Here is a 72,089-nt window from a genome sequence, read left to right on the forward strand (position 1 = left end):
GACCCGTAGAGGCGGGAGCGGACGCAGCGGGAGGGTCGGTGGAGCACGGGGAAGGGGAAGCTGGGGTGAGGTCGGCTAAGTCGAGGCCCGTGGGCAGAGGGTCGTCCTCCCCTGGGGTGACCAGGGTCAGACCCAGTGCCTCGATCTCCGCGAAGATGGAGGGGAGCTCACCTCCCACCACCCCGGGGTCGTCCCCACTCGCACCCGAGGCGACGCTCACCTCGGGTATTGCGGGGGGCACAGGTGGCAAGGGAACAGGAGGGGCCGCAGCGGAGTCCTCCACAGGAGGGGACTGCGGAGGGGCGATGGTGGTACCTCCCAGTGCTGCCATGTCTGCCCTAGCCATCATCGGCAGATGGGTCAACCCCTGTGGCACGGCGGAAGGCTCGGTGTCGGCGGCCCCCTTTCTGGTCTTGCGGGGGGTTTCCGCCTCAGGTGTCACGGGCGGAGCCCGAGCCTTCCGCTTGCCCCGCTTACCCTCTACCCGGGTCCAGCCCTCCATGGCATCGTTTTTGGGCTGGTCGACAGGGGTTGGGTTGGGGGGCAAGGATGCCAGTTCGGGGGCTCGGAGAGGCACTGGTGGGACAGCAGGAGGGAGGGTAGAGTCCCCCTGGGGAGAGCCCTCTCCCACACCCGGCAGTACCCCTGCCGCACCCTCCTCCACAGGCCCCGCCAGAGTCCAAGCAGCAGAGGCAGGGCTCTCCCGCTCGTCTGGGCACACTGGAGGACGGACCCCTGAGGCCCGAGCGGGAGCAGTGATGGGCTGAGGAGGAGGAGTGGCGACTCTGGGCACCGGGTGGCCAGGGACGCTGGCGATGACGGGGCCGGCACCCTGCCGGGGCCCGGGGGTCCCGGGCACTCCCCCCGTGCCGGGCCAAGGGGCAGTCCCTCCGGACGTGCCCCGTCGCCTGGCAGAGGTAACACCGGGCCTCCCCCGTGGAGTAATGCACCCGGTACTGGGCCCCCTGATAGGGGACCAGGAAAGACCCCTCGAGCGCCTCTCCGCCACGAGCCGCCGGCGGCAGTTGAAGCTGCACCTGCCGGCGGAACGAGAGGACGTGACGGAGGGTGGGGTCTTTGCAGCCCAAGGGGAGAGGGCTCACAATGGAAATGGGCTTCCCCAGGGTTGAGAGGGCGGGTAACAGGGCGACATTGGGCAGGAAGGGAGGGACGGAGGTCAGGACCACTCGGACACTCAGGTCCTCCAGCGGTTCCAGGGGGACGAACACGCCCCCCACCGCCAGGCCCTTCTCCACCGCCTCCTGGGCGGCGGCCTCCGAGGCAAGGAAGAAGACCGCCTTGCCGTACATTTTGGAGGCCGCCACGATGGCCGTGGGCCCCACCACCCTCGCCAACGCCCGCACGTAGGTCTCCACGTGGGGCGAGGCAGGCACCAGGAGGCAACGGATGCCGAGCTTCCGGGTCAGGGTGGGGAAGGGGCCCCAGCCGCTGTAGATGGTAGCGGAGGCGGCGGTCGGGGGAGATGACGTAGCGGCGGGCGGGGGGGCCGCCGCCACCTGGGCGTACGCTCTGGGGGCCGAGGGAGGGACACCCGCAGAGCTGGTGGAGGGAACAGCGGGGAGGGACGCCGCGGCCGGTGGCGGGGGCAGGCTCCGCCATGGAGGGCTTCGTCTTCCTAGCGGGGCCCTTTCCCTTCTTTTTGCCCTGGCCCTTTCCGCCGGCTGGGGGGGCTCCCCCAGAGGCAGAAGGGGCGAGGGACGTGGCAGCAGCAGAGGGCACCCCATCGGTCGCCGCTGCCAGCGCCTCAGCGGTAGCGGTGGCAGGAGGTCCGGCAGCGGCGGTTGAGCTCGAGACCGGGAGGCGTTTGGGGGGAGCAGGCGAGGGAGGGGGGACAGACGTCGTCCCGGGAATCCCACCCGCCGCGCCTCCCGCCATGCTGAATGGGGAGGGAGGGCAAACACCGGAGAAAGGGGGTGGGGGTAAGGGACAGGTCACCTACCCCTCCCTGCTAGGCTGTGGGCAGGGAGGATGGTGCCAACAATAGAGGGGGGGCAGATACGGGGACTATCGAGGACTTCGGGGGGGGGTTAGTCACTGACAGAGGATCGAGATCCGGCTCCTCTAGCTGCACTAGGGGAGGGGAGGGGAAACAAGAGCAATGGGGGGTGTAGTGCAAGAGGGGCAACTTAAAAAGGGGAGAGGCACAAGCGCACTGATGGAGCTATGGGTGCACGAAGGGAGGGGCTAATCAGGGCAAGGGGCCACGGAGGGAGGGGAGCAACCAGGCTGGGAGTGGGGCAGAGGGACCACGGGGCTGGCTTCAGGGCCAGGGCAGGACAAACAAAGCTGCAAAGGGAGATGGGCGGGGCAGGCAAACAAACTGAAGCTGGGTGCCAGGGGAGGTGGGGCCACAAGGGGCAAACGGAGCAGGCAACAAGGGGCAAAGCTAGGGGGCCTGTTGCAAAGGGGACGGGGTCAGTCTAGGGGAAGGGGGGGTGCGTGCACCCACAAGTACTTGTGCACAGTCAATGGCTAGCTGGCTGCCGCTGGAGGCCCAAACGGTGGCAAAAGGTCGTGGCAGGCCACGCGAGCAGCTGAGTCCCAGAGGCAGGAACTGAGGCAGATGGTAAGGGACTGCAGGGGTGGTGGAGGGGGCAGCGGTGGGGGTGGGGTTGGGGGGACACAGATGGACCAGGGGCAGGCTCCACGCCACACCCCTTGTCCCCACAAACACAGTCTAAACCCCACCACTAGAGCACAGTCAAAAGTTACTCAGTTTTAAGGCCCTCCACAGTGGTCTTCAGAGTCCTGTGCACTTCCCATCAGCCGGTGGTCTTCTCAGTCCTCCTCCAGGCTCCAGCAGCTCCCCAGGACAAACAACTCCAGCAGCAGCAGCAGCCTCTCCTCCTCCAGCAGCCCTGGTGGCCAGGCAGGAAGGACCCCCCCAGGTGGTAGCTGTAGTGGTGGTGGTGGGGTCCTGGCTTCTCCCTCCAGAGGTGGGGGAGTGGGGGCTGGCCAGCAAGGCCCCCCCCACCCCTCACTCACCCACTCACTCAGCAGTTGTAGCAGGAGCGGCAGTCCTGGGAAGAAGCACTCCAGCCAGCAGCAGCAGCCCAGGAAAGGAAGAAGGAGCTCCAGCCAGCAAGGCAGCCAGAGAAGGGGGGGCACTCCAGCCAGCAGGGCAGCCCAAGCAGGCAGAGCGCTCCCTGTACTATTGGGTTATCCGGGAGAGGGGGCGGGCGGAAGCCCGCCCCATGCTAACGGATCCCCCCCCCAGCCTAAGGGGAGGATCCACAGGGCCACGGAAACCCACTAAGTGCGGGGGACAACTAATAAAAGAACAGGGACAGGAGTGAGGTCAAACGGTCATAAGGAGGGAGCCTGATGGGGACACCGAGCAGAGAACCCCGGACAGTGCCCACTGCTCCTCGAAGGCGTCAAGGGAGCCAGCGGACGCCGCCCAGAGGAACTCCACCCGGAGACGTGAGCGGACGAGGGATCGGAAACAAGCCCCACAGTCGCAGGAGTCTCCGTCGGCCAACCTCCTCTCCCTGGTCGCGTGGATGGCCTTTTTAGCCAGGGCGAGGAGGAGGTTGACCAGGAGGTCCCGCGACTTTGTGGGGCCACGGATAGGGAGTGCATGGATAAGGAGGTGAGGGGAAAAGTGCAGCCAGAAACGTAACAGAATGTCGGTGAGGAGCCGGTATAGGGGCTGCAACCTGGCGCACTCTAGGTAAACATGCGCCAGGGTCTCCTCACGCCGCAGAAGGGGCAGGTGTCCGGGACAGGGTGAACCGCGCTGGTACACGCCGTGCTCACGGCCCGTGAAGGAGCCGCCAGCTGATATCCCGGCGGGCCTCGGGACCAGGGTGGAGTACAGGCTGGCCCACGGGGCTCCTCACCCTCCACAGGTGGCAGAGGTCCCGCCACTTGGTGTCGGGCGGGACACGAGGGTGAGGAAGTGAACGGTATGGAGCACGAGCGTGAGTTGTTTCCTTGGGGCGTTTGGTAACCGGACCGGCTGCAGATCGTGCAGCCGGCTGGCGGAGAAGGGGCGGGGGGGCCGGTCGGGTCCACGGGGCAGGGGCCCGATGAAGAGGTCCGGAGGGCTCGGGGTGGGGGGTGGGCGGGGCGTGCCCTCACGCAGAACCCGGTCGAGGTAAGCCCGAGCAGCAGGCGGCAAAGCGGCCTTCACCTCCTGTAGTACGCGCCGGGGAGTACAAGGTCTGGAGAGCCCCATCCGCCGAGCGAGCGTCAGGGGATCCAGCCAGTCTCCCCGGTCGTAGTCCAGGAGGTCTCCGACCCTGGTGGCTTCTGCCAGGACCAACCTCTGGCGCACCGCGGGGGACTCCGCCACCTGCACACGGAGCTGAGGGTTGTGTAGCAGGGGCTCCGCGAGGAGGTCTGCCCCCTCGGTGGCCGCCACGGACCTGGTCGCAGAGAACAGCTTCCAGGTCCGGAGGAGGTCCTGGTAGAAGACCGGCAGCCCGGAGAGGTCTCGTGGAAGGCCCCTCGGGTCGAGATAAAGGAGCTGCCGGTCGTATCGGAGCCCTCGGAAGCGGCGCAGGAAGCCGTGCGCCAGGGCTCTCCATTCCGGACTACCCGCACCATAAAGGAGCCTCTGCAGTGCCTGGAGGCAGAAGACGTGGACCTGAGTGCGCAGGCACTTCAGGCCCTGCCCTCCCTCCTCCAGGGGCAGGTGGAGCACCCCTGCAGAGACCCAGTACAGTCCTGGCCAAAAGAACTCCAGCACCACCCTCCGGAGATCGGTCAGGAACACCGGGGCCGGGACCAGGGTGTTGAGCCGGTACCAGAGCATGGACAGGACCAGTTGATTGAGCACCAGTGCCCTCCCTCGGAGGGAAAGGCACCGGAGGAGTCCTGTCCATTTCCGGAGCCGCTCCGCCACCCTGCCCTGCAAACCTTGCCAGTTCTCCGGCGGAGAGGGATGCGTGGCAGAAAGGTAAACGCCGAGATAGAGCAGCGGACCCGCGCTCCACCGGATGGCCTGAAGCGCGGGTGGGAGGGAGCTCGCCTGCCACCCGTCCCCGACCACCAGGCCAGAGCTCTTGACCCAGTTGACCCGGGCGGAGGAGGCCGCCGAGTACACGGCTTGGCAGGCCTCCACCCGCGCCAAGTCGCCCGGGTCCTGGACCACGAGGAGCACATCGTCGGCGTATGCCAACAGGACCAGCCGCAGCTCCGGCTCCCGAAGCACCAACCCCGTCAACCTCCTGCGGAGGAGACAGAGGAAGGGCTCGATCGCCAGGGCGTACAGCTGGCCCGAGAGGGGGCACCCCTGCCGCACTCCCCGCCCGAAGCTGACCGGCTCGGTCAGGGTCCAGTTGAGCCTGACCAGACACTCTGCGGAAGCGTACAGCACCTGGAGAAAACCCACAAACTGGGGTGTGACGTTATTGATATAAATGGGGACCATATAGAACATGGGTTGCAACCAAGGTCCTGTAGTGGCACCAAATCCTAAGTAAAGGGGGTCATATAAGGTGTCTAAGACCAGGTTCCGGGTTGCTGGTTATAATTATGCTGTCTGTATGTCTGTATCATTTTTAGTTGAAGTTATGAATGTTGGCTCTATGCTGTCAATATTTCAAGTTTGTGCTGTGCTTCTGGGGGAAGCCTCCCAGACAAGCTGGTGTTAGCTCTGCCTAGCCTGTTTGATGGCCCATTAAGGACCATTAAGGACACAATGGACCCATGGAGAGAAGGCAGACACGCCTTGTGACTCAGCAAAGTATGCAGGGACTGGCTCATGTGACTCAAGGCTCCATTTTGCTGTAAAATTCCACAGTGAAGACAAAGGGATTCTTACACCTGGAAAAGTCTATATAAGCCTGATGCTTCGTCTCCATCTTGTCTTCAATCCTGCTTCTGACCTCTGGAGGGACTTTGCTACAAACTGAAGCTTTACACAAGGGACTGAAGGACCCATCCCAGTGGGGGATGCTCTCCAGAGACTTAATCTAAACCTGCAGTTTACTTCAGCACTGCTGCAAGCCTGAACTAAGAACTTTGCCATTACTGTATGTAATTGATTGCATTTAACCAATTCTACCTCTCTTCTCTACCTTTTTCCCTTTGTAAATAAACCTTTAGATTTTAGATTCTAAAGGATTGGCAACAGCGTGATTTGTGGGTAAGATCTGATGTGTATATTGACCTGGGTCTGGGGCTTGGTCCTTTGGGATCGAGGGAACCTTTTTCTTTTATTGGGGTGTTGGTTTTCATAACCATTTATCCCCAGGACGAGTGCACTGGTGGTGATACTGGGAGACTGGAGTGTCTAAGGAAATTGCTTGTGTGACTTGTGGTAAGCCAGTGGGGTGAGACCAAAGTCCTTTTTGTCTGGCTGGTTTGGTTTGCCTTAGAGGTGGAAAAACCCCAGCCTAGGGCTGTGACTGCCCTGTTTGAGCAATTGGTCCTGATTTGGCACTCTCAGTTGGGTCCCGCCAGAACAGCTCCGTCACATGGGGTCCGAAGCCTAACGCCTGCAGAGTGCCCAGGAGATACCCGTGGTCCACCCTGTCGAACATCTTCTCCTGATCCAGGGACAGGAGGGCGAACGACAGACCATCCCTGCACCCAAGCTCCAAGAGATCCCGGACCAGATACAGGTTATCGAAGATGGTACGGCCCGGGACGGTGTAGGTCTGGTCTGGGTGGATCACGTCCTCCAGCACGGACCCTAGCCGAATCGAAATGGCCTTCGCAACAATTTTATAGTCCGTACTGAGGAGCGAGATGGGACGCCAATTCCGTAAATTGCGGAGGTCCCCCCTCTTCGGCAATAAAGCGAGCACGGCTCGCCTGCAACAGAGAGGGAGGACCCCGCTCCGCAAGGACTCGGCCCAGACGGTGACTAGGTCAGGGCCGAGGACGTCCCAGAACACGCGGTAGAACTCCACGGTCAGCCCGTCCATGCCCGGGGATTTATTGGTGGGCATGCGACGGAGGGCTTCCGAGAACTCGGCCAGAGTGAGAGGCAGCTCTAGCCGGTCCCGGTCGCCCGCGCTGACCGTCGGGAACCCGTCCCAGAGCACTCTGCAAGCGGCAGGATCGGTCGGATCCGGGGAGAAAAGGCGTGCGTAGAAGGTCCAGGCCCTCTCGCACATCTCCGCCGGATCCGTGAGGGGGGAGCCGTCCTCCGCCAGGAGGCAGGTGACGTGCTTCTTGGCCCCCCTCCATTTCTCCAGGGCGTAGAAGAAGCGGGAGCCGCGATCCATCTCCCGAAGGAGGCGGATGCGGGATCGAACAAAGGCGCCCCGGGCCCGATGGTCCTCGAGGACACGGAGCTCCTCCCGCTTCTCCCGGCACGCTCCGCAAAGGGATGGATCCTCGGGGCTGGCGGCCAGACGCCTCTCCAGCTCTAAGACCTCCCGCTCCAACTGCCCTATCGCCGCATCCCTCCGTCGGCTGGCGCCCCGGGTGTAGTCACGGCAGAAGAGCCGGGCGCGCACCTTCCCCACATCCCACCACCGCCGCGCCGAGGGAAAGGCGCGCCGCTGCCCTCGCCAGGCCAGCCAGAACTCCCGGAAGGACGCCACGAAGCCCCCATCCTCCAGCAAGCTGTTGTTGAAGTGCCAATAGGCCGGCCCCGGCCTCTCCGCGCAGAGAGAGGCCGTCACGGTGACGAGGTGGTGGTCCGAAAAAGGGGCCGGCCGGATGCTGGAGGACTGGGCCCGTGAGAGATGGAACCGGGACAGATAGATGCGGTCCAACCGGGAGTGGCACGACCGATGGGCTTCCACCCGGACATAGGTGTACGTGGAGGCGTCGTCCGGGTGGTGGTCGCGCCAGACGTCCACCAGGGAGTGATGGGCGACGATCTCCCTGAGGACGTCCGCGGCGGCCGGGCTCAGCTCTGTTCCCGAGCGGTCCCGCTCCTTGAGGACGGTGTTAAAGTCCCCGCCCAGAACCAGGCACTCGCGAGGATCCAGGGAGCCGAGGAAGGCGGACGCCTGCCGATAGAACTGCAGCCGCTCCGGGGCAAATGCCGGGCATAGATGTTGATGAGGTTGACCACAATCCCGCCATGCGGACCCGGAGGTGCAGCAGGCGGCCCGGCACAGCCTCGGCGACCCCAGCACCTCTGGCCGTAGGTCGGGGAGAACAGGCAGCCACTCCAGCCTGATGGGTGGTGAGATGGCTGAAGTAGACCCCGTCCCCACTCCAGCCGCCAGTTAGCTGGGCGGCCGGATCCGGGTGGGTCACCTGCAGGCCAACCACGGAGTACCCCCCCTCCCGAAGGAAGGAGAGCACCTGGCTCCTGAGGAAACCCACCCTACAGCTCCGGGTGTTTAGTGTGGCAAAGGTGATGACTGCCATGAGGAGGGCTGGGGGGGATCCACGTCAGCAGGGGCGCTCACGGCCCCCGTTGGGCCACGCAGCAAACCGTGGCCCACCCCGGCGAGCAGGAGTCACGGAAGCCGCGCGCCCGGTGGTACGCCGCGACATTCTGCTTCCCGGTCCCCTTGCCCTCCCTATGAGGGCCCGCGTGGCCAGGAGGATCCGGTGGAAGTCCCCAGAGCTGGAGAGCAAGCACGACCTTGTTGCGGAGCCCCGGACGTCCTCCAACAACTCCCGCACCTCTCGCAGCGTATGGGGGGGCGGGGTCACTGGCCTCCGGGGGTCCACCGGTGGCACCTCTGGCGCAGCCCCGTGGCCCACCGGGACGGGCAAGCAAGGGGCGGGCCCTGGCTCAGTGGGGGGCGGCGGAGGGAAGAGTACAGCCCCGAGTGGGTCGGGACTGTGAAATTCAAAGGCCGCTCCCTGGGAGTCATCCTCTGGGAAAGGGAAGGAGACAGCCCCAGGGGCGGCAATAACATCATGGGAGGTGGAGGGGGCAGGGCTGGGGTCAGGAGCAGGGGTGGGGGGAGGGAGAGAGACGGGACCCTGGGCCGCAGGAGCTGAACCATCAGTAAGTGGCTCCTCGCGGCCAGGTACGGGAGTTGGAGGGGTAGGGAGGGGGTCCCCAGTGACACCGGGCTCAGGCTCAACGGCAGGTAGAGCAGCCTCGGCGAAGAGAGATGCAGAACCCTCAGAGGGGCCCCCACCCAGGAAGGAACTCGATTGCCCCACACCACCGAGGGACACCCCCGGTAGCCCATCTCCCTGCCACGAGGCACCGGCCGTCGCTACAGCAGGCTCGGTAGCCAGCAGCAGGGTGCCGTCTGCAGCCGGGCAGGCTGAGGAGTCCAGGGGACCCGCAGAGGCGGGAGCGGACGCAGCGGGAGGGTCGGTGGAGCACGGGGAAGGGGAAGCTGGGGTGAGGTCGGCTAAGTCGAGGCCCGTGGGCAGAGGGTCGTCCTCCCCCGGGGTGACCGGGGTCAGACCCAGGGCCTCGATCTCCGCGAAGATGGAGGGGAGCTCACCTCCCACCACCCCGGGGTCCTCCCGACTCGCACCCGAGGCGACGCTCACCTCGGGTATTGCGGGGGGCAAGGGAACAGGAGGGGCTTCAGCGGAGGCCTCCGCAAGAAGGGACTGCGGAGGAGGGATGGTGGTACCTTCCGGTGCTGCCACGTCTGCCCTAGCCGTCATCGGCAGATGGGTCAACCCCTGGGGCACAGTGGAAGGCTCCGTGTCTGCGGCCCCCTTTCTGGTCTTACGGGGGGCTTCCGCCACAGGTGGCACGGGCGGAGCTCGAGCCTTCCACTTGCCCCGCTTACCCTCTACCCGGGTCCGGCCCTCCATGGCATCATCGTTGGGCCGGTCGACAGGGGTTGGGTCGGGGGGCAAGGATGCCAGTTCGGGGGCTCGGAGAGGCACTAGGGGGACAACAGGAGAGAGGGAAGAGTCCCCCTGGGGAGAGCCCTCTCCCACGCCCAGCAGTACCCCTGCCGCACCCTCCTCCACAGGCTCCGCCAGAGTGCAGGCAGCAGAGGCAGGGCCCTCCCGCTCGGCTGGGCGCCCTGGAAGACGTACCCCTGAGACCCGAGCGGGAGCGGTGATGGGCTGAGGAGGAGGAGGGGCGACTCTGGGCACCGGGTGGCCAGGGGTGCTGGCGATGACGGGGCCGGCACCCTGCCGGGGCTCGGGGGTCCCGGGCGCTCCCCCGTGCCGGGCCAAGGGGCAGTCCCTCCGGACGTGCCCCGTCGCCTGGCAGAGGTAGCACCGGGCCTCCCCCGTGGAGTAATGCACCGGGTACTGGGCCCACTGATAGGGGACCAGGAAAGACCCCTCGAGCACCTCTCCGCCACGCGCCGCCGGTGACAGTTGAAGCTGCACCTGCCGGCGGAACGAGAGGACGTGACGGAGGGCGGGGTCTTTGCAGCCCAAGGGGAGAGGGCTCACCACGGAGATGGGCTTCCCCAAAGTAGAGAGGGCGGGTAACAGGGCGACATTGGGCAGGAAGGGAGGGACGGAGGTCAGGACCACTTGGACACCCAGGTCCTCCAGCGGTTCCAGGGGGACGAACACGCCCCCCACCGCCAGGCCCTTCTCCACCGCCTCCTGGGCGGCGGCCTCTGAGGCAAGGAAGAAGACCGCCTTGCCGTACATTTTGGAGGCCGCCACGATGGCCGTGGGCCCCACCACCCTCGCCAACGCCCGCACGTAGGTCTCCACGTGGGGCGAGGCGGGCACCAGGAGGCAACGGACGCCGTGCTTCCGGGTCAAGGTGGGGAAGGGGCCCCGGCCGCTGTAGATGGTAGTGGAGGCGGCGGTTGGGGGAGATGACGTAGCGGCGGGCGGCGGGGTCGCCGCCACCTGGGCGTACGCTCTGGGGGCCGAGGGAGGGACACCCGCAGAGCTGGTGGAGGGAACAGCGGGGAGGGATGCCGCGGCCGGTGGCGGGGCCGCGGCAGCGGGGGCAGGCTCCGCCATTGAGGGCTTAGTTTTCTTAGCGGGGCCCTTTCCCTTCTTTTTGCCCTGGCCCTTTCCGCCGGCTGGGGGGGCTCCTCCAGGGGCGGAAAGGGCGAGGGACGTGGCAGCAGCAGAGGGCACCCCGTCGGTCGCCGCTGCCGGCTCCTTAGCGGGAGCGGCGGCAGGCGGTCCGGCAGCGGCGGTTGAGGTCGAGACCGGGAGGCGTTTGGGGGGAGCAGGCGAGGGAGGGGGGGACAGACGTCGTCCCGGGAATCCCACCCGCCGCGCCTCCCGCCATGCTGAGTGGCGGAGGGAGGGCAAACACCGGAGAAAGGGGGCGGGGGGGAAGAACAGGTCACCCACTCCTCCCTGCTAGGCTGTAGGAAGGGAGGAGGGTGCCAACAATGGGGAGGTGGGGGGCAGATACGGGGACTATCGAGGACGTGGGGGGGGGGGGGTTAGTCACCGACAGAGGATTGAAGTCCGGCTCCTCTAGCTGCACTAGGGGAGGGGGCGGGGGAAACAAGAGCAATGGGGGGTGCAGTGCAGGATGGGCAACTCAAACAGGGGAGAGGCACAAGCGCACTGATGGAGCTATGGGTGCACGAGGGGAGGGGCTAATCAGGGCAAGGGGCCGCGGAGGGAGGGGAGCAACCAGGCTGGGAGTGGGGCAGAGGGACCAAGGGGCTGGCTTCAGGGCCGGGGCAGGACAAACAAAGCTGCAAAGGGAGATGGGCGGGGCAGGCAAACAAACTGAAGCTGGGCTGGGCTGGGCGGGGCGGGACGGCTACAAGGGGCAAACGGAGCAGGCAACAAGGGGCAAAGCTAGGGGGCCTGTTGCAAAGGGGAAGGGGTCAGTCTAGGGGAAGGGGGGGTGTGTGCACCCACAAACACTTGTGCACAGTCAATGGCTAGCTGGCTGCCCCTGGAGGCCCAAACAGTGGCAATAGGGCGTGGCAGGCCACGCGAGCAGCTGAGTCCCAGAGGCAGGAACTGAGGCAGATGGTAAGGGACTGCAGGGGTGGTGGAGGGGGCAGCGGTGGTGGTGGTGGGGGTTGGGGGGGGACACAGATGGACCAGGGGGCAGGCTCCACGCCACACCCCCTTGTCCCCACAAACACAGTCTAAACCCCCACCACTAGAGCACAGTCAAAAAGTTACTCAGTTTTTAAGGCCCCCTCCACAGTGGTCTTCAGATTCCTGTGCACTTCCCAGCAGCCGGTGGTCTTCTCAGTCCTCCTCCAGGCTCCAGCAGCTCCCCAGGACAAACAACTCCAGCAGCAGCAGCAGCCTCTCCTCCTCCAGCAGCCCTGGTGGCCAGGCAGGAAGGACCCCCCCAGGTGGTAGCTGTAGTGGTGGTGGTGGGGTCCTGGCTTCTCCCTCCAGAGGTGGGGGAGTGGGGGCTGGCCAGCAAGGCCCCCCCCACCCCTCACTCACCCACTCACTCAGCAGTTGTAGCAGGAGCGGCAGTCCTGGGAAGAAGCACTCCAGCCAGCAGCAGCAGCCCAGGAAAGGAAGAAGGAGCTCCAGCCAGCAAGGCAGCCAGAGAAGGGGGGGCACTCCAGCCAGCAGGGCAGCCCAAGCAGGCAGAGCGCTCCCTGTACTATTGGGTTATCCGGGAGAGGGGGCGGGCGGAATCCCGCCCCATGCTAACGGATCCCCCCCCCAGACGAAGGGGAGGATCCACAGGGCCACGGAAACCCACTAAGTGCGGGGGACAACTAATAAAAAAACAGGGACAGGAGTGAGGTCAAAGGGTCATAAGGAGGGAGCCTGATGGGGACACCGAGCAGAGAACCCCGGACAGCGCCCACTGCTTCTCGAAGGCGTCAAGGGAGCCAGCGGACGCCGCCCAGAGGAACTCCGCCCGGAGACGTGAGCGGACGAGGGATCGGAAACAAGCCCCACAGTCGCAGGAGTCTCCGTCGGCCAACCTCCTCTCCCTGGTCACGTGGATGGCCTTTTTAGCCAGGGCGAGGAGGAGGTTGACCAGGAGGTCCCGCGACTTTGTGGGGCCACGGATAGGGAGTGCATGGATAAGGAGATGAGGGGAAAAGTGTAGCCAGAAACGTAACAGAATGTCGGTGAGGAGCCGGTATAGGGGCTGCAACCTGGCGCACTCTAGGTAAAAATGTGCCAGGGTCTCCCTCACGCCGCAGAAGGGACAGGTGTCCGGGACAGGGGTGAACCGCGCCAAGTACACGCCCGTGCTCACGGCCCCGTGAAGGAGCCGCCAGCTGATATCCCCGGCGGGCCTCGGGACCAGGGTGGAGTACAGGCTGGCCCACCGGGGCTCCTCACCCTCCACAGGTGGCAAGAGGTCCCGCCACTTGGTGTCGGGGCAGGACACGAGGGTGAGGAAGTGAACGGTATGGAGCACGAGCGTGTAGAGTTGTGTCCTTGGCGCGGTTTGGAAACGGACCGGCTGCAGATCGTGCAGCCGGCTGGCGGAGAAGGGGCGGGGGGGCCGGTCGGGTCCACGGGGCAGGGGCCCGATGAAGAGGTCCGGAGGGCTCGGGGTGGGGGGTGGGCAGGGGCTCCGCGAGGAGGTCTGCCCCCTCAGTGGCTGCCACGGACCTGGTCGCAGAGAACAGCTTCCAGGTCCGGAGGAGGTCCTGGTAGAAGACCGGCAGCCCGGAGAGGTCTCGCGGAAGGCCCCTCGGATCGAGATAAAGGAGCTGCCGGTCATATCGGAGCCCTCGGAAGCGGCGCAGGAAGGCGTGCGCCAGGGCTCTCCATGCCGGACTACCCGCACCATAGAGGAGCCTCTGCAGTGCCTGGAGGCGGAAGACGTGGACCTGAGTGCGCAGGCACTTCAGGCCCTGCCCTCCCTCCTCCAGGGGCAGGTGGAGTACCACTGCAGGGACCCAGTGCAGTCCTGGCCAAAAGAACTCCAGCACCACCCTCCGGAGGTCGGTCAGGAACACCGGGGCCGGGACCAGGGTGTTGAGCCGGTACCAGAGCATGGACAGGACCAGTTGATTGAGCACCAGTGCCCTCCCTCGGAGGGAAAGGCACCGGAGGAGTCCTGTCCATTTCCGGAGCCGCTCCGCCACCCTGCCCTGCAAACCTTGCCAGTTCTCCGGCGGAGAGGGATGCGTGGCAGAAAGGTAAACACCAAGATAGAGCAGCGGACCCGCGCTCCACCGGATGGCCTGAAGCGCGGGTGGGAGGGAGCTCGCCTGCCACCCGTCCCCGACCACCAGGCCAGAGCTCTTGACCCAGTTGACCCGGGCGGAGGAGGCCGCCGAGTACACGGCTTGGCAGGCCTCCACCCGCGCCAAGTCGCCCGGGTCCTGGACCACGAGGAGCACATCGTCGGCGTACGCCGACAGGACCAGCCGCAGCTCCGGCTCCCAAAGCACCAACACCGTCAACCTCCTGCGGAGGAGACAGAGGAAGGGCTCGATCGCCAGGGCATACAGCTGGCCCGAGAGGTACCCGTGGTCCACCCTGTCGAACACCTTCTCCTGATCCAGGGACAGGAGGGCGAATGACAGACCATCCCTGCACCCAAGCTCCAAGAGATCCCGGACCAGATACAGGTTATCGAAGATGGGACGGTGTAGGTCTGGTCTGGGTGGATCACGTCCTCCAGCACGGACCCTAGCCGAATCGAAATGGCCTTCGCAACAATTTTATAGTCCGTACTGAGGAGCGAGATGGGACGCCAATTCCGTAAATCGCGGAGGTCCCCCCTCTTCGGCAATAAAGCGAGCACGGCTCGCCTGCACGAGAGAGGGAGGACCCCGCTCCGCAAGGACTCGGCCCAGACGGTGACTAGGTCTGGGCCGAGGACGTCCCAGAACACGCGGTAGAACTCCACGGTCAGCCCGTCCAAGCAGACAGAGCGCTCCCTGGATCTATTGGGTTTCCAGGAAATGGGGCGGGCGAGCCCGCCCCATGCTAACAGAACCCCCCACCGAGCCTAAGGGGAGGTGCCACAGAGCCTCAGAAACCCACTAATTGCGGGGGACAACTAATAAAAGAACAGGGACAGGAGTGTGGTCAAAGGGTCATAAGAAGGGAGCCTGCCGGGGACACCGAGCAGAGAACCCCGGACAGCGCCCACTGCTCCTCGAAGGCGTCAAGGGAGCCAGCGGACGCCGCCCAGAGGAACTCCGCCCGGAGACGTGAGCGGACGAGGGACCGGAAACAAGCCCCACAGTCGCAGGAGTCTCCATTGGCCAACCGCCTCTCCCTGGTCGCGTAGATGGCCATTTTTGCCAGGGCGAGGAGGAGGTTGACCAGGAGGTCCCGCGACTTCGTGGGGCCACGGATAGGGAGTGCATGGAGAAGGAGGTGGGGGGAAAAGTGCAGCCAGAAACGCAAGAGGAGATTAGTGAGGAGCCGGTAGAGGGGCTGCAGCCTGGCGCACTCTATGTAAATGTGCGCCAGGGTCTCCCTCACGCCGCAGAAGGGGCAGGTGTCCGGGACAGGGGTAAACCGCGCCAAGTACACGCCCGTGCTCACGGCCCCGTGGAGGAGCCGCCAACTGATATCCCCGACGGGCCTCGGGACCAGGGTGGAGTACAGGCTGGCCCACCGGGGCTCCTCACCCTCCAGAGGTGGCAGGAGGTCCCGCCACTTGGTGTCGGGGCGGGACACGAGGGTGAGGAAGTGAAGGGTGTGGAGCACGAGCGCATAGAGCTGCTTCCTTGGCGCGGTTTGGAAACGGACCGGCTGCAGATCGTGCAGCCGGCTGGCGGAGAAGGGGCGGGGGGGCCGGTCGGGTCCACGGGGCAGGGGCCCGATGAAAAGGTCTGGGGGGCTCGGGGTAGGGGGTGGGCGGGGCGTGCCCTCACACAGGACCCGGTCGAAGTAGGCCCGAGCAGCTGGCGGCAAAGCGGCCTTCACCTCCTGTAGTACGAGCCGGGGAGTACAAGGTCTGGAGAGCCCCATACGCCGAGCGAGCGTCAGGGGATCCAGCCAGTCTCCCCGGTCGTAGTCCAGGAGGTCTCCGACCCTGGTAGCTTCCGCCAGGATCAACCTCTGGCGCACTGCGGGGGACTCCGCCACCTGCACACGGAGCTGGGGGTTGTGTAGCAGGGGCTCCGCGAGGAGATCTGCCCCCTCGGTGGCCGCCACGGACCTGGTCGCAGAGAACAGCTTCCAGGTCCGGAGGAGGTCCTGGTAGAAGACCGGCAGCCCGGAGAGGTCTCGCGGAAGGCCCCTCGGGTTGAGATAAAGGAGCTGCCGGTCGTATCGGAGCCCTCGGAAGCGGCGCAGGAAGGCATGTGCCAGAGCTCTCCATGCCGGACTACCCACACCATAAAGGAGCCTCTGCAGTGCCTGGAGGCAGAAGACGTGGACCTGAGTGCACAGGCACTTCAGGCCCTGCCCTCCCTCCTCCAGGGGCAGGTGGAGCACCCCTTCAGGGACCCAGTGCAGTCCTGGCCAAAAGAACTCCAGAACCACCGTTTGGAGTTCGGTCAGGAACCCCGGGGCCGGGACCAGGGTGTTGAGCCGGTACCAGAGCATAGACAGGACCAGTTGATTGAGCACCAGTGCCCTCCCTCGGAGGGAAAGGCACCGGAGGAGTCCTGTCCATTTCCGGAGCCGCTCCGCCACCCTGCCCTGCAAACCTTGCCAGTTCTCCGGCAGAGAGGGATGCGTGGCAGAAAGGTAAACGCCAAGATAGAGCAGCAGGCCCGCGCTCCACCGGATGGCCTGAAGCGCAGGTGGGAGGGAGCTCGCCTGCCACCCGTCCCCGACCACCAGGCCAGAGCTCTTGACCCAGTTGACCCGGGCGGAGGAGGCCGCCGAGTACACAGCCTGGCAGGCCTCCACCCGCGCCAAGTCGCCCGGGTCCTGGACCACGAGGAGCACATCGTCGGCGTACGCCGACAGGACCAGCCGCAGCTCCGGCTCCCGAAGCACCAACACCGTCAACCTCCTACGGAGGAGACAGACGAAGGGCTTGATTGCCAGGGCGTACAGCTGGCCCGAGAGGGGGCACCCCTGCCGCACTCCCCGCCCGAAGCTGACCGGCTCGGTCAGGGTCCAGTTGAGCCTGACCAGACACTCTGCGGAAGCGTACAGCACCTGGAGAAAACCCACAAACTGGGGTCCGAAGCCTAACGCCTGCAGAGTGCCCAGGAGATACCCGTGGTCCACCCTGTCGAACGCCTTCTCCTGATCCAGGGACAGGAGGGCGAACGACAGACCATCCCTGCACCCAAGCTCCAGGAGATCCCGGACCAGATACAGGTTGTCGAAGATGCTACGGCCCGGGACGGTGTAGGTCTGGTCTGGGTGGATCACGTCCTCCAGCACGGCCCCCAGCCGCAGCGAGATGGCCTTGGCTACGATCTTGTAGTCCGTGCTGAGGAGCGAGATGGGACGCCAATTCCGTAAGTCGCGGAGGTCCCCCTTCTTCGGCAGTAAGGCGAGCACGGCTCGCCTGCACGAGAGAGGGAGGACCCCGCTCCGCAAGGACTCGGCCCAGACGCTGACCAGGTCCGGGCCGAGGACGTCCCAGAACACGCGGTAGAACTCCACGGTCAGCCCGTCCATGCCCGGAAACTTGTTGGTGGGCATGCGGCGGAGGGCTTCCGAGAACTCGGCCAGAGTGAGAGGCAGCTCTAGCCGGTCTCGGTCGCCCGCGCTGACCGTCGGGAGCCCGTCCCAGAGCACTCTGCAAGCGGCAGGATCGGTCGGATCCGGGGAGAAAAGGCGCGCGTAGAAGGTCCGGGCCCTCTCGCACATCTCCGCCGGATCCGTGAGGGGGGAGCCGTCCTCCGCCAGGAGGCAGGTGACGTGCTTCTTGGCCCCCCTCCGTTTCTCCAGGGCGTAGAAGAAGCGGGAGCCGCGATCCATCTCCCGAAGGAGGCGGATGCGGGATCGAACAAAGGCGCCCCGGGCCCGATGGTCCTCGAGGACCCGGAGCTCCTCCCGCTTCTCCCGGCACGCTCCACAAAGGGATGGATCCTCAGGGCTGGCGGCCAGATGCCTCTCCAGCTCTAAGACCTCCCGCTCCAACTGCCCTATCGCCGCATCCCTCCGTCGGCTGGCGCCCCGGGTGTAGTCACGGCAGAAGAGCCGGGCGCGCACCTTCCCCACATCCCACCACTGCCGCGCCGAGGGAAAGGCGCACCGCTGCCCTCACCAGGCCAGCCAGAACTCCCGGAAGGACGCCACGAAGCCCCCATCCTCCAGCAAGCTGTTGTTGAAGTGCCAATAGGCCGGCCCCGGCCTCTCCGCGCAGAGAGAGGCCGTCACGGTGACGAGGTGGTGGTCCGAAAAAGGGGCCGGCCGGATGCTGGAGGACTGGGCCCGTGAGAGATGGAACCGTGACAGATAGATGAGGTCCAACCGGGAGCGGCACGACCGATGGGCTTCCACCCGGACATAGGTGAACGTGGAGGCATCGTCCGGGTGGTGGTCGCGCCAGACGTCCACCAGGGAGTGATGGGTGACAATCTCCCGGAGGACATCCGCGGCGGCTGGGCTCTGCTCGGTCCCCGAGCGGTCCCGCTCCTCTAGAATGGTGTTGAAGTCCCCGCCCAGGACCAGGCACTCACGAGGATCCAAGGAGCCGAGGAAGGCGGACGCCTGCTGATAGAACTGCAGCCGCTCCGGGGGCGATGTCGGGGCATAGACATTGACGAGGTTGACCACGAGCCCCTCCATGCGGACCCGGAGGTGCAGCAGGCGGCCCGGCACAGCCTCGGCGACCCCCAGCACCTCAGGCCGTAGGTCGGGGGAGAACAGGGTAGCCACTCCAGCCCGACGGGTTGTGAGATGGCTGAAGTAGACCTCGTCCCCACTCCAGCCGCCAGCTAGCTTCGGCGGCCGGATCCGTGTGGGTCTCCTGCAGGAAAACCACAGAGTACCCCCCCTCCCGAAGGAAGGAGAGCACCTGGCTCCTGCGGAAGCCCACCCTACAGCCCCGGGTGTTCAGTGTGGCAAAGGTGACGAGTGCCATGAGGAGGGCTGGGGGGGATCCTCGTCGGCAGGGGCGCTCACGGCCCCCGTTGGGCCGCGCAACAAACCGTGGCCCACCCCAAAGGTGAGCAAGGAGTCACGGAATTTGCGCACCCGATGGTAAGCCGCGTCACCCTGCTTCCCGGTCCTCTTTCCCTCCCCCATGAGGGCCCTCGTGGCCAGGAGGATCTTGTGAAAGTCCCCCCAGCGCTGGAGAGCAAGCGGGATCTTGTTGCGGGAGCCCCGGACGTCCTCCAGGAACTCCTGCAACTCCTCTCTCAGCGTATGGGGGGATGGGGCCTCTGGCGCAGCCCCGTGGCCTACTGGGACGGGCAAGCAAGGGGCGGACCCCGGCTCAGTGGGGGGCGGCGGAGGGAAGATTGCAGCCCCTAGTGGGTCGGGACTGTGGAATTCAAAGGCCGCTCCCTGGGAGTCATCCTCTGGGAAAGGGAAGGAGACAGCCCCAGGGGCGGCAATAACATCATGGGAGGTGGAGGGGGCAGGGCTGGGGTCAGGAGCAGGGGTGGGGGGAGGGAGAGAGACGGGGCCCTGGGCCGCAGGAGCTGAACCATCAGCAAGTGGCTCCTCGCGGCCAGGTACGGGAGTTGGAGGGGTAGGGAGGGGGTCCCCAGTGACACCGGGCTCAGGCTCAACGGCAGGTAGAGCAGCCTCGGCGCAGAGAGATGCAGAACCCTCAGAGGGGCCCCCACCCGGGAAGGAACTCGATTGCCCCACACCACCGAGGGACACCCCCGGTAGCCCATCTCCCTGCCACGAGGCACCGGCCGTTGCCACAGCAGGCTCGGCAGCCAGCAGCAGGGTGCCGTCTGCAGCCGGGCAGGCTGAGGAGTCCAGGGGACCCGCGGAGGCGGGAGCGGACGCAGCGGGAGGGTCGGTGGAGCACGGGGAAGGGGAAGCTGGGGTGAGGTCGGCTAAGTCGAGGCCCGTGGGCAGAGGGTCGTCCTCCCCCGGGGTGACCGGGGTCAGACCCAGGGCCTCGATCTCCGCGAAGATGGAGGGGAGCTCACCTCCCACCACCCCGGGGTCCTCCCCACTCGCACCCGAGATGACGCTCACCTCGGGTATTACAAGGGGCACAGGCGGCAAGGGAACAGGAGGGGCTTCATCGGAGGCCTCCGCAAGAAGGGACTGCGGAGGAGGGATGGTGGTACCTTCCGGTGCTGCCACGTCTGCCCTAGCCGTCATCGGCAGATGGGTCAACCCCTGGGGCACGGCGGAAGGCTCCGTGTCGGTGGCCCCCTTTCTGGTCTTACGGGGGGCTTCTGCCTCAGGTGGCACGGGCGGAGCTCGAGCCTTCCGCTTGCCCCGCTTACCCTCTACCCGGGTCCAGCCCTCCATGGCATCATCGTTGGGCCAGTCGACAGGGGTTGGGTCGGGGGGCAAGGATGCCAGTTCGGGGGCTCGGAGAGGCACTGGGCGGACAGCAGGAGAAAGGGAAGAGTCCCCCTGGGGAGAGCCCTCTCCCACGCCCAGCAGTACCCCTGCCGCACCCTCCTCCACAGGCCCCGCCAGAGTGCAGGCAGCAGAGGCAGGGCTCTCCCGCTCGGCTGGGCACCCTGGAAGACGTACCCCTGAGGCCCGAGCGGGAGCAGTGATGGGCTGAGGAGGAGGAGGGGCGACTCTGGGCACCGGGTGGCCAGGGGCGCTGGCGATGACGGGGCCGGCACCCTGCCGGGGCTCGGGGGTCCCGGGCGCTCCCCCGTGCCGGGCCAAGGGGCAGTCCCTCCGGACGTGCCCCGTCGCCTGGCAGAGGTAACACCGGGCCTCCCCCGTGGAGTAATGCACCCGGTACTGGGCCCCCTGATAGGGGACCAGGAAAGACCCCTCGAGCGCCTCTCCGCCACGCGCCGCCGGCGACAGTTGAAGCTGCACCTGCCGGCGGAACGAGAGGACGTGACGGAGGGCGGGGTCTTTGCAGCCCAAGGGGAGAGGGCTCACCACGGAGATGGGCTTCCCCAAAGTAGAGAGGGCGGGTAACAGGGCGACATTGGGCAGGAAGGGAGGGACGGAGGTCAGGACCACTCGGACACCCAGGTCCTCCAGCGGTTCCAGGGGGACGAACACGCCCCCCACCGCCAGGCCCTTCTCCACCGCCTCCTGGGCGGCGGCCTCCGAGGCAAGGAAGAAGACCGCCTTGCCGTACATTTTGGAGGCCGCCACGATGGCCGTGGGCCCCACCACCCTCGCCAACGCCCGCACGTAGGTCTCCACGTGGGGCCAGGCGGGCACCAGGAGGCAACGGACGCCGTGCTTCCGGGTCAAGGTGGGGAAGGGGCCCCGGCCGCTGTAGATGGTACCGGAGGCGGCGGTCGGGGGAGATGACATAGCAGCAGGCGGGGGGGCTGCTGCCACCTGGGCGTATGCTCTGGGGGCCGAGGGAGGGGCACCCGCAGAGCTGGTGGAGGGAACAGCGGGGAGGGACGCCGCGGCCGGTGGCGGGGCCGCGGCAGCAGTGGCAGGCTCCGCCATGGAGGGCTTAGTTTTCCTAGCGGGGCCTTTTCCCTTCTTTTTGCCCTGGCCCTTTCCGCCGGCTGGGGGGGCTCCCCCAGAGGCGGAAGGGGCGAAGGACGTGGCAGCAGCAGAGGGCACCCCATTGGTCGCCGCTGCCGGCGCCTCAGCGGGAGCGGTGGCAGGTGGTCCGGCAGCGGTGGTTGAGGTCGAGACTGGGGTGGTGTTGCGGGGAGCCGGTGGGGGAGGGGGGACAGGCGTTGTCCCAGGGGTGCCACCCGCCGTGTCTCCCGCCATGCTGAGTGGGGGAGGGAGGGAGAACACTGGAGAAAGGGGGCGGGGAAGACCAGGTCACCCACTCCTCCCTGCTAGGCTGTGGGCAGGGAGGAGGGTGCCAACAATGGGGAGGGGGGGCAGATACGGGGACTATCGAGGACTTCGGGGGGGGGGGGTTAGTCACCGACAGAGGATTGAAGTCCGGCTCCTCTAGCTGCACTAGGGGAGGGGGCGGGGGAAACAAGAGCAATGGGGGGTGCAGTGCAGGATGGGCAACTCAAACAGGGGAGAGGCACAAGCGCACTGATGGAGCTATGGGTGCACGAGGGGAGGGGCTAATCAGGGCAAGGGACCGCAGAGGGAGGTGAGCAACCAGGCTGGGAGTGGGGCAGAGGGACCAAGGGGCTGGCTTCACGGCTGGGGCAGGACAAAGAAAGCTGCAAAGGGAGACGGGTGGGGCTGGCAAACAAACTGAAGCCGGGCTGGGCGGGGCAGGGGGGGCCACAAGGGGCAACCGGAGCAGGCAACAAGGGGCAAAGCTAGGGGGCCTGTTGCAGAGGGGAAGGGGCCAGTCCAGGGGAAAGGGGGGGGTGCGTGCACCCACAAGCACTTGTGCACAGTCAATGGCTGGCTGGCTGCCGCTGGAGGCCCAAACCGTGGTAATAGGGCGTGGCAGGCCAGGCGAGCAGCTGAGTCCCAGAGGCAGGAACTGAGGCAGATGGTAGGGGACTGCAGGGGTGGTGGAGGGGGCAGCGGTGGTGGTGGTGGGGGTTGGGGGGGGACACAGATGGACCAGGGGGCAGGCTCCACGCCACACCCCCATGTCCCCACAAACACAGTCTAAACCCCCACCACTAGAGCACAGTCAAAAAGTTACTCAGTTTTTAAGGCCCCCTCCACAGTGGTCTTCAGAGTCCTGTGCACTTCCCATCAGCCGGTGGTCTTCTCAGTCCTCCTCCAGGCTTCAGCAGCTCCCCGGGACAAACACAGCTCCAACAGCAGCAGCAGCCTCTCCTCCTCCAGCAGCCCTGGTGGCCAGGCAGGAAGGACCCCCCCAGGTGGTAGCTGTAGTGGTGGGGTCCTGGCTTCTCCCTCCAGAGGTGGGGGAGTGGGGGCTGGCCAGCAAGGCCCCTCACTCACTTGCTCAGCAGCAGCAGTAGCAGTCCAGGAAGGAGTCGTCCAGCCGGCAGCAGCCCAGGAAGGGAGAAGGAGCTCCAGCCAGCAAGGCAGCCAGAGAAGGGGGAGCACTCCAGCCAGCAGGGCAGCCCAAGCAGACAGAGCGCTCCCTGGAGCAGGGTGGCCCCTGCTCCTGCTAAAAAGGGGTTTAAAAAGTGGCCTGACAAGGCTTGAGAGCGGTGGCTCTCAAGGCTGAGCTAACTAGGGAAGTGGCTGCAGCTGGGGGCCACGCCCGAAACTGAGGAACAGGGCCTTATAAGAAGGCAGGGAAGCCAGGAGCCCAAGAGTCTCTCTTTGCATTCAGAGGGAGATGGGCTTAGTTGTTGGACATTAGAGTAAAGGTAACTGAGTGAAGCAGGGCTGGGGAAGGCTGATGAGCTGGGGAGTTCGAGCCTGGAATGCCCCAGGCTGCGGCCTAGCAAAGGGCCCAAGGTACTGTGGGTTGCAGAGGACAGCCGAGGGGTAGGACAAGCAGCAGGTCCAAACCCTCCTTGCCAGGGATGAGTTGGCTCATACTGCAGTCTGCCCCAGAGTGTGGGGCTAGGCAATGACTGTCAGTAGCCAAGTACTGAGGCAAGGTAGGGATAGAGGGTGGGGTTTACTGCCGGGGGCAGCCCCAGAGGAAGGGGCACCGGGTCTAGGAATGGATGCGGGGGGCTTAAGAACAGGTGGCTCACCAGCCTGCAGAGGGTGCTCCAGCACAGCTGCGAGCTAGATTCCCAGAGCAACCAGCAGGAGGTGCTGCAGGGGTGAGTTGACCTGTTTACACATGGCAAAAGATGGCAGGAGAGAGATCACTTAAATCAGATTTTACCCACAAATCATGCTGTTGCAAATCCTTTAGAATCTAAAATCTAAAGGTTTATTCATAAAAGGTAAAGGTAATAAGTGGAGATATACCAATCTCCTAGAACTGGAAGGGACCTTGAAAGGTCATCTAGTCCAGCCCCCTGCCTTCACTAGCAGTACCAATTTTTGCCCCAGATCCCTAAGTGGCCTCCTCAAGGATTGAACTCACAACCCTGGGTTTAGTAGACCAATGCTCAAACCACTGAGGTATCCCTCCCCCCTTAAGGAAAAAGGTAGAGAGGAGAGCTAGAATTGGTTACATGGAATCAATTACATACAGTAATGGCAAAGTTCTTAGTTCAGGCTTGTAGCAGTGATGGAGTAAACTGCAGGTTCAAATCAAGTCTCTGGAGTACATCCCCTGCTGTGATGGGTCATTCAGTCCTTTGTTCAGAGCTTCAGTTTGCAGAAAAGTCCCTCCAGAGGTAAGAAGCAGGAATGAAGACCAGATGGAGATAAGGCATCATCCTTTTATAGGCTTTTCCAGGGGTAAGAACCTCTTTGTTCTTACTGTGGAAAATTACAGCAAAACGGAATCTGTATTCACATGGACAAGTTCCTGCATACTTTGCTGAATTAAGGGCTTATCTGCCTTCTCTCAATGTGTCAATTGTATAGCTGATGGTCCTTAATGGGCCATCAAGCAGGCTAGGCAGTGCTAACACCAACTTGTCTGGGATGTCTCCCAGAAGCATAGAACAAGTTTGAAATACAGATAAGATACAGCCAATACTCATAACTTCAACCACAAAATGATACATACATATAGATACCATAATTATAACCAGCAACCCATAACCTGGTCTTAGACACCTTATATGACCCCCTTTACATAAGATTTGGTACCACTACAGGACCTTGGTTGCAACCATGTTCCGTATGGTCCCAGCTTATATCAATAATGTCACACCCCCAACGCAAAATTGATGCAGGAAGGGATGACACAAACATCACTGACTGCATCCCAAGAGCCCCCCCATCCCTGGGTCTGTCTCACTACAGCTGGTGTTGGGCTAGAGGCCGTATCAGTGTATAACAGAAATGATTTATCAAAGTCATATTCAATAACATGATTGAATTTCTTTACAAACTTAAGGTAAAACTTGATTAGAACAAGAGTGGATTGGATTTGCTTTTGCCTAACAGAAATCACTGGCTGATGGGGCGGGCTCTCTGTGCTAACAGCTATTAGCAAGTCTTTCTTCTTCCTGCCAGCCAGGTAATTTGCATCAACACAAACACTAGCTTTTAACTTCTTAGCTGCTACCAATTCCAAGGCTGGACTCTGTCTTACAGAGATACCACAGAAATCCAGAGGGTCTGAGAGTGAGAGTTTGCTTGCTCTCCCCTGCATCCTCAAGCATTTGGCCATAAAACTGTTCTGCTCTGAAACAGCAGTAACCAAATCTGTCCTCAGACCCTGAAGCACAAACTGCTCACTTACAGAATTAGCAGAGAGACATTCCTGTTCCAACACCATTGTCTTCGCAACAAGATGGCCACATACAGCCACTTGGTTATAGGGCTGCTTAAGTTTCTTAACAGCTTTTACTCCATCTGAGACCTTCTTAAAGCTGCCCACACTGGATCTCTCAAAAGGAAAGTCAGTGGATCCATTCACAACAGAAAATTTCTGGCTGTTAAGAACTGAAACTTCCACACCCTTCAGTTGCAGTAAACTGCTTGCACAAATTACCATGAGGATTCCCTTCCCTATGAGCTTTTCAAAGCAGCAGTTCACCCCTCTCAGAAATTCTGCCCTTCCCCGCTTCACCCAGGGCTCGCTCTAAAGGAAACGCTTTCCTGAGCCACCACAGACTCTTTCTGGGTCTCACATTCAGAATCACCTCTGGCCCATCAGGCAGATCTCTACACAATCCCCTTCCAGGCAAACTTATAGACTTTCTAGATAACCAGTTAGAAGCATTCTCCTTCCCTTGGCCATGAACAAGTTCAGGAATCTTGCTACAAGTTGTCAAACTGTTAGGGTATGGCTATACTTGAGAGTTGCAGCGCTGGTGGAGGCTTACCAGAGCTGCAATTAGTAACTGTCCACACCTGCAGGGCACATCCAGTGCTGCAACTCCCTGCCTGCAGCACTGGCTGAACACCTGGTCTGCTTGGGGTATAACGATTGCAGCGCTGGTCGTCAGGTATGGCCACATACCAGCACTGTTATTGGCCTCCAGGGTATTAGGAGATATCCCAGAATGCTTTTAACTAAATTACTCTCTTTGTTTTGTTATGCAGCCTCTCTTTGTTTTGTTGTGAACACAGGGCTCTGGGAGCTCCTTATCTAAAAAAACAAACACAGCTCCTGTTTGCTGTGATCAATCTATAACTGACTGTGAACAATCAAATGAGATAACCCCTGTGAATGAGGCAGGCAGGGAGATGAGTGCTTGACCAGAGAAACAGCAGCGGCAGAGGGGAGAACAGGGAGTCCGTTGGAGCAGCTGCATATCTGGTCTGCAGGCTGTTTGCAGTTAAGAGTAAGGGGTCGGGAAAAGTTTCTGATTTTGCAAGGCAGGGAGCTGATACACAGTGTCAGCTCCAAAAATCCACTCTCTCTCTCTCCCCCACTCCCTGTCACACTCCACCCCACCCTCCCTCTTTTGAAAAGCACGTTGCTGCCACTTGAACGCTGGGATAGCTGCCCATAATGCACCACTCCCAACACCACTGCAAATGTGGCCACACTGCAGCGCTGGTAGCTGTGAATGTGGCCACACACCAGCGCTGCAACTCTCAAGTGTAGCCATACCCTTAGTGGGTAACACAATTAAACCACATTTCTGCTCTCCTTGTGCCCTGGCTAGGGTATAACCCTGATCAGACAGAGTTGCTGCACCCTTTTCCAACCACACATTAGCAACTGGCAAACAACAAGCACCAGAATTGTCTGGTCTCTGGGATTTTGCTATGACATTAACTGGATGCAACCTAGTCACAGTGCCATTCTCCCCAGCAGACACAAACTTAGGACCATTCCCTTCCTGGGCTTTCGCTGTATTTACAACCAACTCTGAGACAACTGAATCACCCTCAACCATCACAGGCTGAACGGCATCTTCGGTCTGCTCCACAGACAAAGAAGAGCCAGAGACACAATCTCCTTTACCCGACACACAGCTTGGGATTTCATTTCCCTTGTCCCAGCACACAGGGCTGTTCCCAGACAACTGCTTGGAGACCGAGGTAGCTCCCTCCATAGGCAAGTCAATACCCCTGACAGACACAGGCACATTCCTTTCACTATCACAATTCTCCACACAGGACACAGGTAAGGGATAGGGACACTTATCTTCCACTATCCCTGTCTTCCCACACTGCTGACTAGACAAAGCCATCAGCTCACAAGGCTGCCTAGGCTCCTCCAAACTTTCCCTACCAGGCACATTGCCACTCCCAATGGATAAGCTGCTGCTTTTTTCACTACGCTGAGCTACTTCCAGCAAATCACAGTTACTCGTTTCAGGTTCACTTTTACAAGCTGTACTAGCCACAAATCCATTACCCATTACAAATCTCCCCTTTCCTTCCTCACTTATGGCTTCCACCTGACCATTTACTTTAATTTGCTCCTGAGAAACATTTTCCTCCCCAATGAGATCTTTCTGCTCTTGATCTAACTCCAGATTCACTTCTGAGACATTAGACATTCAGAAACTCCATTCACAGACACACTGCTTTCTTGCAAAGACAAACAGCTATTACCCACCAGGTTAGAATCCCCCTCTCCATGGCCATAGCAAAACTGGTTAAACACAGAAAACTGCCCAGCTATATTGAAAACAATATCAACGTTGTTAGGCACTGGACTTTCAAGAGGATACAATTTCTGCTGTTTTCCTCTTGCTTCTTCAACTTGGAGCTGAAGTCTGGCAGTTTCTTGTTGCATCTTGTGAGTCTCCTGTTGCCTCTGTTGAGCTTTTTTCTCAGCAGCCAGCAGTTCCAGACACCCCTTGCGAGCTTTTTCTTCTCTATCAGCAGCCTCTTTCTTTCTCTCAGCAGCCGCTTTCTCCAGCTGGGCCAAGCTTGCTTCTCTTTCATTCAAATTTCTTCCAGTTTTTGCTCATGTTCAAACTGCAGGCTGTCCATCAGGGCTTGCAGTTTCATTGCTTTTGCTGATGTTTTCTGGCTCATGGTCACTGATCTTTAACCAACCAAACTCTCAATCCCAAATTTCAAATTTGGACAGCGTGGGGTTCTGACCCAAAGCTTAATTGATCAGGTTCTGAGGATCCTAGCACGACTACACCACTGTGACGATGTGGTTCTGGCGGGACCCAACTGAGAGTGCCAATTCAGGACCAATTGCTTAAACAGGGCAGTTATAGCCCAAGACTGGTTTTTTTCCACCTCTAAGGCAAACCAAACCAGCCAGACAAAAATGACTTTGGTCTCACCCCACTGGCTAACCACAAGTCACACAAGCAATTCCCTTAGACCACTCCAGTTTCCCAGTATCACCACCAGTGCCACTCATCCTGGGGATGAATGGTTATGAAAACCAACACCCCAATAAAAGAAAAAGGTTCTCTCGATTCCAAAGAATCAAGCCCCAGACCCAGGTCAATAGACAAATCAGATCATACCCACAAATCACGCTGTTGCCAATCCTTTAGAATCTAAAATCTAAAGGTTTATTCATAAAAGGAAAAAGATAAAGATGAGAGCTAGAATTGGTTACATGGAATCAATTACATACAGTAATGGCAAAGTTCTTAGTTCAGGCTTGCAGCAGTGATGGAATAAACTGCAGGTTCAAATCAAGTCTCTGGAGTACACCCCCGCTGGGATGGGTCATTCAGTCCTTTGTTCAGAGCTTCAGTTTAAAGAAGAGTCCCTCCAGAGGTAAGAAGCAGGAATGAAGACCAGATGGAGATGAGGCATCAGCCTTTTATAGGCTTTTCCAGGGGTAAGAACCTCTTTGTTCTTACTGTGGAAAATTATAGCAAAATGGAGTCTGGAGTCACATGGGCAAGTCCCTGAATACTTTGCTGAGTTACAAGGGTCAATTGTGTAGCTGATGGTCCTTAATGGGCCATCAAGCAGGCTAGGCAGAGCTAACACCAACTTGTCTGGGGTGTCCACCAGAAGCATAGCACAAGTTTGAAATACAAACAGGATAGAGCCAATACTCATAACTTCAACTACAAAATGATACACACGTACAGACAGCATAATCATAACCAGCAACCCATAACCTTATTTGACCCCCCTTTACCTAAGATTTGGTGCCACTACAGGACCTTGGTTGCAACCATGTTCTATATGGTCCCAGCTTATATCAATAACGTCACAGGAGTCTTAACCCAAACTCATTGCTTATTATAGCTCCCTGTTGAATCCGGTGGCAGCTGGACTCCCACCTTGCCTCCAAGCAGTGGCTGTGGCTGCCCCCTGTAGAGACATCTGCCCCCATTCTTTTAAAATCTCCCCTATGTATTGTTGTCCCTCATGCCGTGACAGCTTTGATTTTAAGGGGTTACACCCAGCACTTCTCTAACTCCAAATTAACAAAATATGAAATCTAGCTCTAACTCAGGAACCAATCCATGCAACAAACCTCAATGCCAACTCTGCCCACATATTTACACCAGCGACACCATCACAGGACCTAACCAGATCAGCCACACCATCACCGGTTCATTCACCTGCACGTCCACCAATGTAATATACGCCATCATATGCCAGCAATGCCCCTCTGCTATGTACATCGGCCAAACTGGACAGTATCTAAGGAAAAGGATAAATGGACACAAATCAGATATTAGGAATGGCAATACACAAAAACCTGTAGGAGAACACTTCAACCTCCCTGGCCACACAATAGCAGATCTTAAGGTAGCCATCCTGCAGCAAAAAAACTTCAGGACCAGACTTCAAAGAGAAACTGCTGAGCTTCAGTTCGTCTGCAAATTTGACACCATCAGCTCAGGATTAAACAAAGACTGTGAATGGCTTGCCAACTACAAAACCAGTTTCTCCTCCCTTGGTTTTCACATCTCAACTGCTAGAAGAGGGCCTCATCCTCCCTGATTGAACTAACCTCATTATCTCCAGCCTGCTTCTTGCTTGCATATATATATACCTGCCCCTGGAAATTTCCATTACATGTAGGAGACTCCACTGATTGGAAGGCATGAGATGCGCCGTCCTAGGGATGGGGGTTCCATGACCACCACTCCCAGGAGGAGGAGGAGGGTGGTGGTGGTCGGGGACTCTCTCCTCAGGGGGACTGAGTCATCTATCTGCCGCCCTGACCGGGAAAACCGAGAGGTGTGCTGCTTGCCAGAGGCTAGGATTCACGATGTGACGGAGAGACTGCCGAGACTCATCAAGCCCTCGGATCGCTACCTCTTCCTGCTTCTCCACGTGGGCACCAATGATACTGCCAAGAACGACCTTGAGCGTATCACTGCAGACTACGTGGCTCTGGGAAGAAGGATAAAGGAGTTTGAGGCACAAGTGGTGTTCTCATCTATCCTCCCTGTGGTAGGAAAAGGCCAGGGTAGAGACCGTCGAATCGTGGAAGTCAACGAATGGCTACGCAGATGGCGTCGGAGAGAAGGGTTTGGATTCTTTGACAATGAGATGGTCTTCCAAGAAGAAGGATTGCTTGGTAGAGACGGGCTCCACCTCACGAAGAGAGGGAAGAGCATCTTTGCAAGCAGGCTGGCTAACCTAGTGAGGAGGGCTTTAAACTAGGTTCACCGGGGGAAGGAGACCAAAGCCCCGAGGTAAGTGGGGAAGTGAGATACTGGGAGGAAGCACAAGCAGGAGACCGTAAGAGGGGAGGACTCCTGTCTCAGACCGAGAAAGCGAGACAATCAGCAAGTTATCTTAAGTGCCTATACACAAATGCAAGAAGCCTGGGGAACAAGCAGGGAGAACTAGAAGTCCTGGCACAGTCAGGGAATTATGATGTAATTGGAATAACAGAGACTTGGTGGGATAACTCACATGATTGGAGTACTGTCATGGATGGATATAAACTGTTCAGGAAGGACAGGCAGGGCAGAAAAGGTGGGGGAGTTGCGTTGTATGTAAGAGAGCAGTATGACTGCTCAGAGCTCCAGTATGCAACTGCAGAAAAACCTGAGTGTCTCTGGATTAAATTTAGAAGTATGAAAAACAAGGGTAATGTCGTGGTGGGAGTCTGCTACAGACCACCAGACCAGGGGGATGAGGTGGACGAGGCTTTCTTCCAGCAACTAACAGAAGTTGCTAGATCACAGGCCCTGGTTCTCATGGGTGACTTTAATCACCCTGATATCTCCTGGGAGAGCAATACAGAAGTGCACAGACAATCCAGGAAGTTTCTGGAAAGTGTAGGGGACAATTTCCTGGTGCAAGTGCTGGAGGAACCAACTAGGGGGAAAGCTCTTCTTGACCTGCTGCTCACAAACAGGGAAGAAATAGTAGAGGAAGCAATAGTGGATGGGAACCTGGGAGGCAGTGACCATGAGATGGTTGAGTTCAGGATCCTGACACAAGGAAAAAAGGAAAGCAGTAGAACAGAGACCCTGGACTTCAGAAAAGCAGACTTCGACTCCCTCAGGGAACTGATGGGCAAGGTCCCCTGGGAGAATAACATGACGGGGAAAGGAGTCGAGGAAAGCTGGCTGTATTTTAAAGAATCCTTATTGAGGTTGCAGGAACAAACCAACCCCATGTATAGGAAGAAATGTAAATATGGCAAGCGACCAGCTTGGCTTAACAGTGAAATCCTTGCTCGTCTTAAACACAAAAAAAACAGCTTACAAGAAGTGGAAGATTGGACAAATAACCAGGGAGGAGTATAAAAGTATTGCTCAGGCATGCAGGTGTGAAATTAGGAAGGCCAAATCACACTTGGAGTTGCAGCTAGCCGGAGATGTTAGGAGTAACAAGAAGGGTTTCTTTAGGTATGTTAGCAACAAGAAGAAAGTCAAGGAAAGTGTGGGCCCCTTGCTGAATGAGGGAGGGAACCTAGTGACAGAGGATGTGGAGAAAGCTAGTGTACTAAATGCTTTTTTTGCCTCTGTCTTCACAGACAAGGTCAGCTCCCAGACAGCTGCACTCTGCAGCACGGTATGGGGAGGAGGTGACCAACTCTCTGTGGAGAAAGTAGTAGTTCGGGACTATTTAGGAAAGCTGGACGAGCACAAGTCCATGGGGCCGGATGCGCTGCATCCGAGGGTGCTAAAGGAGTTGGCCGATGAGATTTCAGAGCCATTGGCCATTATCTTTAAAAAATCATGGCGATCGGGGGAGGTCCCGGATGACTGGAAAAAAGCTACTGTAGTGCCCATCTTTAAAAAAGGGAAGAAGGAAGATCCAGGGAACTACAGGCCAGTTAGTCTCACCTCAGTCCCTGGAAAAATCATGGAACAGGTCCTCAAGGAATCAATCCTGAACCACTTGAAGGAGGGGAAAGTGATCAGGAACAGTCAGCATGGATTCACCAAGGGCAAGTCATGCCTGACTAACCTAATTGCCTTCTATGATAAGATAACGGGCTCTATGGATGAGGGGAAAGCAGTGGATGTGCTATTTCTGGACTTTAGCAAAGCTTTTGATACAGTCTCCCACAGTATTCTTGCCAGCAAGTTAAAGAAGTATGGGCTGGATGAATGGACGGTAAGGTGGATAGAAAACTGGCTAGATGGTCGGGCTCAACGGGTAGTGATCAATGGTTCCATGTCTAGTTGGCAGCCGGTATCAAGTGGAGTGCCCCAAGGGTCGGTGCTGGGGCCGGTTTTATTCAATATCTTCATTACCGATCTGGAGGATGGTGTGGACTGCACCCTTAGCAAGTTTGCAGATGACACTAAACTGGGAGGAGTGGTTGATACGCTGGAGGGTAGGGATAGGATACAGAGGGACCTAGACAAATTAGAAGATTGGGCCAAATGAAATATGATGAGGTTCAACAAGGACAAGTGCAGAATCCTGCATTTAGGACGGAAGAATCCCATGCACTGCTATAGACTAGGGACCGAATGGCTAGGCAGCAGTTCTGCAGAAAAGGACCTAGGGGTTACGGTGGACGAAAAGCTGAATACAAGTCAACAGTGTGCCCTTGTTGCCAGGAAGGCTAATGGCATTTTGGCTTGTATAAGTAGGGGCATTTCCAGCAGATCGAGGGATGTGATCATTCCGCTCTACTCAGCACTGGTGAGGCCTCATTTGGAGTACTGTGTCCAGTTTTGGGCCCCACACTACAAGAAGGATGTGGATAAATTGGAGAGAGTCCAGCGGAGGGCAACAAAAATGATTAGGGGGCTGGAGCACATGACTTATGATGAGGCTGAGGGAACTGGGATTGTTTAGTCTGCAGAAGAGAAGAATGAGGGGGGATTTGATAGCTGCTTTCAACTACCTGAAAGGGGGTTCCAAAGAGGATGGAGCTAGACTTTTCTCAGTGATAGAAGATGACAGAACAAGGAGTAATGGTCTCAAGTTGCAGAGGGGGAGGTTTAGGTTGGACATTAGGAAAAACTTTTTCACTAGTAGGGTGGTGAAGAACTGGAATGGGTTACCTAGGGAGGTAGTGGAATCTCCTTCCTTAGAGGTTTTTAAGGTCAGGCTTGACAAAGCCCTGGCTGGGATGATTTAGTTGGGTTTGGTCCTGCTTTGAGCAGGGGGTTGGACTAGATACCTCCTGAGGTCCCTTCCAACCCTGTGATTCTATGATTCTATGATCCGACGAAGTGGGTATTCACCCATGAAAGCTCATGCTCCAAAACTTCTGTTAGTCTATAAGGTGCCACAGGACTCTTTGCTGTAATAACTATCAGGGTGGTAAACCCCTGGTATAGATTGCATAGGGAGGTTGCGTATCCTCCATCACTGGAGATTTTTAATAACTTGTTGGACAAGCACCTGTCAGGGATGTTCTAGATGGTGCTTGGTCCTTTCATAAGTGCAGGGGACTGGACTTGATGACCTCTGGAGGTTCCTTCCAGTCCTGTGATTTTATGATTCTATGTATCAGGGGGTAGCCGTGTTAGTTTGTATCCACAAAAACAACAAGCAGTCTGGTGGCACCTTAAAAACTAACAGATTTATTTGGGCATAAGCTTTTGTGGGTAAAAAAAAACACTTCTTCAGATGTAACATAATAACCATATGATTCTATGGTTATTAGCCAGGATGCTCAGTGATGCACAACCATACTCTGAAGTGCCCCATGACTCTGTTTGCCAGAAGCTGTGAATGGGCGAAAGGGGATGGATCCTTTTTTGATTATCTGTTTTGTTTATTCCCTTGAAGCACCTTGTGCTGGACATTGTCAAAAGACAGTATACTGAGCTGGATGGACCATTGTTCTGATTCACTATGACCATTCTTATTTTCTAAAAGATCTTTTCTAGGAATTATTTCATGGAAGTTCTCTGGCCTGCGTTATATAGGAGGTCAGACTATATGATTGCAAAGATCCCTTCTGGTCTTGGAATCTGAGAATTTATATGTGTTAATCCTGACTTCTGTACCACCTGCAGAGAGAGAGAGAGAGAGAGAGTGGATGTGTGTATTATGGGAGCATTAGGTCATTGCTCAAAGAAAGTACAGTTAAGGTTTTGTTGGCGTCTACTTTAACTCTGTATTTTCTGTTTTTCAGAGGTTTCATTTTTGTTGGAAGGGCACAAAATCCACCAAGGAAATCAAATTCTGTGCTAATGAATGGTTGTTGTTTTTCCATGAATTTCTTAGTGTGGTGATTTGGGGAACCTATCCATACAATTTATGAATTCTTCATGAGATTATGAACTCTCTGTATGTACCCTCACCAAGCTACAAGGTATCTCTTTCGCCTTCCTCTGCAGCATGGGGCATGGGTCACTTGCTGGAGGATTCTCTGCAGCTTGAGGTCTTCAAACCACAATTTTAAAGACTTCAGTAACTCAGACATAGGTTAGGGGTTTGTTATAGAAGTGGATAGGTAAGATTATGTGGTCTGCATAATGCAGGAGGTCAGACAAGATGATCATAATGGTCCCTTCTGACCTTAAAGTCTATGAGTCTATGAGAAGATGTTGACTTTTATCTTCTCCATCTTTCATCTCCATGGTAGACTGAAATTCTGACAGGATCTAACCTTCTTGATAGTACTCATCACCATGTATTTTTGACAGGTTTCCACTCTCCTTTTATGATTCATGTCCCACCTTCCAATCCCGTTTCCAGTCATGTGCATGCTTGACACTGTTGAAAATTTTGGGGAAAAAAAAAGATTATTCGTTTTTGTGTTGGGGGCTGTTGGGGTGCCTATGTACCTGGGTTTCGACATATGAAGACTAGAATTTGAGAAAAAAATTAATAAAATATTTTAAAACAAATTACAGACTAGAGATTGTTTCAATGGTTAGTTATTTATGAGGCTGAGAGAAAGTTTAGTAAGCACATGTTAGAGGGAGAACCCATGTCAACGAACACATGGTTTTATTTCAAAATAACCCTTTTTATTTTCTCTTTTCTGAAAAGTGCTTTAGAGGTATCTGATTAAACTGGTTTTCAATAACCACACATCAAGTGTCTGGGTGATAAGCAAGGGATGTAATGCCTAAGGAGACAGCATTTTTTACTTATTGTTAAGTAGTGTGAAGATACAGAAGTTCACTGTTTCTCGCTTGATGTTATTTAACAATAGCATAATCACCAGTTTGGGGTGAGTCTTCCCTGTTTCTCAGCAATCTGTCCTGAATTTGGTATTCTCAGCTGTGACCTGCTGAGGCACTATGGCATATCCTCTGCAGTGAAGACTGATGCAAAGAATACATTTAGCTTCTCTACAATAACCTGGTCTTTCTTGAATGTTCCTTTAGCACAATGATCTTCCACTGGCCCCATTGATTGTTTGGCAGGATTCCTACTCCTGCTGCACTTTAAAAAGAAAAAAAGAGTCTGCTGTTAGTTTTTGTGCATTTATGTATGTAGTGAGGAGGCAAAGCCTCCCATAGAGTAATCCAGGGGAACTAGACTAGATCTGGTTGAGTGCTGACCTGATACTAGGTCAGCATGTGGTAGGTGGATCCCCACTGACCCAGCCACGGAACATTCTGCCACTATGAGGGCTTTGGGCTGGGACCTGGTCGAGTAGGGTGGGTCTGGGTTCACCTAACCCCTGCCACTCTACCCCCAGGGTGGCATCCTCCCTGCATTAGGCCAGGAGGGCTGTGTTTGGTGCTCATCCCTGCCAGCACCCTTAAACTGTTTTGAACTCACCCCTGCCTGAGGGCCTGGGCTCCTGGACTTATTGCTACTCTGTCTGGCCTGAGGGCCTGACCCATAAGCAGTTAATTCCCACCTGTTGCAATAACACTTCGAGGTGCTTGACAGTGAGGAGGCATGACTTACCTCGGAAACTGATGGTGAAGGATGGCCACGCCTTCCTACAGGTGGCAGAGAATGTGAGCACTGTCTGTCCCCCTGAAGCCAAGGAGAACTGCACCTGTTCTATGCCCAACACCAGTGGAGGCCACTATAAATTAGGACCAGCTGCTAAGATGGTGGGCCAGGAACCAGCAGTGACATCAAGTCACCCAGCTCCAGCAGCAGCAACTGTTACAGCAACAGGGGGCTCAAAGCTGAACTTAGGTCATGCAACTCCATCCCTTCTCACTTTGAGGGTGGCTGTACGGTTCATGAAGAAGTTCCTGGTGGCAGGGCACTTCCCACCAGTCTTCGGCCAACTGTGAGGTCAGCCTTACCTCATGAAGATGAGTGGTGTGAGCCTTTACAGTGCCAATACCCCGTGATGGTCAGCTCCTATGGACAGATATGCACCGGCGAAACCCAAGCCTGTCAGCACCTTGCTGCCAAGGTCACAGTCCCTGTGGGCCTTGGCAAGCTGGGCCTGCAATCTCTAGTTGACGCTGAGTGTGGGCAAACCTTAGTGCTTTGTCAATTGATTCTGACTGACAACCAAGGTCAGAGTCGCTTCCGCTGCATCCATGGGAGCATGATGGTAATATGCTATGGCCCAGGTGGTACGGCTAACATAGATATTGTCTGTGGATCTCGCCCCAGGGCTCCCCTATCCCATCATCCTTGGCCAAGACTGGCCTGAGTTCCCCCAAGATTTGCAAACCATCGGCCTCAGGAACCCCCACTCAGATGGCTTTTGAGGGAGACAACCCTGACGATATAGAGCTGAAGACCAGGGAACCAGACGTAGGTGAGCTCAAGGAAAATAAACCCAATGACATGGAGATGGAGTAGGAGAAACCAAGTTTCAGCGATCAGCCCAGTCCACCCCACTGGAGGATTGGGTCGCCATGGAAGACAGCACGCCAAGTCAGTCAGAGTGGGGAAGTGTCTGACTCCGCGCAGCAGCAGACTTCTGCCAGGACCAGAAAGTTGACCGCATACAGGGCAACGCATACGAGCAGCTGGCCTACATGAATGGTGTTACGCTAGAAGCGTGATGGGCCACTCAGTGGCCCCAGTTCAAGCTCACCCCAGACCAAATATCCCTTGTTGTGCAGGACCCCCAGATACAAGACCCCCTCTCCCAACTACTGGTCCCTCGAGAGGTCATTGAGTCCAGTCCCCTGCCCTCATGGCAGGACCAAATACTGTCTAGACCACCCCTGATAGATATTTATCTAACCTACTCTTAAATATCTCCAGAGATGGAGATTCCACAACCTCCCTAGGCAATTTATTCCAGTGTTTAACCACCTTGACAGTTAGGAACTTTTTCCTAATGTCCAACCTAAACCTCCCTTGTTGCAGTTTAAGCCCATTGCTTCTTGTTCTAGCCTTAGAGGCTAAGATGAACAAGTTTTCTCCCTCCTCCTGATGACACCCTTTTAGATACCTGAAAACTGCTATCATGTCCCCACTCAGTCTTCTCTTTTCCAAACTAAACAAACCCAATTCTTTCAGCCTTCCTTCCTAGGTCATGTTCTCAAGACCTTTAATCATTCTTGTTGCTCTTCTCTGGACCCTCTCCAATTTCTCCACATCTTTCTTGAAATGCGGTGCCCAGAACAGGACACAATACTCCAGCTGAGGCCTAACCAGCGCAGAGTAGAGCAGAAGAATGACTTCTCGGGTCTTGCTCACAACACACCTGTTAATGCATCCCAGAATCACGTTTGCTTTTTTTGCAACAGCATCACACTGTTGACTCATATTTAGCTTGTGGTCCACTATAACCCCTAGATCCCTTTCTGCCGTACTCCTTCCTAGACAGTCTCTTCCCATTCTGTATGTGTGAAACTAATTGTTCCTTTCTAAGTGGAGCACTTTGCATTTGTCTTTATTAAACTTCATCCAGTTTACCTCAGACCACTTCTCCAGTTTGTCCAGATCATTTTGAATTATGACCCTGTCCTCCAAAGCAGTTGCAATCCCTCTCAGTTTGGTATCATCTGCAAACTTAATAAGCGTATTTTCTATGCCAACATCTAAGTCATTGATGAAGATATTGAACAGAGACGGTCCCAAAACAGACCCTTGCGGAACCCCACTTGTTATACCTTTCCAGCAGGATTGGGAACCATTAATAACTACTCTCTGAATACAGTTATCCAGCTCAGATACCTCCTCTATTAGCTCCTTGAGTATTCTAGGATGCATTTCATCAGGCCCTGGTGACTTGCAGGCATCTAACTTTTCTAAGTGATTTTTAACTTGTTCTTTTTTTATTTTATCTGCTAAACCTACCCCCTTCCCATTAGCATTCACTATGTTAGGCATTCCTTCAGACTTCTTGGTGAAGACCGAAACAAAGAAGTCATTAAGCATCTCTGCCATTTCGAAGTTTCCTGTTACTGTTTCTCCCTCTTCACTAAGCAGTGGGCCTACCCTGTCTTTGGTCTTCCTCTTGCTTCTAATGTATTGATAAAAAGTCTTCTTGTTCCCCTTTATTCCCGTAGCTAGTTTGAGCTCATTTTGTGCCTTTGCCTTTCTAATCTTGCCCCTGCATTCCTGTGTTGTTTGCCTATATTCATCCTTTGTAATCTGTCCTAGATTCCATTTTTTATGACTCCTTTTTATTTTTTAGATCATGCAAGATCTCGTGGTTAAGCCAAGGTGGTCTTTTGCCACATTTTCTATCTTTCCTACCCAGCGGAATAGCTTGCTTTTGGGCCCTTAATAGTGTCCCTTTGAAAAACTGCCAACTCTCCTCAGTTGTTTTTCCCCTCAGTCTTGATTCCCATGGGACCTTACCTATCAGCTCTCTGAGCTTACCAAAATCCGCCTTCCTGAAATCCATTGTCTCTATTTTGCTGTACTCCCTTCTACCCTTCCTTAGAATTGCAAACTCTATGATTTCATGATTACTTTCACCCAAGCTGCCTTCTACTTTCAAATTCTCAACGAGTTCCTCCCTATTTGTTAAAATCAAGTCTAGAACAGCTTCCCCCCTAGTAGCTTTTTCAACCTTCTGAAATAAAAAGTTGTCTGCAATGCAGTCCAAGAATTTGTTGGATAGTCTGTGCCCCGCTGTGTTATTTTCCCAACATATATCCGGATAGTTGAAGTCCCCCATCACCACCAAATCTTGGGCTTTGGATGATTTTGTTAGTTGTTTAAAAAAGGCCTCATCCACCTCTTCCACCTGGTTAGGTGGCCTGTAGTAGACTCCTAGCATGACATCACCCTTGTTTTTTATCCCTTTTAGCCTAACCCAGAGACTCTCAACACTTCCATCTCCTATGTCCATCTCTACCTCAGTCCAAGTGTGTACATTTTTAATATTTAAGGCAACACCTCCTCCCTTTTTCCCTGTCTATCCTTCCTGAGCAAGCTGTATCCATCCACACCAACATTCCAATCATGTGTATTATCCCACCAAGTTTCAGTGATGCCAACAATGTCATAGTTGTATTTATTTATTAGCACTTCCAGTTCTTCCTGCTTATTACCCATACTTCTCGCATTTGTATATAGGCATCTAAGATACTGGTTTGATCTTCCCTCCCAGTTTTGTCCTGACCCTCCTTTCTCTCTGCCAATATAGCCCACACTCCCTCTCGTTTCCGACCCATCTCCCAGGTCTCCATGTTCCCCACTTACCTGCGGGCTTTGCTCACCTGTCCCCGTCGAACCTAGTTTAAAGCCCTCCTCACTAGGTTAGCCAGTCTGTGTCCAAATAGGGTCTTTCCCCTCCTCGAAAGGTGAACGCTATCTCTGCCTAGCATTCCTTCCTCAAATAGCATCCCGTGGTCTAGGAAGCCAAAGCCCTCCTGGCGACACCATCTTCGCAGCCAGGCATTCACCTCCATGATGCATCTGTCTCTGCCCGGGCCCCTACCTTTGACAGGAAGAATCGAAGAGAATACCACCTGTGCTCCAAACTCCTTCACCCGTACTCCCAGAGCCCTGTAGTCACTCTTACTGCGCGGTGTGACACTGAGCGGATTATCATTTGTGCCCACATGGATGAGTAGCATGGGGTAGTAGTCAGAGGGCTGGATAATCCTCGACAATGCCTCCGTAACGTCTCAGATACGGGCTCCCGGCAGGCAGCATACCTCCCGAGATGAAATGTCAGGGCGACAGATGGGCGCCTCCGTCCCCCTCAGCAGAGAGTCTCCGACCACCACTACCCTACATTTCCTATTCGCAGTGGTGGCAGCAGACCTCCCAGCCTTAGGGGTACGAGGCTTCTCCTCCTTTACTGTAGGGGGTGATGCCTTCTTTCCTGTATCAAGAAGAGCATAAAGGTTACCTATTACCACAGCGGGAGGGTTCGGAGCAGGGGTGGAGCACTGCCTGCTGCCAGAAGTAACCAGCTGCCATTGTCCACCCTGAGCCATCTCCTCCTCCACCAGTGGTGTATCAGCAGTCCTGTGTACTGGGACAGCTACCTCAGCTGTCTCCACATGGACACTGTCCAGGAATTGCTCATGGATTCGGATGCTCCTCAACCTAGCCACCTCCTCCTGTAGCTCTCCCACCTGCTCCCTGAGAGATTCCACCAGTAGGCACCTTTCACATTGCATGCTCCCCCCCAGCCTGGATATCAGTAAGTGGAAATTGCAAGTTACAGTCCCTGCAAAACCACATCAGGATCTGGGTAGAAGCATCCATGCTCAGGCGCTCTGTCTGGCTACAGGCGCAGGTGGAGGCGACAGAAGCAGTGCTGGCACAGGTGTTGCGGGTCTTCCTAACCATCGTAAGCCTCCCTCTGTCAAACTCCCGTCTGCAGCCCCCTGTCCGCTGAAAGGGTTGTTTAAGCAAGAAGTTTTAGGTTTTAAGGGGAATAAAGGGAAAACAGATAGAACCGGCAAGGGACCCTCACCCCTTCCCACTCCCCTTCCAAACTCCCTTGCGAAACTCCCTGTTAGCAGCCCCTGTTCACAAAAGCTCCCTGGTCGCTTGTGCGCTGCTTTATAAAGCCCTGGCCTGTATGAATGCCCCGCCCACTGATTAAGGCTCAGCCAATTACCAGAGGCTTCTAGGTTTCAAACCTTCCTTTGAAGCTCACAGCTTCCAACTGCCAGCCACAGCACACGGTCCTTCAAACAACCAACCAAACAAACAGACTGACAAACACAAGCTCAGCACACAGCAAGTAACCCCCAAACACAAACAAACACACACTACAGACAGTCACTTACCCCACAGATGCTGTATTAGCTCCTCCTTCACCTGGAGAACTCCCTTGTGAAACTCCCTGTTAGCAGCCCCTGTTCGCAAAAGATAATGGAGCAAGTAATTAAGGAAATCATCTGCAAACACTTGGAAGGTGGTAAGATGATAGGGAACAGCCAGCATGGATTTGTAAAGAACAAATCATGTCAAACCAATCTGATAGCTTTCTTTGATAGGATAACGAGTCTTGTGGATAAGGGAGAAGCTGTGGATGTGGTATACCTAGACTTTAGTAAGGCATTTGATACGGTCTCGCATGATATTCTTATCGACAAACTAGGCAAATACAATTTAGATGGGGCTACTATAAGGTGGGTGCATAACTGGCTGGATAACCGTACTCAGAGAGTTGTTATTAATGGTTCCCAATCCTGCTGGAAAGGCATAACGAGTGGGGTTCCACAGGGGTCTGTTTTGGGACCGGCTCTGTTCAATATCTTCATTAACGACTTAGATATTGGCATAGAAAGTACGCTTATTAAGTTTGCGGATGATACCAAACTGGGAGGGATTGCAACTGCTTTGGAGGACAGGGTCATAATTCAAAATGATCTGGACAAATTGGAGAAATGGTCTGAGTTAAACAGGATGAAGTTTAATAAAGACAAATGCAAAGTGCTCCACTTAGGAAGAAAAAATCAGTTTCACACATACAGAATGGGAAGAGACTGTCTAGGAAGGAGTATGGCAGAAAGGGATCTAGGGGTTATAGTGGACCACAAGCTAAATATGAGTCAACAGTGTGATGCTGTTACAAAAAAAGCAAACATGATTCTGGGATGTATTAACAGGTGTGTTGTGAGCAAGACACGAGAAGTCATTCTTCCGCTCTACTCTGCGCTGGTTAGGCCTCAGCTGGAGTATTGTGTCCAGTTCTGGGCACCGCATTTCAAGAAAGATGTGGAGAAATTGGAAAGAGTCCAGAGAAGAGCAACAAGAATGATTAAAGGTCTAGAGAACATGACCTATGAAGGAAGGCTGAAAGAATTGGGTTTGTTTAGTTTGGAAAAGAGAAGACTGAGAGGGGACATGATAGCAGTTTTCAGGTATCTAAAAGGGTGTCATAAGGAGGAGGGAGAAAACTTGTTCACCTTAGCCTCTGAGGATAGAACAAGAAGCAATGGGCTTAAACTGCCGCAAGGGAGGTCTAGGTTGGACATTAGGAAAAAGTTCCTAACTGCCAGGGTAGTTAAACACTGGAATAATTTGCCTAGGGAGGTTGTGGAATCTCCATCTCTGGAGATATTTAAAAGTAGGTTAGATAAATGTCTATCAGGGATGGTCTAGACAGTATTTGGTCCTGCCATGCGGGCAGGGGACTGGACTCGATGACCTCTCGAGGTCCCTTCCAGTCCTAGAATCTATGAATCTATGAATCTCTAATTCCATCTCCAAGCGTTTTGCCTCTTTTCACTCCTCCATTTCCAACTCCAAATGTTTTAAAGCCATCTGTCTTTCATGTTCCTTCTGTCTCTCTTCAGCTTCCAGTCTGGGTAATTCTATTTTTTTGTTTTTGGACCTTACTTTCCGTCATCCTAGTCTTCCTATATGCTTAACCTAGCCTAACCCAAAATCTAGAAAGAAAAAAAAACACTTGTGAATCCCCTTGCAGGAAATTAACTACCCTGCCCTCAGGCAGAGAAAAAAAAAGCTCCAGATGCTCCCAGCTTAAAAAAAAGTGTCCTTTAAAAAAAACTTCCCTGCTTTCCAAGCAGCCAAAAGGGGGAAAAAATGTTGTCCTTTTAAAATCCTGTGCTCTGTGCTTTTGGTTCAAAATGTTCCCACTCTGCTGCCACCATGTCAGGGTTCCTTCTCTTTGTCGGGGATTTTTCTTATCCCAGTCATATTGCAAATATTTCTTGTTGCTGGGGTTTTCCATCCCCCCTCCCACTGCACACACAGCACTTTGGCCAAGGTTTTAGGCCTGACAGCCACTGAGTAGGCCCCAACCAGCTATACAAAACCCAAATTGTCACCCCCCCTGCCATTTTCCACCACAATCCTCCCATTTGATGCTGTTTAGGAATCACTAAGGTCGGTCTTGGCTGGATACATGGGGCAGTAATCGTTGTCGGCTTCAGGGGTGGAGTGCAAGCTGACCTGTTTGGGGGAGTCTAAGTCTGTGCCAGCCAGGTCTAGAGAATTAATATTGGGGGAGTTGACATTGAGTGAGCTGACTACCTCAGTTCTAGTACACTGAACTTCCCCCATTTCCTCAGTGTTTTCTTCTGGCTGGGTGATAGGGAAAAGTAGAGCCTGGGGAAGGGGTTGGGTTTGGTTGCATCTAGAGGACAACATTTGATTAACCGGCAGGTTAATTTACACAGCAAGAGGACGCATAGGATTCCCACTATCGCTGTGCCAATTCTTAGGAAAAGGATGGCCAGGAACCCCAGACAGGTTGGGTTGAGTGCCTTAGACACAAAACAAAGGAGAACATTCTTTGTACAAAGCATAGTAGTGTGATAGGCAGTGTGGAAAGCTCGTGCTTCCATCTGGTAGGTGGTTTCTAAGAGGTGAATTTGATTTTAGAAGTCTGAAATTTTGAGGATTTTGGGCAGGAGAGCAAATTTTGGAATGAAGACCAGAGGGATAACGGGGTGGAGGTTTACATATATGTGGGTGAGTTGGGGCGATGTAGTGAGTTGACTACCCATACGCATGGTTAGGTTAAGGTGAACAGGAGCTGTGTGAGTAGGTAGAGAGGGGTATACGCAGCTGTCATTAGCTCCAAATAAAAGCTGTCCGGACAATGAACACCCCTCCCACATCCCACCCAACAGAGGGCATTGAAAACGGAAACTATTTCCCCAGGGTGGAGTTTGCGAATGCAAGAGAGCTGGGGGTGTTCCATAGGTCAAAACATCCACAGATTTCTGATGCCTAGCCAAAAATCACGAGTCTCCCGAAGTTCAGGAGTGCCAGTCACATACTGATTAGGCCCTCCAGGCAGTCTGACCTCCCACACTTCCCGGTGTATTACCTAATCCCACAGGCAGCTTCCCCAGGGTCCAGGGAGGATCAAAAAGACAAGTGCCCATACCCCGCTTATCGGCCCGGTGGCCTGAAATGAGCACCGGATATAGTTACACTCCCAAGCCCTGAGAGCCCAAGGGTTTCTCCAAAGCCACAGCTTGGGTGGCACTCTTGCATTGGCAGTGAGCGTCGTGAGCCTTCGTTGGTCCTGCATGTCCCCTCGAATAGTGGAGAGGCAGACATTCAGGAAATCTTGCATCTCCTCGCAGGCCAGGTCCCACTGGGATGCTTTCCCGGCCTCCACTGTGGTAAGTACTATTTTTGTAAGGAGTTCCTGGTTAGGGCACCAAGGGCGGACAGGACATGCAACTCTCCTATCCCAACCTGGGTCTGGGTGAGCTGGGCTCCTGTCATAAGACCTGAGGCCTTTTCTAGGTTGCCCAGCCATTCACCATGTTCCTGAGACTTATCAATGTTCCAGAGGGAGGTGGCGCTATTTAGGCCATGCAACACACCCCCTACTAGCCCTAGTTTTGTTCTCAGGGCTGCCCAAGTTTGTTGTTGTTGAGCTAACCAAATGGCGGCTCCCTTTGAACAATTGGGGTAAAGGGTAGTAATTTGGAAACTAGACAGCGGAAAGGAAAAGGTAATAACACCTAGGATGGCATTCAGCATGATCCACCATTGTGTGAGGGAATCTCTCCTATATGGGGTGGTATACCACAATTTTTGGTCAAACACTTGCACCCCTGTTGAGATTCCTGTGGGGCAGGGTCATGGGCACGGGCATGATAAACAATAAGGCATGCTAGTGCATTAGCTATGGGTGGGGACTCAATGCAAGAAAAGAGGATCCTCAGGGAACAAATTTTGTGGGCTGTGGTACCACTGGGGAGAAGCTGGGTATAGATATAGCAAGGCTCAACAGAATTCTCAGAAATGGATGCGTTACAAGCCCCGACCATCGCCATTGCTTCCACCTTGGCTTCCTCTCCCAGGACTTCAAGACTGTTGTATCCCCAGGGGTTGATGGGATCAATAATAAAAGTTTTAATTTCCACCTTTCCCAAGGTGAACCATTTAATGGACCTACCATAGGTATGGGCTTGGTCCTTTAGAAATACAGCCTTAGAGCAGTATTCCATTTCCATATGCCACAGGTTTGGGCCACCAAGTCACAACTATGGGTAATGCGACCTAGGTTAAAAAAATAGGTGATAATTGGAGATATACCAATCTCCTAGAATTGGAAGGGACCTTGAAAAGTCATTGAGCCCAGCTCCCTGCCTTCACTAGCAGGACCAATTTTTGCCCCAGATCCCTAAGTGGCCCCCTCAAGAATTGAACTCACAACCCTGGGTTTAGCAGGCCAATACTCAAACCACTGAGCTAGCCCTCCCCACTCCTGTATCAGGGATGGTCGGGAGGAGACTGGGGACCCTTTGGGTGGTGGGTAGGGGATTCTGCTAGGAGAGGTGGTGGGTGTGCTCGGTTGGGCTATGGTTTATTTCCTTGTCTGAGACCCAGGTGGGGATGGAATAACAACTGCCTGTTAAGGGGTAATCACAAGGGGCCAATTCTGGGAGGAAGCCCAAATACCAATGGACCCACATTCCCACCCCACCTCTCCCGAAAACCCCACAACTCCCTTTTTGCCAGTGGATGATGTTCCTCCTTTCATACCAGGGCAGGTTCTCAATGTCCTTTGTAGTAACAAGCTGTTTTCCTGCTAAAGAGTCTGGGACCCAATTAAGGGATTGGGCATACCTGATCTTCGTGAGAGGTTTTACTGAGGAGGTTACAGTTGTGGTTTCCCTGGTGGGTGCTGAAGCGAGGGTCAGGCCAGATGACCAGAAGAAAACAAGCGTATCCTGAAAGTTTAGGATCAGCAACAAAAACATAGTTACTCACATAAACAAGATGGAGGACATAAGCCATTTCTGTACCATGGCTGATTCTTTGTTTCTGACAGCAGGATCTGTCATGACAGAGACTGGCCTGTGGGCTCTAGGCTCACCACAAGATTTTGGGAAGGCGTCCTTCAGAGCTGGTACTACAGGTTCTTTCTCGACTTCTTCCTGAGTTGATAGCGTGGACCCCTTTCCTCTTGCTCAGAGTCTGAGTTTTGGGCGTCGGGTTGTGTGTTGGGAACCAGGACTGGTGTTGGTGTGAAGACTGGGGCCGACGGGTCCATTGGTGGTGGGACCTTCTTGCACTGTGAGGCGTGGATCCAGTTGGGTAGATCCTTACACATAACAGTGGTGTGGGAAGTCAGTAACACATGGTAGGGGCCCTTCCACCGGGGTTCCAAGGAGGTTTTCCTTTGGTAGACCTTGACATACACCCAATCTGCAGGCTGGAGATTGTGGCATGGGAAATCGGTGCGAGTCAGCAGGGCATTTTGTACCTGGCAATGCAAGGATATGACACCCCAAATAAGTTCCTTACAATACTTTAAAACTGCCTCATCAGGATCCTGACAAGGAAGAAAGGAGAGCAGAAGAATACGGATCCTGAACTTCAGAAAAGCAGACTTTGACTCCTTCAGGCAACTGATGGGCAGGATCCCCTGGGAAAATAACATGAGGGGGAAAGGAGTCCAGGAGAGCTGGCTGTATTTTAAAGAATCTTTATTGAGGCTGCAGGACAAACCATCCCGATGTGTAGAAAGAATAGTAAATATCGCAGGCGACCAGATTGGCTTAACAGTGAAATCCTTGCTGATCTTAAACGCAAAAAAGCTTACAAGAAGTGGATCATTGGACAAATGACCAGGGAGGAGGATAATAATATTGCTCAGGCATGCAGGAGTGAAATCAGGAAGGCCAAATCACAATTGGAGTTGCAGATAGCAAGAGATGTTAAGAGTAACAAGAAGGGTTTCTTCAGGTATGTTAGCAACAAGAAGAAAGTCAAGGAAAATGTGAGCCCCTTACTGAATGAGAGAGGCAACCTAGTGATCGGAAACAGTCAGCATGGATTCACCAAGGGCACGTCATGCCTGAGTAACCTAATTGTCTTCTATGAACAGATAACTGGGTCTGTGGATGAGGGAAAAGCAGTGGATGTGTTATTCCCTGACTTTAGCAAACCTTTTGATATGGTCTCCCACAGTATTTTTGCAAGCAAGTTAAAGAAGTATGAGCTGGATGAATGGACTATAAGGTGGATAGAAATCTGGCTAGATTGCCGGGCTTAACGGGTAGTGATCAATGGTTCCATGTCTAGTTGGCAGCCGGTTTCAAGCGGATTGTCCCAAGGGTCCTGGGGCCGGTCTTGTTCAATATCTTCATTAATGATCTGGAGGATGGCGTGGACTGCACTCTCAGCAAGTTTGCAGATGACTCTAAACTGGGAGGAGTGGTAGATACGCTAGGGGTAGGGATAAGATACAGAGGGACCTAGACAAATTAGAGGATTGGGCCAAAAGAAACCTGATGAGGTTCAACAAGGACAAGTGCAGAGTCCTGGACTTAGGACGGAAGAATCCCATTCACTGTTAGAGACTAGGGACCGAATGGCTAGGCAGCAGTTCTGCAGAAAAGGACCTAGGGGTTACAGTGGACGAGAAGCTGGATATGAATCAACAGTGTACCCTTGTTGCCAAGAAGGCTAACGGCATTTTGGGTTGTATAAGTAGGGGCATTGCCAGCAGATCGAGGGATGTGATCATTCCCCTCTATTTGACATTGGTAAGGCTTCATCTGGAGTACTGTGTCCAGTTTGGGGCCCCACACTACATGAAGGATGTGGAAAAATTGGAAAGAGTCCAGCGGAGGGCAACAAAAATGATTAAGGGGCTGGAACACATGACCTACGAGGAGAGGCTGAGGGAACTGGGATTGTTTAGTCTGCAAAAGAGAAGAATGAGGGGGGATTTGACAGCTGCTTTCAACTACCTGAAAGGGGGTTCCAGAGAGGATGGGTCTAGACTGTTCTCAGTGGTGGCAGGTGACAGAACAAGGAGTAATGGTCTCAAGTTGCAGAGGGGGAGGTTTAGGTTAGATATTAGGAAAAAAACCTTTTTCACTAGGAGGGTGGTGAAGTACTGGAATGGGTTACTTAGGGAGGTGGTGGAATCTCCTTTCTTAGAGGGTGTTAAGATCAGGCTTGACAAAGCCCTGGCTGGGATGATTTAGTTGGGAATTGGTCCTGCTTTGAGCAGGGGGTTGGACTAGATGACCTCCTGAGGTCCCTTCCAACACTGATATTCTACGATTCTATGAATCACGTCCCCTAACAGCTGTAAGCTTAATTGGAAGCAGCTTAACAAGTGTTCCTGTCTTTAACACTCAGATGCTCAACTCCCAATTGGATACAAACTCCAAATAAATCCATTTTACCCTGTATAATGCTTATACAGGATAAACCCATAGATTGCTGACCCTCTATAACACTGATAAAGAGATATGCACAGCTGTTCCCCCCCTCCCTAATACATACTCCGGGTTTATTAATAAATAGAAAGTAATTTTATTAAATACAGAAAGTAGTGGTTAAGTCGGGGGTAGGCAACCTATGGCACACGTGCCGAAGGCGGCACTTGAACTGATTTTCAGTGGCATTCACACTGACCGGGTCCTGGCCACCAGTCCGGAGGACTCTGCATTTTAATTTAATTGTAAATGAAGTTTCTTAAACATTTTAAAAACCTTATTTACTTTACATACAACAATAGTTTTGTTATATATTATAGACTTATAGGAAGAGACCTTCTAAAAATGTTAAAATGTATTACTGGCACATGAAACCTTTCAGTAAAGTGAATAAATGAAGACTCGGCACACCACTTCTGAAAGGTTGCCGACCCCTGGGTTAAGTGGTTCCAAATAGTAACAGACAGAACAAAGTGAATTACCATGCAAAATAAAATAGAATACACAAGTCTATGTCTAATACAGTAAGAAAACAGAATACAGATAAAACCTCACCCTCAGAAGAGTTTCAGTAAGCTTCCTTTTACAGACCAGTCTCTTTCTAGTCCGGGTCCAGAAATCACTCACACCCCCTGTAGTTACTGTCCTTTTTTCCAGTTTCTTTCAGGTATCCTTGGAAGTGAAGAGGCTATCTCGTTAGCCAGCTGAAGACAAAATGGAGGGATCTCTCAGGGGTTTAAACAGACTTTCTCTTGTGGGTGGATACTCCTCCCTCCCTCTGTAGAATTCCAGCTACAAAATGGAGATTTGGAGTCACATGGGCAAGTCACATGTTCATGGATGACTCAGAACTTACAGGTAGCAGCCATTGTTCACATGCTACCTTCGGTGTCCTCAGGAAAACTTCTTATGTGGATTGGAACCTCCCAAGATCTATTCTTCATTAAGTGTTTCTTGATTGGGCACTTAACTTGCACATTCCTTTCTCAAGAAGCTGACCAAATGCCTTACTAAGGCTATTTAAAATCAATCAAGTATACAACCAATATTCATTACTTTGAATACAACAATGACACATGCATACAAATAGGATGAATATATTCACTAGATCATAACCTTTATGTAGATATGCTACATGGCATATGCAGGATAAAACACATTCCAGTTTGTCATATATATATACATTCATAAGCATATTTCCATAAAGCCTTATGGGGTGCACTGCCTCTCTCAGAATGCTTGGTAAGTGGTCTGTCCAGGTTTCAACAGACTACGAGATGAAGAGATACTGTAGGTAGCCGCTGCTGCAGTTGACTCTCTTTTGTTTTTGTAGCCCCACACCGGATCATGCACATGATAGGCAGGGAATCTGGTTCTACTTGTAACTCCTTACATGCTGCTACTTCAGGGGCAGAGTTGTACCTTCAAGAGCATAATTATACCATATTTAACTATATACAGGTTTATTTTAAACTTTCTACAACATTTCAAAAAATAATTGACAATTGTCCCTTAAAGCTTTCCTGGGTAATCGGAGGAAAAGATGCAGAGAACAAGCAGATTCCTCTTTCTGGATTTTAGTAAACTAGCCTTTCCCTCCAAAATATTCTAGCAATTACAAACACCACCACAGCTCCATTAGTGCTATTGTAAAAGGTATGATGGGGGGAAATTGCCTGCTGGTTCCTTAACTCTGCATTGTTCTGCATCTCAGATTAACTATTCGGTGAAGCACGTGCCAGAGTTCTACCTTTTCATGAGCTTTCAGGAAGCATTGCAGACTCAAACCTAGGGCTATGGTGTTCATCCTGAATGTAGCTCTAAGTAACAGCTGCCAGTCACTGTCAGACAAGAGAACAATACAATTGCTTTGGAAACAAATATGTACATTTAATTTTAAAAAGAACATTTTAAGCAGTCTGTTTAACAAAACCCATTACTAAGGTCTGGTCTACACTAGGACTTTAATTCGAATTTAGCAGCATTAATTCGACTTAACCGCGCACCCGTCCACACCAGGAAGCCATTTAATTCGACCTAGAGGGCTCTTTAGTTCGAATTCGGTACTCCACCCCGACGAGGGGAGTAGTGCTAAATTTGACATGGCTATGTCGAATTAGGCTAGGTGTGGATGCAAATCGAACTTAGTAGCTCCAGGAGCCATCCCACAGTGCACCACTCTGTTGACGCTCTGGACAGCAGTCCGAGCTCGGATGCTCTGACCAGCCACACAGGAAACGACCCGGGAAAATTTGAATTCCTTTTCCTGTTTGGGCACTTTGAATCTGATGTCCTGGTTGGACATCGTGGCGAGCTCAGCAGCACTGGCAGCGATGCAGAGCTCTCCAGCAGAGGAGTCCCTGCTATCTCACAGTAGAAAGAGGGCCCCAGCATGGAGTGACCGGGAAGTCTTGGATCTGATCGCTGTGTGGGGTGAGGAGTCTGTGCTTTCGGAGCTGCGCTCCAACAAACGGAATGCAAAGACCTACGAGAAGGTCTCCAAAGCCATGGCACTCAGAGGATACAGCCGGGATGCAACGCAGTGCCGCGTGAAAATAAAGGGCCTGAGACAAGGCTACCAAAAAATCAAAGCGGCAAACGGACGCTCCAGAGCCCAGCCCCAGACATGCCGCTTCTACGAGGCACTGCATGCCATTCTCGGTCCAGTGACCGTGGACTCTGAGGATGGGATAGTGTCGACGGGCAGTTTCTCGCCGATGTTCGCCGATGGGGAAGATGAGGAAGGGTTTGTGGAGGACGACTCAGGTGACAGCGCTTACAATACTGCTTTCCCCGACAGCCAGGATCTCTTCATCACCCTCACACAGATCCCCTACCAACCCTCCCCGGCCGTTAACCCGGACTCAGAATCAGGGGAAGGATCAGTCGGTAAGTGCGATAAACATGTAAACATTTATTTTTAAAAAACAGGAATAAAAACTATATGAAAAGGAGGTCAATGCATATGGAGATCGAATAGAAATCCTCTTGAGAGACTTCCACGAAGCTCTCGTAGAGGTACTCGAAAAGCCTCCGCAGGAGGTTCCTGGGGAGAGGTGCCTTATTGGGTGCTCCGTGGAAGCACACTCTTCCGCGCCAGGCTATCCTCAGGTACTCTGGGAGCATTGCCTCGACGAGCATGGCAGCATAGGGACCTGGTTTGTGCTGGGTTTGATGCAGCATGCGCTCTCTGTCTCTCCTAGTGACCCGCCTCAGGGTGATCTCGCTCGGCGACTGCTTCATCTAATTAGGGCAATGAGTGTAATGTTACTATTGGGAATGCTTCACTTTTCCTTTGCATAACAATAATCGTCGCTTAACAGCCACGTGTAGGAGGCCGCAGAGGAAAAGCATACAGGGATCTTTCCCGGGGACAGCCGCGAGGGGCTGGAACAAGGTCAGACTTTATGCTTTCCAGATTGCCTGCAGCAGGAGGGCACTGCTATCCATTAACTGTTAAGCAGCCTAAAGTTTACGGCTTACCAGGCCTGGCTGCTACACGGATTCTGCTGTCCTGCCCCGCTTGTCCGATCTCCAGTGCAAGACCCCAGGCAATGAAAGCGAATGCCGAAAATTCGAACTTGTCCTGAGAGCACATGAGATTAGGTGCCCTGTATGGTCTTGTTCACAGAAACTGAGTAGACTGTGTTCAGTGTTCGCAAACATGTATCTTTGCAAGGAAATCACTTCCTTTTTCCCATCACACAGCTGCGGCTCTTTCCCGAACTGCCCCGCCATCCCCCTCACAGAGGCTGGCGCAGGCATGAGAGAGCCCCCCTGCACTGTATCTGCAACCGCCCTCCCCCGCCACAAAGTCCTGTCCCCCCCTCACCCAAAATAACAAGAAGGAGGGGCGCTAGGGGCCGTGAAAACTGTCACTCCACCCCAGCAGAGCGCTCATGTACAACACAGCTCTCATTCCATAAATTTTGAGAAGTGCTTCCCTTCTTGGATCACCCAGTCCCAAATCCCAGTTTCATCCCCCAACTGTGTAGTTGAGTATTAAAAATAGTTTGCTGTTAATCACTGTTTCTGTCATGTTTCTTTGCAGAAGACTTTCTGTGAAGGGGGGGAGGGTTTTTTTAATTGCATAGGACAGCCACCATTACCAGGGTACAGACTTGGGGGCAGGATCAACAGCAGGAAACACACAGAGTGCAGTCACTAGGCACCAAGGTCTGTCGGGGAGGTGTCTGCTGCCCCAGGTCAGTCAGGGAGGTGTATGCTGCCCCAGGGTCCTAGTGCCTGTCAACCACAAATGGCAAGGCAGGCTGCCCTTACCATGCCCTTCCACCCTAGCCATGAGCCTCTCCGATGCCCTGAGCCCCAGCCAGAGCCCTCATCCACGGAGACCTACTCACCCTTCCCACACACCCTTCACCCCTTCCTATGCCCCCACCCCCAGCCCAGAGCCTGCATCCAAACTCCGTCCCAAAGCCGGCACCCCTCACCCCTTCCTGCAAACCCACCCCTTCCTGTACACCCACCTGCAACCGTCCTCCCCCCAGAGACCGCTCTAGGAGCAGGAGCCTATCATTCCTCGAGTGTAGAAGCGGTCTGTACATCACGGCCCACCGTACCCACCACAGTCTGCGTCCCTGTTTCAACCCTTTAACGCGAATTCATTAGTAAAGAAAATGTTGTTAATTAACAACATTCCATTAACTTTATTTTTAAACGTGTGTAGGAAGGGGGGAAACGTGGTGAACGGGGTACGTAAACGCAGAAGAAAGTCAACAGTAACTGAAGCAGGGGCAGGTTCAGCTTCTCTGTAAAGCAACTGTACAGTCATAGGTTACCCTGCTCTCTGAGGAACCTAGCTTTCAAAGCCTCCCGGATGCACAGCGCTTCCCGCTGGAATCTTCTAATGGCACGCGTGTCTGGCTGAGCGTAATCAGCAGCCAGGCGATTTGCCTCAACCTCCCATCCCGCCAGAAAGGTCTCCCCCTTGGTCTCACACAGATTGTGGAGCACACAGCAAGCTGCAATAACAATGGGGATATTGTTTTCGCTGAGATCCGAGCGAGTCAGTAAGCTCCTCCATCTCCCCTTGAGACGCCCGAAAGCACACTCCACCACCATTCTGCACTTGCTCAGCTGGTAGTTGAAGAGTTCCTTGTCACTGTCCAAGGCGCCTGTATAGGGCTTCATGAGCCAGGGCATTAGCGGGTAGGCTGGGTCCCCGAGGATCACTGTAGGCATCTGCACATCCCCAACAGTGATTTTGTGGTCCGGGAAGAAACTACCAGCCTGGAGGCGTTTAAACAGACCAGAGTTCCTGAACACACGCGCGTCATGAACCTTGCCTGGCAACCCAACGTAGATGTTGGTAAAACGTCCCCTATGGTCCACCAGTGCTTGCAGCACCATTGAAGAGTAGCCCTTTCGGTTAATGTACTGGCTGGCCTGGTGGGCTGGTCCCAGGATAGGGATGTGAGTCCCATCTATAGCCCCACCGCAGTTTGGGAATCCCATCGTGGCGAAGCCATCTCTGACGACCTGGACATTTCCTAGAGTCACTACCTTTGAGAGCAGTTGCTCAACGATTGCGTGGGCTACTTGCATCACAGCAACCCCTACGGTAGATTTGCCCACGCCAAAGTGGTTCGCTACTGACCGGTAGCTGTCTGGCGTTGCAAGTTTCCAGAGGGCTATGGCCACTCGCTTCTGCACAGTCAGGGCTGCTCGCATCCGGGTGTCCTGGCGATTCAGGGCAGGGGACAGCAAGTCACAGAGTTCAAGGAAAGTGCCCTTACGCATCCTGAAGTTTCGCAGCCACTGTGATTCATCCCAGACCTGCAGCACTATGCGGTCCCACCAGTCCGTGCTTGTTTCCCGGGCCCAGAATCGCCGTTCCACAGCATGAACTTGACCCATTGCCACCATGATCTCCACGGCGCGGCATACCCTGCTTTGTGAGAGGTCTGTGCCACTCTGTGAGTTCCTGTCCTCACCGCGCTGCCGTTGCCTCCTCACCCGATTTCTCAGCAGCTGACTGTGGAAGAGGTGGACGATAAGGTGAGAGGAGTTGACAACGGCCATAAGTGCAGCGATGATCGCAGCAGGCTCCATGCTCGCAGTGCTGTGGCGTCCGCGCTGTAACTGACCAGAGAAGGGCGCGAACTGATTTCCCGCTGGCGCTTTCAGGGAGGGAGGGCGGTAGTGACGGCTGCATGACAACAGTTACCCAAAAGCACCCTCGACACATTTTTCCCCCAGCAGGCATTGGGGGCTCTACCCAGCATTCCAATGGGCAGCGGGGAGTGCGGGAACTGTGGGATAGCTTCCCACAGTGTACCGCTTCCAAAGTCGACGCTGGCTCCGCTACTGTGGACTCAAACAGTCGAATTAGTGTATTTAGTGTGGATACACAAATTCGACTTCATAAGGTCGATTCCACAAATTCGAGTTAAGTAGATTCGAAATAGTCTTGTAGTGTAGACGTACCCTAAGTTGTGAATCTACCAATGTGTTTTTCTTGTACAGACTTCAACAAACTCTGCTGCTTTTCCATACACATTCCTGGAATGGCAGTTTGGTTTGTAACAATTTCATCACAATGCAAAATTCCAGGTTGCACTCTTTGCTATTTTAGGGGATTCCCCTTACCCTCTACTGCCCTGGCTCGTAAAACCAGAACCTGACCTCAGTGTACCCGGCGGAAGATTACTTACACATTGAGCAGTACAGGATGATTGTGGAGTGCATGTTCAAAAGGCTTATGGCAATATGGAACTGCTTACAGAACCATTTGGATGCCAGGGTGGCCAATGATTTCTCTGTGACTTCTGACTGTGGTGCTCTGTACTACATCTGCGAGGACAAAGGGCAGAATTTTCACCTGGAGTGGGATGAATACACTGCTGGTTTGCAGGCCCATCATCACTGGGACTGTGTCCAAATATGTAGGAGAAATAAGGGGATGCCCAATAAGCTCTTGGAAGAAACCCCACAATTTAGCAATAAGAAGAGGATAACACCAATCCCACAGCTTACTATGAGAAAAAATGGCTAATATAACATGACAATTGAACCTACTTGAACGCAAAGCTCTTGCATGCAGAATTGCTCCAATAAACAAAGTCTCCCCAAAGGCTGTTTTTCTCATGACCACCTTTTCCTCATCCCATTCCTCCTCATATTGACGTCCTCACTGGTTATGTTATGTGCTCCTTGGGGCAGGGATCTTATCTTACGTCTGTAAGACACCTTGATAATCTATCCTCCTGATTCTTCAAAGGCCTGATGACTTAGGTTGGCCTCATTCCTGTCTTCCTCAGTATTGTCTTGGACAGGAAAACAACTGCAGATCTCATGCAAGGTCTCCTGTTGGGTTAATATGGAGTTAGCTTGTTCTGGTCTAAGACTATTTTCTTCCTCCAGCAATTCAGCTCCACCAACACACGAAGTGTGACTGTCTCTCTGGCATGGTGCAGGGACTGCACCAGGCACTAATGAGCTTTCTACACCTTCCCTCTGTCTCTTGGTTTAACATGGGATTCAGTGGGTCTACTCATGTGAATGAAGATCTGTATCAATGTTTTCAGTTCATGGCGTAATTACTGAGGTTGCTCAGTCAATACAAAATTGCATTTTTTGGCGAATAAGCCATACGTGTAATTTTTTTTCCCAGTGCTACTCAGTGTTTTGATTTGATTGTATTGAAATATGTAGTATCAATAATGTAATTTGAGTGTTTCCAAAATGATGTTTTTTAGAATTTGTGTTTCATCAAATATTTTGAAATATCAACTTTTCATTCCAATTCAGAAAATACATTTTGAAATGTCAGAATTTTCTGTGGGATGGAAATTCTGCTTTCTGACTAACTCTAGTCCTGATCCTGAAATATGTCATGGATAGACCTGGACACAGTGAGAAAACTAAATAATGTCACTACCAGTAATGGCTTCAGCTAAATCATAAGCAACATCTGGGATGTGAGGCTTAGGTGCCTGCTGTCTTCCTCATATATAGAGCTGGTCAGAAATTTGCCAGTGGAATGTTCTTCCATCAGAAAATACTGACTCATTGAAATTGGGACATTCTGTGGGAACATATTGATTTTGATGTAAACCAAGCCGGAAACTACCATTGCTACCAGGATTCTGTGTCCACAGCTGGGCATCAGATGGGCTGCCAAGGACCCTGTCATAAACAGATAGTTAGGGGTTAATGTCCCCAATCACCACAAGTTTTGAAAGATAATAGGCAATGGCTCTGCAATAGTAACCAATGCACCTTCTGTGTTTTGTGTACTGTCCCATCTAATGGCACTGAGACCACTTACAGAGAGATCAAATGAGTCTGCTTTGCAGTCTTAGCTAAGACCCAGGTGGCTTTTAGCTCATGCTATAGAGGCTCATGCACTAAGCTTCAGAGGTCCTGGTTCTATCATGCCCGCTGACAACCAGGGTCTGTTAGCATTACACAATCACATCTGCCAACTCCCTCAGCACCCTTGGATGCATTGCATCTGGCCCCATGGAATTGTGCATGTCCAGCTTTTCTAAATAGTCCTTAACTGGTTCTTTCACCACTGAGGGCTCCTCACCTCCACCCCATACTGTACTGCCCAGTACATCAGTCTGGGAGATGATCTTGTCTGTGAAGACTGAGGGGAAAAAAAGGATTGAATACTTCAGTTTTTTTCCACATCATCTGTCACTAGGTTGTCTCCCCTATTCATTAAGGGTCCCACACTTTCCCTGACCTTCTTCTTGTTGCTAACATACCTATAGAAACCCTTGTTGTTACTCTTCTCATCCGTTGCTACATGCAACTCCAATTGTGCTTTGGCCTTCCTGATTAATGGGGAGAAGAGAAAAGGCTAAGGGATGACCTCCTGCATGATGCACAGAGTGACTTAGAGTGCAGGGCAGTTGTGCACCAGGACTACCAGAGAGGAAAGCAGGAGTGGGGCAGGGTGAGGGAGAAAGCAGAGAGTGAGGACTGAAGGGCTAAACAGTACCTGCAGCAGTGACCAAGGATGAGAGAACAGAATCCAGAACAGCAGAAGGTGCTGTGTGAGCATTTGCTTATCCTGATGGCCACCAGGCTCCAGCCTCCAGTTCCAGCTCCATCACCAATCCCCATGGACCTTTCCCCATGCTGTCACATCCTGCAGCATATGCAGCCACTGGAGAACCCTAGAGTTGGGTGGGCTATGAACCATGCCAAGAACTGGAAGGGGCTAAAGAAGACTTCCTGCCTGCCCTCGCTGTACTCCACTGCCATAAGCAGCTGGTGGCATGGCATGTCCTGCAGCCCCAGGGGAGTGTGCCTCTGTGCGCTGCCCCCACTCCAAGTACTGACTCTGCAGCTCCCCTTGGCTGGTGCCTATAGGGTGTGGCACACGGAGACTCCCTGTCTCCCCCTGCCTAGAAACTGCTGTGAGAGGAGTCTGCAAGTTGCTTTCAGGAGCCAACCAAGTTAAGCACTGACCCTCTGGCCCCCTCCGGCACACCTATCCCCTGCCAGAGCCAGCACCAAAACTATCTCCCAGAGCCTGCACCCTACATCCCTCCTGCACCCAAACTCCTTTGCAAAACCTGCACCATCTCCTGAACCCCAAACCCCTGCCCCAGGCTCATGAAAGTGAGTGAGGGTGGGGAAGGGGGATAAACGGAGGGACGGAGGATTGAGTGAGTGGGGGTGACTTGGCAAAGGATGTGGTCTGAGGAGAAAGCGTCTTTGAGTTTTTGCGATTAGACAGTTGGCAACCCTACCAGGTGGGCATTTGGAAGCCCTGGCCATATCAGAAGAGAGCGGAATTGCAGCCGGAAGGTAACTAACCGGTTAACACAGGTGCAGAACTGCCCAAATGTCAGGTGGACTGCATCCGTGCAGGTATATCTTGTGAGTGTATGGTGGCCCATTGACTGTTCCGCCACAGGACCTGGAATTGGTGTTGGCAGTTCTGGAGAAATATTTCCTCCCACTTTACCATATGTTACAGACTACAAACCATAACCTTAGTTCTCACACCCTAGAAATTACAGCCTTCCAGCTCCTTTAAAAAACTACCACTGCAGACAACTACAGCAAACATCCCTGACTAATAGTGTTGGCAGGGCGCAGTTTGGCAAAGGTTTGTGTGCAGACTAAAGGGGTGAGGAGAACAGAATTATGGCTGTGGTGTGTGCTCAGGGATATACAGTAGTTGCTGGAGTAGTAAAGTCTGTGCCTTTGGTGGAGGAATAGAGGGTGTTTCCATTTCGATGTCATAAATTGTAATTTCCTTGATTTTTGTGTTTTGTGTCAGGTGAGTTGTATGTGTGAAGAACATGACTCTGTGTCCCCATCCCCTCACATGCTAAGGACTGTCTGAATCCTGCCCATGTCTACTTACATGCCTGGGTTATTTACATCCCTCCCAATATCCTACGCACTTACCACGGTCTCTCTATATCCCACACACCACATGTCATCCCACCTATAGCAGGACCCCTCCGTATCTTCCAGCCATGTCTCTCTTCTCACCAAAGCCAGGGATTGTAGGGCAGCTGAAGAGTTGTTAGGGAACAGGCAACCTTTGGTCTCATACTGAGCTGGAACCCTGACCCAAGGACAGGGACCCATTCCACAATAGTACACTTTTCTCTGGACTAGATGAATAGTAAATGATTTCATGAGCGTATCTAAATACTTGTATCTTAATAGTTCAGGAGTTTGAACTCTAAATAACAGAGTTCCTGGAAGGGAGTGGAGAGACACTGCCCTGCTGGCAGCTGCAAACAGCAGACAATTTGCAGAAATTATTGGCATTGAAACACATTATTGTATCTTTTATCTTTAGTTTTACTTTCACGTTTAGCTCTTTATATTTTATCACTACGAGTCTCATGGGCGCTGCTCACATTCTTCTCCTTTAGATAAGCTGCAGAAATGGTGCTTAATGATTGACTTGATTTCTATCTCACAGCCATATTCCCAGAAGAGTTTGTTGATTTACCAGCAACATTGTCTGTGAGATTGTGCGTGTTGGTGATGGAACTGACACTGTGTCCAGTGAACCCCTTGTAGACGGGTTGTCTGGCCCTATGCACCCTCTTCTGGCTGTGGCGATCTGCCCTGGTCTGCCCTTTATTGTTTCTCTTCCAGGCCCTGTTGCAGGGACTCTGTACACTTGTTTGTCCAATCACTATCCTTATAGGGGTCTGACTTTTTCAGACAATAACTCAAAAGTGAAACCTCAGAGTCCTGAAAATGTGTTCCAAGTCACAGCTCTTACCTCAGAGAGTGCTGAGAGAAAAGATTCCTTTATCGAGTCGTTTTCTTTCTTTCTTTTTACAGGCTGTAGCCCATAGACCCAGCTTTCAGGTATTTTATGTAGCAGCTTTCAGGTATTTATGTAGCAGCAACACAAGTAATCTACAGGCTGACATCATGTAAGATATTTTGCTTGTGCAGATATATAAGGCTTTGGGTAGCTGAAATGAGCTACCCAACAGTGACCCTTAGTTATTGGGGAACTGGGAATATTATGTTTAGGGGAGTTTTGTATAAGATTGTAATAGGTAACTCCAGGAATATGTACTGATATCAGCTTTTGGATAGCTTAGGATAGGAACATCCAGAGATTCATAATCACAATCTTCCCTTGGAAATAAATTGACATTGATTATCATAAGCTGAGATCCTTAAGTTTCCATAAGTTTGAACAGGTGACCTAGGGAGGTGGTGAAATTTCCATCCTTAGAGGTTTTTAAGGTCTGGCTTGACAAAACCCTGGCTGGGATGATTTAGCTAGGAATTGGTCCTGCTTTGAGCAAGTGGTTGGACTTGATGAACTCCTGAGGTCTCTTCCAATCCTGATATTCTATGATTCTATGATCATTAATACACTGTCCTCTAGGATAAGGAGATCCCAACATCGTGAGTGTGAGGAAGTCAGTTATGGACAAACTAGGCTGCACATTTTTATGAATACAGTCACAAGGCTCTATAATATCTCTCTCGAGATATCTAGATAGGCTTATGTGTAGTGCTAGGGAGGAGCTGGTGGTCGTAGTATGTGTAGAGACCAATGACATAGGATAGGAGAGAGGTCCTGGAGGCTAAATTTAGGCTGCTAGGTAAGAGATTGAAGTCCAGGACTTGCATGGTAGCATTCTCTGAGATGCTCTCAGTTCCACACGCAGGGCCAGTTACACAGGTAAAACTGCAGGGTCTCAATGCATAGATGAGACAATGGTGTAGGGGGGTTAGATTCATTAGGAACTGGGGAAGCTTTTGGGAAAGGGGGAGCCTATACAGGAGGGATGGACTCCACATAAACCAAAACAGAACCAGATTGCTGGTGCTTAACATTAAAAAGGTCGTAGAACAGTTTTTAAACTAACTCCTGGGGGAAGCCGACAGGTGGGGCAGACCATGTGTTTCAGACATCCCTTAGGGAAGGATCTATGAATGGAGATTCCCTATGTCCTAATAAGGAGGAGAGGATGGAATATGATAAAATACAGAGAGGATCTGATGAAAAACAGTCAAATGAAAAAAGTCTTATTCAATTACATCATGTAATGGCAGACAGCTAAAAAATGACAAGTTTTAAAGTGCTTATATACCAATGCTAGAAGTCTGAATAATAAGATGAGTGAACTAGAGTTCCTCATATTAAAGGAGGTTATTGATATAATAGGCATCACAGAAGCCTGGTAGAATGAGGATACTCAATGGGACACAGTAATACCAGGGTACAAAATATATCACAAGGAAAGAACAGGTTGTGCTGGTGGGGGAGTGGCACTAGATATGAAAGAAAATGTAGAATCAAATGAAGTAAAAATCTTAAATGAACTAAATTGTACTATAGAATCTCTATGGATAGTAATTCCATGCTTGAAAAATAAGAATATAACAATAGGGATATTTTGCAGACCTCCTGACCAGGATGGTGATAGTGACTGTGAAATGCTCAGAGAGATAAGAGAGGCTATTAAAATTTAAAAAAAAAGTAATAATAATGGGGGATTTCAACTATCCCCATATTGACTGGGTACATGTCTCCTCAGGGCGGGATGAAGAAATAAAGTTTCTTGACACCTTAAATGACTGTTTCTTGGAGCAGCTAATCCTGGAACCCACCAGAGGAGAGGCAATTCTTGGTTTAGTCCTACATGGAGCTCAGGATCAGGCACAGGAGGTGAATATAACTGGACTGCTTGATAATAGTGACCATAATATAATTAAATTTAACATCCCTGTGGTGGGGAAAACTACATAGTGGCCTAACACTGTAGCATTTAATTTTGGAAAAGGAAACCACGCAAAAATGAGGAGGTTAGTGAAACAGAATTCAAAAGGTACATTACCAAAAGTGAAATCCCTGAAAGCTGCATGGGCGCTTTTTAAAGACACCATAATAGAGGCTTAACTTAAATGTATACCTTAAATTAAAAAAAAAACATAGAAAAAGAGCCAAAAAAAGTAACACTGTGGTTAAACAACAAAGTAAAAGAAGCAGTGAAAGACAAAAAGGGATCCTTTAAAAAGTGGAAGATAAATCCTAATAAGGAAAATATAAAAGAGAACAAATGAAGTGTAAAAATATAATGAGAAAAACCAAAAAAGAATTTGAAAAAGAGCTAACCAAAGACTCCAAAAGTAATAGCAAAAATGTTTTTAAATACATCAGAAGGAGAAAGCCGGCTACACAACCAGTTAGGCCACTGGACAATCGAGATGCTAAAGGAGCACTAAAAGATGATAAGGCCATTGTGGAGAAACTAAATGAATTCTTTGCATCCGTCTTCACTCTTTAGGATGTGAGGGAGATTCCCAAACCTGAGCCTTTCCTTTTGGGTGGCATATCTGAGGAACTGTCCCAAATTGAGATGTCATTAGAGGAGGTTTTGGAACAAATTGATAAATTAAATAGTAATAAGACACCAGGACTAACTGTAGTCTGTAACCTATCATTTAAATCAGCTTCTGTACCAAATGACTGGAGGATAGCTAATGTGATGCCAATTTTTAAAAAGGGCTCCAGAGGTGACCCTGGAAACTACAGGCCCGTAAGCCTCACTTCATAAGAACATATAAGAACATAAGAACAGCCGTACCGGGTCAGGCCAAAGTTCCATCTAGCCCAGTATCCTGTCTACCAATAGTGACCAATGCCAGGTGCCCCAGAGGGAGTGAACCAAACAGGCAATGATCAAGTGATCTCTCTCCTGCCATCCATCTCCATCCTTTGACAAACAGAGGCTAAGGACACCATTCCTTACCCATCCTGGCTAATAGCCATTTATGGACTTAACCACCATGAATTTATTCAGTTCTCTTTTAAATGCTGTTATAGTCCTAGCCTTCACAACCTCCTCAGGTAAGGAGTTCCACAAGTTGACCGTGTGCTGCGTGAAGAACTTCCTTTTATTTGTTTAAAACCTGCTGCCTATTAATTTCATTTGGTGACCCCTAGTTCTTCTATTATGGGAATAAGTAAATAACTTTTTCTTATCCACTTTCTCCACATCACTCATGATTTTATAGACCTCTATCATATCCCCCGTTAGGCCTGGTCTACACTAAGAAGGGGGTTCGAATTAGGGTACGCAAATTCAGCTACGTGAATAGCGTAGCTGAATTCGAAGTACCCTAGTTCGAACTACTCACCCGTCCAGACGCCGCGGAACCGAACTCCGTGGCTCCAAGGTCGACTCCGCCAACTCCTTTTCCCGAGGTGGAGTACCGGAGTCGACCGCGGCACTTCCGGAGTTCGAACTATCGCGTCTAGATCAGACGTGATAGTTCGAACTCCGAAAAGTCGAACTCTCCGCGTCGAACCGGCAGGTAAGTGTAGACGTACCCTTAGTCTCCTCTTTTCCAAGCTGAAGAGTCCTAGCCTCTTTAATCTTTCTTCATATGGGACCCTCTCCAAACCCCTAATCATTTTAGTTGCCCTTTTCTGAACCTTTTCTAGTGCCAGTAAATCTTTTCTGGGATGAGGAGACCACATCTGTATGCAGTATTTGAGATGTGGGAGCACCATTGATTTATATAAGGGCAATAATATATTCTCAGTCTTATTCTCTATCCCCTTTTTAATGACATCCTGTTTGCTTTTTTGACCGCCTCTGAACACTGCATGGACATCTTCAGAAAACTATCCATGATGACTCCAAGATCTTTTTCCTGACTTGTTGTAGGTAAATTAGCTCCCATCATATTGCATGTATAGTTGGGGTTATGTTTTCCAATGTGCATTACTTGACATTTATCCTCATTAAATTTCATTTGCCATTTTGTTGCCCAATCACTTAGCTTTGTGAGATATTTTTGAAGTTCTTCACAGTCTGCTTTGGTCTTAACTATCTTGAGCAGTTTAGTATCATCTGCAAACTTTGCCACCTCACTGTTTACCCCTTTCTCCAGATCATTTATGAATAAGTTGAATAGGATTGGTCCTAGGCCTGACCCTTGGGGAACACCACTAGTTACCCCTCTCCATTCTGAGAATTTACCATTAATTCCTACCCTTTGTTTCCTGTCTTTTAACCAGTTCTCAGTTCATGAAAGGATCTTCCTTTTTATCCCATGACAGCTTAATTTACATAAGAGCCTTTGGTGAGGGACCTTGTCAAAGGCTTTCTGGAAATCTAAGTACGCCATGTCCACTGAATCCCCCTTGTCCACATGTTTCTTGACCCCTTCAAAGAACTCTAATAGATTAGTAAGACATGATTTCCCTTTACAGAAACCATGTTGACTATTGCTCAAGAGTTTATGTTTTTCTATGTGTCTGACAATTTTATTCTTAATAATTGTTTCAACTAATTTGCCCGGTACCGATGTTAGACTTACCGGTCTGTAATTGCCGGGATCACCTCTAGAGCCCTTTTTAAATATTGGCATTACATTAGCTAACTGCCAATCATTGGGTACCGAAGCCGATTTAAAGGACAAGTTACAAACTTTAGTTAATAGTTCCGCAATATCACATTTGAGTTCTTTCAGAACTCTTGGTTGAATGCCTTCTGGTCCCAGTGACTTGTTAATGTTGAGTTTCTCAATTAATTCCAAAACCTCCTCTAGTGACACCTCAGTCTGTGACAGTTCCTCAGATTTGTCACCTGTAAAAGCCGGTGTAGGTTTGGGAATCTCCCTAACATCCTCAGCCGTGAAGACTGAAGCAAAGAATCTATTTAGTTTCTCTGCAATGACTTTATCATCTTTAATCGCTCCTTTTATATTTCGCTCATCAAGGGGCCCCACTGGTTGTTTAGCAGGCTTCCTCCTTCTGATGTACTTAAAAAACATTTTGTTCTTACCTTTGGAGTTTTTGGCTAGCCGTTCTTCAAACTCCTCTTTGGCTTTTCTTATTATACTCTTGCACTAAATTTGGCAGTGTTTATGCTCCTTTCTATTTGCCTCATTGGATTTGACTTCCACTTTTTAAAGGAAGTCATTTTATCTCTCACTGCTACTTTTACATGGTTGTTAAGCCACGGTGGCTCTTTTTAAGTTCTTTTACTGTGTTTCTTAATTTGGGGTATACATTGAAGTTGGGCCTCTCTTATGGTGTCTTTAAAAAGCGCCCATGCAGCTTGCAGGGATTTCACTTTAGTCACTGTATCTTTTAACTTCTATTTAACTAACCCCCTCATTTTTGCATAGTTCCCCCTTTTGAAATTAAATGCCACAGTGTTGGGCTGTTGAGATGTTCTTCCCACCACAGGGATGTTGAATGCTATTGTATTATGGTCACTATTTCCAAGTGGTCCTGTTATAGTTACCTCTTGGACCTGTTCCTGCGCTCCACTCAGGATTAAATCGAGAGTTGCCTCTCCCCTTGTGGGTTCCCGTACCAGCTGCTCCATGAAGCAGTCATTTAAAGTATTGAGAAATTTTGTCTCTGCATTTTGTCCTGAGGTGACATGTTCCCAGTCACTATGGGGATAATTGAAATCCCCCACTATTATTGAGTTCTCAATTTTGATTGCCTCTCTAATTTCCCTTAGCATTTCATAATCACTATAACTGTCCTGGTCAGGTGGTCGATAATAGTTCCCTAATGTTATATTCTTATTAGAGCATGACAATTCTATCCATAGAGATTCTATGGAACATATGGATTCACTTAATATTTTTACTTCATTTGATTCTACATTGTCGGAGAAAAACTCAGTTCTCGCTTTTTCATTTGGGTGCAGCAAAATCAAATACTTTATTATTTCTCCAGTAATTACAATGGAGGGAGAGAGTGCCATAGGACACAGGGTCACCCAGTCCTGGACAGGTCTCTCAACTGGTAAACAATTACAGCAAGCCTTTATACTTTTGTTACAGACAATAACTAGCAATAATACAGACAATAGAAAGCAACAACTACATTTTGTTTATACATAAGCCATTCTGCTATCTTATTTGTCTCACTACTAGAAAAAGCAAGCCTGCATATTTGGTTATCAGTTACAAGGTCGTAATAACTTTGTACACAGTTCTTTCCCTCTGTCTCACACTATCCTTGCTTCTAGAAGTCTCACGTCATTAGTGTTACAGCTGGGCTAACTCTTGCTAACTAACTGACATGCATTAAGATCCCCTTCAAATCCTTATTAATTCTTTCCCTGCTTCCACACTCCCCCCTTTTGTACTTCTAGTACAACAAATATTTTCAAATCTCTATTTGCATTAATTCGTGGATTTCAGATTCTACATCAGATGTTTCAACCTTAGGGGTTCTGATTGGATGTAATGACAAAGCATGATTAGCATGAACATGAAAGGTATTGCTATTATTACATTTTTTTACAACAACAACAACAACAATATAATCCTAAACTAACTAACAACACTACAAACAATAACAGTCTCATAGGAATAATATAATGGGGTTGTCATACAGTTTTGGTTACAAAGCACAATATATCATACTCAGTACATAAAGTAGACACTCTATAAGCTGTATGAAAGGCATTCTTTTCAGCTTGATATATATTCTGAAGCATGTGAATTTGCCCTTGCAATTCAGAGATTCTTTAAACCTCTGGTAACAATGAAAGCAAATTTTGAAACCGATCAGGCACTACTCTAGTCCAATTAAAATATAAGCAAATCTAAGAGCTACTTGCAACATTCTATCTGCAGGCCAGTAAATGATATGATTGCCTGCAGCAGTGGTAACATTAATATGTATATCTTGCAATGTGGTGGCTTTAACGTACACACAGCTATCATTAGCTTGAAAAAGTGGGTGTCCCGTCAGGGTAGTTCCTTGACCTCCACCCTCTCAGCAAATATTGTCATAAACAGTGACAACTTCCCCTGGCTTCAGTTTATAGATACACTGAGCTGTGGTGGTTCTAACGGCCAAAATGTTCATTGACTCTCTATTCTTATCCAAAATGTCAGGTGTTATTCTAGGGGTACTGTCTCTAAATCAGTTAGGTATACCAGGTGGTCTAATTTTCCAGATGTCTCGGTAAATAATTCAGTCCCACATGCATCCTCCCCATGGACCCGGAAGGATTCGGTATGTGGGACCCCCCCCCCAACCGGTCCATATGCTTGGAAGGAGCACTGTAAATGTCCACACTTCCATCCAGAAAGTGTCCAAGTATGTTTCCATGACCATAGATCAGATGGTATTCCTGACGTGTCTGTAAGGGCAGTGGGCCAAGTCTGGTGCTCAAGATCACTCGGAATGGCCATCAGCTGGTCATTCAGGAAATCCTGGATTTCTAAACATACTAGATCCCACTGCAATGCCTTCCCAGCCTCAATGATATTCAATACCATCTCTGTCAGTAACTTCTGGGTCATAGAACTAAGGGTGGAAATGACATGTAACTCACCAACTCCAGCCTGTACTTAAGATAGCTGAGCTTCAAAAATAAGGTTATTGGCCTTTTCTAGTTGGCCCAATTTCTTATCATTCCTGGCTTTTAAGAATATTCCAAATGGCTGCCGCACTATTGGCCGTAGCCCACAGGGATCTGGTCAATCCCCTCTTTTTCCAGAGGAAATAACCCAGGCTCTCTGTTGTGCTAATCTAATGGCAGCCCCTTGTGAGCAATCTGGGTATGTAGAAGTGATCTGAAAACTGGATAAAGGCAATGTCATTCAAAATCCAATTAGGGAGGGCAATACATACTGAAGGATTTATCCAAAACACAGGGCGCAGCCTGTAGAATAAACTCCAAAATCCAATCAATACCACATTCCCAAGCATGGGTCCCACAAATTTTTTTTCCTGCCAGTGTGTAATTCTTTGTTTCTTCACCAGGGTCAGTTCTCAATGTCCCTTTTAGTCAGGAATTCCTGGACTTTAGCAATGTCAGTGGAGTGAGTGTTGTTTCTTCTTTCCCGAAGCAGTCATGGTTCAGCATCCTACAGAGGAGATTACCAGACATCACCCTGTAATGATTTTGCTTCTTCTAGAAAAGTTTAAAGGCACAGTAGATTTGTTAGTGGACAAGGGAGAGGTTACAAGCACGTCACCTTGTCCTTTTATTCCTGCTGTCCAGAAGCACAGTAGAACTAGAAGAAAGAATAGGCTAATCATCAGTAGGAAAATTCTCCTGATGTGGAGGGGTCTTTTTGCAGTGAGAATCCTGGGTCCAAGCAGTCAGTCTTTGGCACTTCACAGTGGTGTTGGTAGTCAGCAGGACTTGGAAAGGGCCTTTCCAGATTGGAGCCAAGGCAGTCTTCCGTTGATGGATCTTTATGTAGACCCAGTCTCCTGGTTCCAACGAGTGGCAGGGTTGCACAGGATCCTTCGGTAGTGCTTCCTTCACCTGTGTATAAAAAGACTTAATACATTTCATTAGTGCCTGACAATACTTAAGCATTATTTCATCCATCAAATGAATGTCCATCTGAGCTACGGTTAGTGGGGGTGCAGCTGGTAGTCGCATTGGGCGTCCTGTCAAAATTTCATGAGGGCTGAGTCCAGTCTTTCGATTGGGAATTGCTCTCATACTCATCAGTGCCAAAGGAAGGGCATCTGGCCACTTTAAGTTTGTCTCAGCACAAGTCTTGGCCAGTTTATTCTTTAAAATCCGGTTCTGGCGTTCCACTGTCCCAGCAGACTGTGGGTGGTGAGGGCAGTGAGCTGCACATAACTCCTTTACAATCTGTCCAGTAAAATGAGTTCCACGATCACTGTTGATACTCACAGGGATGCCACAACGTGTATAAAAATCTTTAAGCAGAAGTTTCACAACAGTCCTGGCATCTGCTTTCCTGCAAGGAAAAGCTTCAACCCAATTGGTAAATACAGCAACTAAAACTAATACATATTCATAACCACAACATTTAGACATTTGAATAAAATCAATCTGAATATTTACAAAAGGTCCCCAAGGAGGAGGGTGGGCTGCCCGCTTAGCTTTAACAGCTTTACCAATGTTGTGCTGTTGACAAATCACACTGTGTTGACAGTAGGAATGTGCTACAGAAGGGAAACTCGATGCACACCAATCTATGTTAACTGCAGCAACCATCCCCCCTTCGCTCACGTGTGCCATTCCATGGTATATGTGAGCGAGATAGGGCATTAACATCTTCGGTGCGACCAGGCGACCATCCGGGGCACACCAAAGATGAGCAGTATGGAAAATGCATCCAGCAGCACTCCAAGAGTGTTTCTTGGTTCTTGATGCAGCCTCCTGGATCTTAGCCGGATCCTCAAGGGAGGCTAGTGAAGGCTGCTCAATTAGGACACAAGTATGTTCAGCCTGCGGTACGGAAAGGGTCGCTGCTTTGGCTGCAGAGTCTGCCAAAGCATTTCCACGAGTAACTTCATCATCAGGGGTCTTGTGAGTGGTACATTTAACAACAGCAATAGCTTCCTACCATCCCCAGCCCTCTGGCTAGAAATCTGAGGTAGCCAGAAGATCCCATGTACAATATGGGGAGTGGGTTAACTTTCCATGTTCTTTCCTTTAAAGACTTTTAGTATGCAAATTTTAATAACAATTTTTAATTAAAAGATTTGGCAAATGTAGTTTCTTTCTCTTACTTAAGAAAATGTATTAAACTTTAGTATATCATATTTTTCTGATGTATCCAAACACTTTGTATTTTAAGTGGAACAAAACAAGTATCTGCATTTCAATCCAACCCTTCCGCTAGATTTCAAATCAGACCATCTCATGAAAATATTAAACACAACAATTCTGGCCATGAGACAAACACCACAAGACAGAACATAGAACACAAAACATAATTTTTACTCTGTCAGTAAATGCATGATATGTTGAATGCTGTTCAGCTGGCATTAGTTTTCTTTGGCCTGGTCTACACTAGGACTTTAATTCGAATTTAGCAGCGTTAATTCGAATTAACTGCGCACCCGTCCACACCAGGAAGCCATTTAATTCGACCTAGAGGGCTCTTTAGTTCGACTTCGGTACTCCACCCCGACGAGGGGAGTAGCGCTAAATTCGACATGGCTATGTCGAATTAGGCTAGGTGTGGATGCAAATCGAACTTAGTAGGTCTGGGAGCTATACCACACTGAACCACTCTGTTGACGCTCTGGACAGCAGTCCGAGCTTGGATGCTCTGACCAGCCACACAGGAAACGACCCGGGAAAATTTGAATTCCTTTTCCTGTCTGGACAGTTAGAATCTCATTTCGTGGTTGGACATCGGGGCGAGCTCAGCAGCACCGGCAGCAATGCAGAGCTCTCCAGCAGAGGAGTTCATGTAATCTCTGAATAGAAAGAGGGACCCAGCATAGACTGACCGGGAACTCTTGGGTCTGATCGGTGTGTGGGGCGAGGAGTCTGTGCTTTCGGAGCTGCGCTCCAAAAAATGGAATGCAAAGACCTACAAGAAGGTCTCCAAAGCCATGATACAGACAGAGGATACAGCCAGGATGCAACGCAGCGCCGCGTGAAAATCAAGGACCCCAGACAAGGCTCCCAAAAAATCAAAGCGGCAAACGGACGCTACGGAGCCTGCCACCACTGCCCCACCAGTGACCATGGACTCTGACGATGGGACAGTGTCGACGGACAGTTCCTCGGTGATGTTCACAGACGGGGAAGATGAGGAAGGGTTTGTGGAGGACGAGGCAGGTGACAGCGCTTACAACGCTGGTTTCCCCGACAGCCAGGATCTCTTCATCGCCGTCACGGAGATCCCCTACCAACCCTCCCCGACCATTAACCCGGACCCTGAATCAGGGGAAGGAGCAGTCGGTAAGTGCTTTAACCATGTAAACTTGTATTCGTAATATAACAGGAATCTGAAGTATGTGAAAAGGAGGTCTCTCTATATATGGGGATAGAACAGAAATCCTCCTGGGAGATATCCACGAAGCTCTCCTGGAGGTAATCGAAAAGCCTCCGCAGGAGGTTCCTGGGGAGAGCTGCCTTATTGGGTCCTCCGTGGTAGCACACTTTTCCACGCCAGGCTTTCATGATGTACTCAGGGAGCATTGCCTCCCCGAGCACGGCTGCATAGGGCCCTGGTTTGTGCTGGCTTTCACGCAGCATGCGCTCTCTATCTCCTTCAGTTACCGTCCTCACGGTGATCTCGCTCGGAGACTCCTGCATCTAATTAGGGGAATTACTGTAATGTTACGCCTGGTCCAAAGTATTTTTAAAAAATCTCCGGACAGACGGCATAGCAGAGACTCAGCATGCTGCTGCGTGAAGAGCGTAACGGAAAGCCAAAGAATCAAATGGATGCTCATGGAGGGAGGGGGGAATGAGAACGCAAGGTATCCGACAGTTCCTGCTGTCTCCGAAAAGCATTTGCATTCTTGGCTGAGCTCCAAATGCTTCTAGGGTCAAACACGGTGTCCGCGGTGGGTCAGGTCATAGCTCGGCAATTTACGCATCCCACCACCCCCAGAAGTGAAAGGGAAATCAATCCTCTGTTGACTCTTTTACATGTCACCCTATCTTTACTGAATGCTGCAGATAGACGCGATGCTGCAGCACTCAACACCAAGATCCTTGCTCCCCCCCCCCCCGCCATGGGTGGCTGATGGTGCAGAATGACTGATACCCGTCCTCATCATCAGCCTATTGGCACATGGGGCAGTGCAAAAGGGCTGGTAACCATGCCGACTAGCATCTGTCAAGGACCCCAGTGTCAAGGGGAACCTAATTTTTCCTGGTAGATGGTGCAGTATGGCTGATAACCATCCTCATCATTGCAACAGGGGGCTGAGCTCCATCAGCCCCCACCCTTCATTGTAAAGAAAAGATTCAATTGCCCCTGGACTAGCAGAGGGATGCTGGGCTCCTTCCTCCACACAGTCCTTAATGTCCTGTAGGGACTTTCATTGCAGATGGAGGCTTCCTTCCACTCATTTCTCACAAACAAGTCACTGTGTCTTATTCCTGCATTCTTTATTACTTCATCACACAAGTGGGGGGACAATGGTATGGTAGCCCAGGAAGGCCGGGGGAAGATCGGAATGAACAGGTAGGGTTGTTGCAGGAGCACCCCCTGTGACTAGCATACAGCTCATAATTTCTGCAGGATCGGACACAGAGCAGCTGTGCTCTCTGGTTCTATGATACAGTGGTTCTCTAGTACACTTGGCCATATTCTAGGCAGGACTGATTCTATTTTAGATACCAAAAAGGAGGGATTGACTCAGGGAGTCATTCCCAATTTTGGCTTTTGCGCCCCTGGCTGGTCGGCCAGGGGCACTTATGACAGCACCAAATGGCGCAGTGCAAAAGGACT

The sequence above is a fragment of the Mauremys reevesii genome, unplaced genomic scaffold, assembly GCF_016161935.1.
Source record: "Mauremys reevesii isolate NIE-2019 unplaced genomic scaffold, ASM1616193v1 Contig3, whole genome shotgun sequence".
NCBI lineage: Eukaryota > Metazoa > Chordata > Testudines > Geoemydidae > Mauremys > Mauremys reevesii.